The sequence below is a fragment of the Zea mays genome, chromosome 10 (assembly GCF_902167145.1).
Source record: "Zea mays cultivar B73 chromosome 10, Zm-B73-REFERENCE-NAM-5.0, whole genome shotgun sequence".
In the NCBI taxonomy this organism is placed as follows: domain Eukaryota; kingdom Viridiplantae; phylum Streptophyta; class Magnoliopsida; order Poales; family Poaceae; genus Zea; species Zea mays.
In genome coordinates this window covers 1,624,764-1,695,199 of record NC_050105.1, presented here as the reverse complement: position 1 = coordinate 1,695,199, position 70,436 = coordinate 1,624,764, and the positions used below count along the sequence as shown (strand labels likewise).

Here is a 70,436-nt window from a genome sequence, read left to right as displayed (position 1 = left end):
AAGGCCGAGTCCGAGCCCTGGGGTCGGGCGAGGCGGAGTTCGTCGTCTTCTGGGGCCGAGCCCGAGTCCGAGCCCTGGGGTCGGGCGAGGCGGAGTTCGTCGTCTTCCGGGGCCGAGCCCGAGTCCGAGCCCTGGGGTCGGGCGAGGCGGAGTTCGTCGTCTTCCGGGGCTGAGCCCGAGTCCGAGCCCTGGGGTCGGGTGAGACGGAGTTCGGCATCTTCTGGGGCCGAGCCCGAGTCCGAGCCCTGGGGTCGGGCGAGGCGGAGTTCTTCGTCTTCCGGAGCCGAGCCCGAGTCTGAGCCCTAGGGTCGGGCGAGGCGGAGTTCGTCGTCTTCCAGGGCCGAGCCCGAGTCCGAGCCCTGGGGTCGGGCGAGGCAGAGTTCGTCGTCTTCCGGGGCCGAGCCCAAGTCCGAGCCCTGGGTCGGGCGAGGCGGAGACTATCGTCCGAGGCCAAGGCCGAGTCCGAGCCCTGGGGTCGAGCGAGGCGGAGTTCGTCGTCTTCCGGGGCCGAGCCCGAGTCCGAGCCCTGGGGTCGAGCGAGGCAGAGTTCGTCGTCTTCCGGGGCCGAGCCCGAGCCCTGGGGTTGGGCGAGGCGGAGTTCGTCGTCTTCCGGGGCCGAGCCTGAGTCCGAGCCCTGGGGTCGGGCGAGACGGAGTTCGTCGTCTTCTGGGGCCGAGCCCGAGTCCGAGCCCTGGGGTCGGGCGAGGCGGAGTTCGTCGTCTTCCGAGGCCGAGCCCGAGTCCGAGCCCTGGGGTCGGGCGAGGCGGAGTTCGTCGTCTTCCGGGGCCGAGCCCGAGTCCGAGCCCTAGGGTCGGGCGAGGCGGAGTTTCCTATGGCGCCCGAGGCAGGACTTGGCTGTTGTCAGCCTCACTCTGTCGAGTGGCACAGCAGTCCGAGCGACGCAGGCGGCGCTGTCTTCTTGTCAGGCCGGTCAGTGGAGCGGCGAAGTGACTGCGGTCACTTCGGCTCTGTCGACTGAAGGGCGCGTGTCAGGATAAGGTTTCAGACCATCCTTGCATTAAATGCTCCTGCGATGCGGTCGGTCGGTGTGGCGATCTGGCCAAGGTTGCTTCTTGGCGAAGACTAAGCCTCGGGCGAGCCGAAGGTGTGTCCATCGCTTGAGGGGGTCCTCGGGCGAGACGTGAATCCTCTAGGGTCGGCTGCCCTTGCCCAAGGCTGGACTCGGGCGAGGCGAGATCGTGTCCCTTGAGTGGATCGAGCCTTGACTTAATCGCACCCATCAGGCCTTTGCAGCTTTGTGCTGATGGGGGTTACTAGCTTTGATTAGGAGTCTTGGGGTACCCCTAATTATGGTCCCCGACAGTAGCCCCCGAGCCTCGAAGGGAGTGTTGATACTCGCTTGGAGGCTTTTGTCGCACTTTTTTGCAAGGGGATCGGCCTTCCTCGGTTGCGTTTTGTTTCGGTGGGTGCGCGCGAGCGCACCCGCCGGGTGTAGCCCCCGAGGCCTCGGAGGAGTAGTTTGACTCCTTCGAGGTCTTAGTACGTTTCGTAATGCTTCGGCCGGTCTGGTTGTTCCCTCATGCGAACTGGCCGTAGCCCGGGTGCACAGTCGAGTCCCAAGTTCTCGAGCTGGTATGTTGACGCTGTCAACGGTTAGGCCGGAGCCGGGTTTGCGAGAGCAGCCTCCGCATAGAGCGAGAGGACGTTCAGGGACAAACTCGGCTTTTTACATACGCCCCTGCGTCGCCTTTCTGCAAGTAGGAGGGGGGGGGAAGCGCCATGTTGCCCTCGGAGGGCGCCGAACATGGTGTCTCCAGTGAGTTGCTAACGGGTAATCCGAGTGGACGCCCGTGCCCCATTTGTTAGGGGTCGGCTAGTGGTCCGGAGGCGCGCTCCAAAAGTACCTGCGGGTGATTTGCCGGACCCGGTCCCCTTTTGACGGGGTCCGAGGGCTCGATGCCTCCCTCTGGTGGGATTCCGTTACAAAATCATTCCCGTTGGTCTCGGAAATGTCCTAGGGTACCTCGGGAGCGCAGCCCGTGCCTCGGTTATGTATCGAACGTACCCAGGGTCATCTCTCGCTCTACGTCTGAGGCGGCTGTCGAACCCTTCGGGGGCCAGCCTACGAACCCCTGATCAGTGGTGGGTGTGGAGCCCGAGTGGCCTGAGGCGACCATTGAACCCTTCCGAGGGGCCGGCCTTCGAACCTCTGACCAGTAGTGGGCGCAGAGCCCGAGTGCTCTGAGGCGGCTATTGAACCCTTCCGAGGGGCCAGCCTTCGAACCTCTGATCAGTAGGGGGGCTCGGGGCCCGCTTCCTTCGCGGAGAAGGATCCCTTTCGGAGTATCCCTTTTCCCGATCCCTAAGGCAAGAGAGAGAAAGAGGAAGTGGAAAAGGATACAAAATCGAATGACGTGGCACACCTTTTTTGACGCGGTCATTATGGCGGAGGTGAAGCGTCGCCTGCTTCGCCTGCCAAAGGTGCCGCCTGTCCTGCCGCAGAGTTAATGCGACGGGACGAGTGGTTCACGGGGCGGCCATTGTGCGTGCGCGAGCCGTTCGAGGAACGGAACGCGGACGCTTCGTCTTCACGCCGTGGGAGAAGGTCCTCTCGCTATCCTAGGAGGGGACGTGAGCTTGCTGACGACTTGACTCCCGCTTCCGCCCGCCTGCCACCGCCATTACTGCCGGCCCATTTCTGGTCGTATCGACCATCGCGCCCTCTCCTGCGGCTGACTGACCCGTGACCGATGTGCTCGGTTGGCACTGTCGGGTCATACGCAGGGTCGCCTCGAGTCGCGGCACTGGTTCCGCAGTCGAGAAGGCGTGGTACTGGCGCGAGTGGCGGTGCAGTTTCTTGCACGTAGTAACCGGCGTGCCGATTACATGACGTGTGGGCCTGGGCCTCCATGCTGGACGCGTCGAAGTCGAAAGGGTGCGCCCCCCTGGGTGCGGTTGCATGCCGCCTGTATGGCGGTCCGCCCTTTCACCCGCTAGCCTGGGCGAAAGTGGAGGAATGCTCGTAACCGCTGGGCAGTTGCGCGCACTGTGCGCGGCGGTTTGGCTTTGTCTGCCCTGGGCCAGCTTGCATGACGCGTGGGACCCAGCCCCCGTGTCATAGGGGGAGGACCTTGGAGCGTGTTGGAGAAGACTCAGCCCGCGACGGCTGAAGACGCAAGTGGGGAGAGTTGCCTTTAAAAGGAGGGTGACCCCTTTGAAAGACAACCATGTCTTCGCGCTCCCCTCATGCATCGCGTCTTTCCACCTTCCGAGCCCCCAGATGGGGGGCGCCCGCGGTTCTTCCGCCTTGTCGTCGTTGGGGGAACGCAACTTCGCGGAAGTTGGTACCTTTCAGCCATTGTTTGGCTTCAAGGATTTTCATCAGCAGGCCGGCTGCATCCCCTCACCGGTGGTCACCCAAGACGGTGACTACCAGTTCGGTGGTGGGGAGAAGCGAGCCGGGCTGTGATCTTGGTCCCGCCCTTAGCTTCAAGGATCTTCATCATCCTGGCTGGGGCGGAGGCCAGGCTGAGTTGGAGCTCTACCTCCCGCGCGGGTTCGTGGGTCACCTTCTCCCTCAGCATTCAAGGGAGAGGGCGCTCACCAGCCTAGCGGGAGGGCCGGACTTCGACAACGCGGGGCTGGTAGGCGGCGAGCGTCATCAGCTTCAGCGCGTTGGGCTCGCTGGCTCAGCTGGCCTGGCTCGGCTCCCGGTGCCCCCTCCCGCCGCGAGAGCGGTTGTCGCGCCGCGCGCACCGGGGGACCGCCCATGACGTCGCGCGCTGCTAGGGCGGCGTTCGTGTTCTAGGGCTGTCCTGCCTTTGCCCCGGTACGGCGCCTCTGCGCGGAGGTCGGTGCTTCGCTCATCCGGGAGGATCTGAGTGGGAATCTGCCGGTGAGCAGATGGCTTCCGTCGTCGGCGCCGAGGTGGTGGCGGCTGAAGAAGTCCTCGTCGCCGACGGGGTCACCGCCACCATCCGCGCTCCGGGCCTTTGGCTCTTTGGCTTTGATAGCTTGTCCTCGCCCCTCGAGTGGGGGCGTGGGCGAGGACATTGTTATAGCGGCGTCTGCCCTGAGGTCATCGTCGCTGCAGTTTGGCCACCTAGAGCGGAGGTCGTTGTCGCTGCAGCCGGAGCGGGCGGCGGTGAGTCACCTGGAGTCTTGTCGCCCCACGGGTCCCCCAATGTGGGGGGTTGTTCGTACCCGCGGGGGCGGAACCAGAGTTCCGTTTGTAATGGCAACTTGAGTGCTGGTGTTTGTTCATTGTGGCTGTCGGGGCCTGAACATGTATGTATTTTTGGCGTGAAGCCATGTTTTTCGCTCATTTCGAGCACTAGGACTCGCCTGTCAGCTAACTGAACCGCTTCACCAAGTGTGAGTTGCCTCGTGCGAAGGTGACGAGTGAGGTATCCGTATCCCGGAGGCGTAGGAGTCCCTCGGCTCGGTCGGCCTTGCCGCCCGATGCTTCTCTTGCTTAGTTAAAGGAAACCCTCGGCCGCTCTTCGATGAGCTGGAGCCGGAGGCAGCGGTGTCAGCGTGGACAGAGGCAGACCTGGCTCGAAAAGAAGACTTCGTCGGCCGGAGCCTGACCGGGCCATCCACTGGCGGGACCGGCGCCGAAGTCGAGTTGCCGAGGCCATGGGCCAGGCTGATGTCCTCGGGGGACAGCTGGCTGAGGCTTCGGGGCGACCTGCCGAGCCGTCTGCTCGAGCCGGGCTCCTGGAAGAGACCCTGGCAGCGATGGCTCGGGCGTGGTGCTGACGTCGTCCTTCGGAGCGGAGATCCTCCGACTGTGTTGCCGTTCGAGGCTCGGTCGGACTTCACCGAAGGTGGTGTTGACGCCGAGGGTGCTGCTGCTCCCCCTCCATCGAGGTCCGAACCTGCAGGATCGGTTTATCTTGTAGTGTGCGTATGTTTTCTGCGGCCGCCGAGGCCCAAACATACTGTCGTTGTGTTGTAAAGCTGCGTTTCTTTTTCCCTTTGTTTCGAGCATCAAGACTTATTTGTTGGTAACAGAATTGTTTGTCTGAGCGAGAGTTACTTTTCACGAAAGGTGATGAGTGAGGTATCCGTATCCCGGAGGCGTAGGAGTCCCTCGGCTCGATCGGCCTTGCCGCTTACGTGTACTCTTACTCGTCCATAGGATTCTGCTAACGATGTAGTCGAGAAGGCCCGAAAAATCGTTTCGGCAGAAAGGTCTCCGAGCATTAAGACTTGTTTGGTCAGCGGAAGCGCTTATCCGAGCGTGAGTTACTTATCGCAGAAGGTGATGAGTGAGGTATCCGTATCCCGGAGGCGTAGGAGTCCCTCGGCTCGGTCGGCCTTGGCTGCTTACGTGTACTCCGTCGTTTTCAGGATCCCACTTTTGAAGTAGTCAAAAAGCACAAAAGACGTTCTGGCAGAAAGACTTTTTCCGAGGAAAATTTTGACGCAGAGGGGGTTCCCCCCTTCTAGCCCCCGAGGGAGGGTCGGGCTTTGCCGAGGCAAGGCTGACCCTTCCTTGATGGTTAGACTTTGTATGTGAACGAGGTGCACGAACAACTTGAAAACATCTTAAGGGTAGAAGCGACGTAGCTGTCGGATGTTCCAAGCGTTGTTGTAGACCTCGCCTTTGCTGTTGGCCAGCTTGTATGTCCTGGGCTTCAGAACCTTGGCGATGACGAACGGCCCTTCCCAGGGAGGCGTGAGTTTGTGCCACCCTCGGGTGTCTTGTCGCAGCCGAAGCACCAAGTCGCCCACTTGGAGGTCTTGGGACCGAACCCCTCGGACGTGGTAGCGTCGCAGGGACTGCTGGTACCGCGCCGAGTGTAGTAAGGCCATGTCCCGAGCCTCTTCGAGCTGGTCCAGTGAGTCTTCTCGGTCGGTCTGGTTGCTTCGGTCGTCGTACGCCCTCGTCCTCGGGGAACCATATTCTAAGTCCGTGGTCAAGATGGCCTCGACCCCATAGACTAGAAAGAACGGTGTGAAGCCCGTGGCTCGGCTCGGCGTTGTCCTCAGACTCCAGACCACCGAGGGGAGTTCCTTCATCCATCGTCTGTCGAACTTGTGGAGGTCGTTGTAGATCCTCGGCTTGAGTCCTTGCAGAATCATGCCGTTGGCACGTTCCACCTGCCCATTCGTCATGGGGTGAGCCACGGCGGCCCAGTCCACCCGGATGTGGTGACCCTCGCAGAAGTCCAGGAGCTTTCTGCCGGTGAACTGGGTGCCGTTGTCGGTGATGATGGAGTTCGGGACCCCAAAGCGATGGATGATGTTGGTGAAGAATGCCACCGCCTGTTCGGACCTGATGCTGTTCAGGGGTCGGACCTCGATCCACTTGGAGAATTTATCGATGGCAACCAGCAGGTGCGTGTAGCCCCCGGGTGCCTTCTGCAAGGGACCGACGAGGTCCAGTCCCCACACAGCAAACGGCCAGGTGATGGGTATTGTCTGCAGAGCCTGAGCGGGCAGGTGGGTCTGCCTTTCGTAGAATTGACACCCTTGGCAGGCGCGGACAATTCTAGTGGCGTCGGCCACCGCGGTCGGCTAGTAGAAACCTTGTCAGAAGGAGTTTCCAACAAGGGCTCGGGGCGCTGCGTGATGACTGCAAGCCCCTGAGTGTATTTCTTGTAAGAGCTCCTGGCCTTCGGCGATGGATATGCACCGCTGGAGGATGCCGGAGGGGCTGCGGTGGTAGAGCTCCTTCCCGTCACCCAGTAAGACGAACGACTTGGCGCGCCGCGCCAGTCGCCGAGCCTCGGCTCGGTCGAAGGGCAGCTCTCCTTGGTGGAGATATTGCAGGTACGGGGTCTGCCAGTCTCGATTAGGCTGGACCCCATTCCGCTCTTCCTCGACACACAGTGCCTCACCCTCGGGGGCCGAGGGTGCCTCGGGTCGAGCCGAGGGCGCCTCAGGCTGTGCCGAGGGTGCCTCGGGCTGAGCCGAGGGTGCCTCGGGCTGGGCCGAGGCCTTCTCGGGCTCAGGCGTGTCATCGGTCTTAACTGAGGGTTGCTGTAGGTCTCGGGAGAAGACGTCCGGGGGAACCGTTGTCCGCCCTGAGGCTATCTTAGCCAGCTCGTCTGCAGTCTCGTTGTATCGTCGGGCGATGTGGTTGAGCTCAAGCCCGTAGAACTTGTCCTCCAGGCGCCAAACCTCATCGCAGTAGGCTTCCATCTTCGGGTCGCGGCAGTGGGAGTTCTTCATAACTTGGTCGATGACGAGCTGCGAGTCGCTGCGAGCGTCGAGGCGTCGGACCCCTAGCTCGATGGCGATGCGCAACCCGTTGACCAGAGCTTCGTACTCAGCCACGTTGTTGGACGCCGAAAAATGGAGGCGTAGTACGTAGCGTAGGTGCTTCCCGAGGGGCGAGATGAAGAGCAGGCCCGCGCCTGCTCATGTTTTCATCAGCGACCCATCGAAAAACATGGTCTAGAGTTCCGGTTGGATCGGAGCCGCCGGGAGCTGGGTGTCGACCCATTCAGCCACAAAGTCCGCCAAGACTTGGGACTTGATGGCCTTCCGAGGGGCGAACGAGATCGTCTCGCCCATGATTTCCACCGCCCACTTTGCAATCCTACCCGAGGCCTCTCGGCACTAGATGATCTCCCCCAGGGGGAAGGATGACACCACAGTCACAGGATGAGACTCGAAGTAGTGTCGCAACTTCCGCCGCGTCAGGATCACCGCGTACAGCAGCTTCTGAATTTGCGGGTAGCGGATCTTGGTCTCGGACAGTACCTCACTGACGAAGTAAACCGGCCTCTGGACGGGCAATGCATGCCCTTCTTCTTGTCTCTCAACCACGATCGCGGCGCTGACCACCTGAGTGGTAGCGGCGACGTAGATCAAGAGGGCTTCTTCGGCGGCGGGGGGCACCAAGATGGGCGCGTTCGTAAGGAGCGCCTTCAGGTTCCCAAGGGCTTCCTCGGCCTCGGAGGTCCAAGTGAAGCACTCGGTCTTTCTTAAGAGGCAGTACAGAGGTAGGCCTCTTTCGCCGAGGCGTGAGATGAAACGGCTCAGAGCCGCAAGGCATCCCATGACCCTCTGTACGCCTTTCAAGTCCTTGATGGGCCCCATGTTGGTGATGGCCGCGATTTTCTCCGGGTTGGCCTCGATGCCCCGCTCGGAGACGATGAAACCCAAGAGCATGCCTCGGGGAACTCCGAAGACACACTTCTTGGGATTGACTTTTACGCCTTTCGCCTTGAGACACCGGAATGTCGTTTCAAGGTTGGAAAGGAGGTCGGAGGCTTTCCTCGTCTTGACTACGATGTCATCGACATAAGCCTCGACCGTTTGACCAATGTGTTCGACGAACACGTGGTTCATGCACCTTTGGTACGTCGCACCCGCATTCCTCAAACCAAATGGCATAGTAACATAGCAGTACATGCCAAAAGGTGTGATGAAAGAAGTCGCGAGTTGGTCGGACTTTTTCATCCTGATTTGGTGATACCCCGAGTAGGCATTGAGGAAAGACAGGGTTTCACATCCAGCAGTGGAATCCATGATTTGATCGATGCGAGGCAGAGGATAGGGAACTTTTGGACATGCTTTGTTTAGACCAGTGTAGTCTACACACATCCGCCATTTCCCTCCTTTCTTTCTCACAAGCACGGGGTTGGCAAGCCATTCGGGATGGAATACCTCTTTGATGAACCCTGCGGCCATCAGCTTGTGGATCTCCTCGCCTATGGCTCTGCGCTTTTCTTCGTCGAATCGGCGCAGAGGTTGCTTCACGGGTCGAGCTCTAGCTCGGATATCCAGTGAGTGCTCGGCGACTTCAGCGTTTGCACGGAGAAAGTCGACGAGCACTGCTTCCTATTTGGGGTCGAGCTCGGAGCCGATCCGGATCTGCTTGGAGGCGTCGTTGCTGGGGTCGAGAGGGACGAACTTAACTGTCTTCGCTGGCTCGAAGTTGCCGGCATGGCGCTTCACGTCTTGCGCCTCCTTGGAGAGGATCTCCAGGTCGGCGATGAGGGCCTTGGATTCGGCGAGGGCCTCGGCGTACTCCACGCACTCCACGTCGCATTCGTATGCGTGTCGGTACGTGGGGCCGACGGTGATGACCCCGTTGGGGCCCGACATCTTGAGCTTGAGGTAGGTGTAGTTGGGGACGGCCATGAACTTGGCGTAGCATGGCCTCCCCAGCACTGCGTGGTAGGTTCCTCAGAACCCGACCACCTCGAATGTGAGGGTTTCCCTTCTGAAGTTGGAGGGAGTCCCGAAGCAGATGGGCAGATCGAGTTGTCCGAGGGGTTGGACGCGTTTCCCGAGGATGATCCCGTGAAAAGGCGTCGCACTAGCCCGGACCGAGGATAGATCGATCTGCAGGAGCTCGAGGGTCTCGGCGTAGATGATGTTGAGGCTGCTGCCTCCGTCCATGATGACCTTGGTGAGCCCGACGTTGCCGATGACGGGGTCAACAACGAGCGGATATTTCCCCGGGCTTGGCACGCGGTCGGGGTGATCGCCCTGGTCGAAGGTGATGGGCTTGTCGGACCAGTCTAGGTAGACTGGCGCCGCCACCTTTACCGAGCAGACCTCCCGGCGCTCTTGCTTGCGGTGCCGAGCCGAGGCGTTCGCCACTTGCCCACCGTAGATCATGAAGCAGTCGCGGACCTCGGGGAACTCCTCTGCCTTGTGATCCCCCTTCTTGTCGTCGTGGTGGGCCCTACCACCCTCCGCAGGTGGCCCGGCCCTGTGAAAGTGGCGCCGAAGCATGGCGCACTCCTCAAGGGTGTGCTTGACGGGTCCCTGATGATAGGGGCACGACTTCTTGAGCATCTTGTCGAAGAGATTGGCGCCTCCGGGAGGTTTCCGAGGGTTCTTGTACTCAGCAGCGGCGACAAGGTCCGCGTCGGCGGCGTCGTGTTTCGCTTGCGACTTCTTCTTGCCTTTCTTCTTGGTGCCGCGCTGAGTGGACGCCTCGGGAACATCTTCCGGCTGGCGGCCCTAGGGCTGCTTGTCCTTCCGGAAGATGGCCTCAATCGCCTCCTGGCCAGAGGCGAACTTGGTGGCGATGTCCATCAGCTCGCTCGCCCTGGTGGGGGTCTTGCGACCCAACTTGCTCACCAGGTCGCGGTAGGTGGTGCCGGCGAGGAACGCGCCGATGACATCCGAATCGGTGACGTTGGGCAGCTCGGTGCGCTGCTTGGAGAATCACCGGATGTAGTCCTGGAGAGACTCTCCCGGCTGCTGGCGGCAGCTTCGGAGATCCCAGGAGTTCCCAGGGCGCACGTACGTGCCCTGGAAGTCACCGGCGAAGGCTTGCACCAGGTCGTCTCAGTTGGAGATCTGCCCCGGAGGCAGATGCTCTAGCCAGGCTCGAGCGGAGTCGGAGAGGAACAGGGGGAGGTTGCGGATGAGGAGGTTGTCATCGTCCGTTCCACCCAGTTGGCAGGCCAGCCGGTAGTCCGCGAGCCACAGTTCCGGCCTTGTCTCCCCCGAGTACTTTGTGATGGTAGTCGGGGTTCGGAACCGGGTCGGGAACGACGCCCGTCGTATGGCTCGACTGAAAGCCTGCGGACCGGGTGGTTCGGGCGAGGGACTCCGATCCTCCCCGCTGTCGTAGCATCCCCCACGCCTGGGGTGGTAGCCTCGGTGCACCCTCTTGTCGAGGTGGGCTCGATGGTTGCGGTGGTGGTGCTCGTTGCCGAGGCGACCCGGGGCCGCAGGCGCTGCGTTGCGCGTGCGCCCAGTGTGGACCGAGGCTTCCCGCATGAATCGGGAAGTCGTGGCGCGATGCTCCGAGGGGTATCCCTGCCTTCGAGAGGTAGAGCTTTTGGCCCGTCGGACCGCGGCATCCTCTAGGAGATTCTTGAGCTCTGCCCGGATACGCCGCCCATCGGTGGTTGATGGTTCCGGCATTGCGCGGAGAAGTATTGCTGCCGCAGCCAGGTTCTGGCCGACCCCACTGGAAGCCTGTGGTGGCCTTGCCCTGACGTCGTCGGCGATGCAGAGCTAGATGCCCTGGGGTAGACGACGCGTTTCTCCGGCCGGAGCTTGGTCTGCCCATTCCTGCCCGATGTTCCGGCGGAGCGGCTCAAGTGTTCCTGCTCCCTCGTCGAGCCTGGCCTGCATCTCGCGGATTTGCTCGAGCTGTGCGTCCTGACCCCCGCAGGGACTGGGACCACAGCTAGCTCCCGAAGGATGTCAACGCGAGGCGCAGGCCTAGGTGGATCACCGTTTTCCGGTATACCAAGATGGTTGCCTTCGTCGGGACCCCCTAGATCGACGTGGAAACATTCACGACTTGGGCCACAGTCTTCGTCGCTGAAGCTGCGGCTACCGTCGGAACAATCGGAAAGGCAGTAGTCGCATGCGGTCATGAAGTCCCGCATGGCACTGGGGTTACCGAGCCCGGAGAAATCCCAACCAAAGTCAGGCTCGTCATCTTCCTCAGAACCCGAGGGTCCGTAGGTCGAGACGGCCGTCAGCCGGTCCGAGGGTGACCGCATATGATACCCCAGAGGGTTGGTGCATGCCTCTATGAAGGCTTCCACAAAAGCGGGGTCGCTTGGTGGGTCGAGGCTGAATCCAAAAGGCACGAGATGGGAATCGGTCGGTACCTCTTGGTCGACAGGCGGTGACGAAGTCACGTCAGGGGCGGACTGCACCATCGTCTCAGGTACGAGGGCGATGCCCAGCAAGTCCTTCGCGAGCGTGCTGGCGTCGTCCGCCCGCTTGGAGTTGGAGTGTTGCGGGGAAACGACACTCGTCTTCGTCTCAGACGCGAGGTCGACGCCCGACGTGTCCCTCGTCGGGGCACCGGCACCGTCGACTCGCTTGACAGCCGACGAGGTGCCGCCTCCTGCTTGGCCACGGTTGCCCCGCCTCCTCCTCCGTCGGCGGGGGAGGTGACGGGACAAACTCGGATGTTGTTCTTCCGCCTCGTGGGGAAGACGTCGTCGATTCCGTCGCCGGCGGGCGGCTTGTCGGCCGCCATTGTCGCTGTCGCGCGGCGGAGGAAGGAGTATCATGTCGTAGCTGCTGTCGAGGGACATGAACTCAAGACTCCCGAAATGGAGCACCGTCCCAGGTTGGAAAGGTTGCTGGAGACTACCCATCTAGAGCTTGACGGGAAGCTGTTCGTCAACACGCAGCAGGCCCCTACCTGGCGCGCCAACTGTCGGCGTTTCGACCCCGGGGGGTCCCTGGACCGACGAGTAAATTGTCGCCGTGTGTCCCAGCCCAGATGGGTCGGCGCGAGACGGAGCACGAAGGGGGGAGAAGAGAGGAGGGAGGCAGGCAAAAAGGGGAAACCCGCGGCCTTCGTGTTGTCCTGTGCCCAGGTCGGGTGCGCTTGCAGTAGGGGGTTACAAGCGTCCGCGTGGGGGAGAGCGAGGGACTCTACGCGTCGTCCCGTCCTCCCACGCGGCCAACCTCCTCATAAGAGAGCCCTGGTCCTTCCTTTTATAGACGTAAGGAGAGGGCCCAGGTGTACAGTGGGGGTGTAGCAATGTGCTAACGTGTCTAGCAGAGAGGAGCTAGCGCCCTAAGTACATGTCGTCGTGGCAGCTGGAGAGGTCTTGACACCCTGTTCATGTGATGTCGTGGTCGTCGGAGGAGCGCTGAAGCCTTGGGGAAGGACAGCTGTCGGGGCTGTCGAGTCCTTGCTGACGTCTCCTTGCTTCCGTAAGGGGCTGAGAGCCGCCGTCGTCACGGAGCACGCGGGGCGCCATCATTATTATTTGTTTACCGGGGCGAGCCTGATGGGACGCCGGTCTTGTTCCCCGTAGCCTGAGCTAGCTAGGGGTAGGGTAATGATGGCCCCTCTTGCGACGTGGTCGGTCCGAGCCCTAGGTCGGGCGAGGTGGATGCTCCTCTGAGGTCGAGGTCGAGTCTGAGCCCTGGGTCGGGCGAGGCGGAGACCGTCGTCCAAGGCCAAGGCCGAGTCCGAGCCCTGGGGTCGGGCGAGGCGGAGTTCGTCGTCTTCCGGAGCCGAGCCCGAGTCCGAGCCCTGGGGTCGGGCGAGGCAGAGTTCGTCGTCTTCTGAGGCTGAGCCCGAGTCCGAGCCCTGGGGTCGGGCGAGGCGGAGTTCGTCGTCTTCTAGGGCCGAGCCTGAGTCTGAGCCCTGGGGTCGGGCGAGGCGGAGTTCGTCATCTTCCGGGGCCGAGCCCGAGCCCTGGGTCGGGCGAGGCGGAGACTGTCGTCCGAGGCCAAGGCCGAGTTCGAGCCCTGGGGTCGGGCGAGGCGGAGTTCGTCGTCTTCCGGGGCCGAGCCCGAGTCCGAGCCCTGGGGTCGGGCGAGATGGAGTTCGTCGTCTTCCGGGGCCGAGCCCGAGTTCGAGCCCTGGGGTCGGGCGAGACGGAGTTCGTCATCTTCCGGGGCCGAGCCCGAGTCCGAGCCCTGAGGCCGGGCGAGGCGACGAACGTCGGGCGAGGCGGAGTTCGTCGTCTTCTGGGGCCAAGCCCGAGTCCGAGCCCCGGGTCGGGCGAGGCGAAGACTGTCGTCCGAGGCCAAGGCCGAGTCCGAGCCCTGGGGTCGGGCGAGGCGGAGTTCGTCGTCTTCCGGGGCCGAGCCCGAGTCCGAGCCCTGGGGTCGGGCGAGGCGGAGTTCGTCGTCTTCCGAGGCCGAGCCTTAGGGTCGGGCGAGGCGGAGTTCGTCGTCTTCCGGGGCTGAGCCCGAGTCCGAGCCCTGGGGTCGGGCGAGACGGAGTTTGTCGTCTTCCGGGGCCGAGCCCGAGTCCGAGCCCTGGGGTCGGGCGAGGCGGAGTTCGTCGTCTTCCGGGGCCGAGCCCGAGTCCGAGCCCTGGGGCCGGGCGAGGCGGAGTTCGTCGTCTTCCAGGGCCGAGCTCGAGTCCGAGCCCTGGGGTCGGGCGAGGCGGAGTTTCCTATGGCGCCCGAGGCCGGACTTGGCTGCTGTCAGCCTCACTCTATCGAGTGGCACAGCAGTCGGAGCGACGCAGGCAGCGCTGTCTTCTTGTCAGGCCGGTCAGCGGAGCGGCGAAGTGACTGCGGTCACTTCGGCTCTGTCGACTGAAGGGCGCGTGTCAGGATAAGGTGTCAGGCCATCCTTGCATTAAATGCTCCTGCGATGCGGTCGGTCGGTGTGGCGATCTGGCCAAGGTTGCTTCTTGGCGAAGACTGAGCCTCGGGCGAGCCGAAGGTGTGTCCGTCGCTTGAGGGGGTCCTCGGGCGAGACGTGAATCCTCCGGGGTTGGCTGCCCTTGCCCGAGGCTGGGCTCGGGCGAGGCAAGATCGTGTCCCTTGAGTGGACCGAGCCTTGACTTAATCGCACCCATCAGGCCTTTGCAGCTTTGTGCTGATGGGGGTTACCAGCTGAGATTAGGAGTCTTGGGGGTACCCCTAATTATGGTCCCCGACAAGACTGCACGAAAAATCGTTTTAGCAGAAAAAGTTTTCGAGCGTTAAGACTTGCTCGGACAGCGGAATCCCTTATCCGAGCGTGAGTTACTTATCGCAGAAGGTGATGAGTGAGGTATCCGTATCTCGGAGGCGTAGGAGTCCCTCGGCTCGGTCGGCCTTGCCTGCTTACGTGTACTCCGTCGTTTTCAAGACTCCACTATCGAAGTAGTCGAAAAGCACGAAAGATGTTCTGGCAGAAAGACTTTTTTCGAAGAAAATTTTGACGCAGAGGGGGTTCCCCCCTTCTAGCCCCCGAGGGAGGGTCGGGCTTTGTCGAGGCAAGGCTGACCCTTCCTTGAAGATTAGACTTTGCTTGTGTATGTAAACGAGGTACATGAACGACTTGAAAACATCTTAAGGGTAGAAGCGACGTAGTTGTCGGATGTTCCAAGCGTTGTTGTAGACCTCGCCTTGACTGTTGGCCAGCTTGTATGTTCCGGGCTTCAGAATCTTGGCGATGATGAACGGCCCTTCCCAGGGAGGCGTGAGCTTGTGGCACCCTCGGGCGTCTTGTCGTAGCCGAAGCACCAAGTCGCCCACCTAGAGGTCTCGGGACCGAACCCCTCGGGCGTGGTAGCGTCGCAGGGACTGCTGATACCGCGCCGAGTGTAGTAAGGCCATGTCCCGAGCCTCTTCCAGCTGGTCTAGTGAGTCTTCTCGGTTGGTTTGATTGCTTCAATCGTCGTACGCCCTCGTCCTCGGGGCACCGTATTCTAAGTCTGTGGGTAGGATAGCCTCGGCCCCATAGACTAGAAAGAACGGCGTGAAGCCCGTGGCTCGGCTCGGCGCTCCAGACCACCGAGGGGAGTTCCTTCATCCATCGCCCGCCGAACTTGTTGAGGTCGTTGTAGATCCTCGGCTTGAGCCCCTGTAGAATCATGCCGTTGGCATGCTCTACCTGCCCATTCGTCATGGGGTGAGCTACGGCGGCCCAGTCCACCCGGATGTGGTGGTCCTCACAGAAGTCCAGGAACTTTCTGCCAGTGAACTGGGTGCCGTTGTCGGTGATGATGGGGTTCGGGACCCCGAAGCGATGGATGATGTTGGTGAAAAACGCCACCGCCTGTTCGGACCTGATGCTGTTTAGGGGTCGGACCTCAATCCACTTGGAGAATTTGTCGATGGCGACCAGCAGGTGCGTGAAGCCCCCGGGTGCCTTCTGCAAGGGACCGACGAGGTCCAGACCCCACACAGCAAACGACCAGGTGATGAGTATTGTTTGCAGAGCCTGAGCGGGCAGGTGGGTCTGCTTTGCGTAGAATTGACACCCTTGGCAGGTGCGTACAATCCTAGTGGCGTCGGCCACCGTGGTCGGCCAGTAGAAACCCTGTCGGAAGGCGTTTCCCACGAGGGCCCGAAGTGCTACGTGGTGACCGCAAGCCCCCCGAGTGTATTTCTTGCAATAACTCCTGACCTTCGACGATGGATATGCATCGTTGGAGGATGCCTGAGGGGCTGCGGTGGTAGAGCTCCTTTTCGTCACCCAGCAAGACGAATGACTTGGCGCGCCGCGCCAGTCACCGAGCTTCGGCTCTATCGAGGGGTAGCTCTCCTCGGAAGGAGATATTGCAGGTATGGGGTCTGCCAGCCTCGATTAGGCGTGATCTCGTTCCGCTCTTCCTTGACGCGCAGTGCCTCACCCTCAGGGGCCGAGGGTGCCTCGGGCTGAGCCGAGGGCGCCTCGGGCTGGGCCGAGGGCGCCTCGGGCAGAGCTGAGGCCTTCTTGGGCTCGGGCGTGTCGTCGGTCTTGACGGAGGGTTGATGTTCCTGGCGGCGTGGTGTTGGTACGGAAGCGAAGAAGCGAAGAGACGAGGAAGAGGAGCCGAGCATCGAGGTTTTATAGATGATGAGGTCGGGGGGTCTGCAGCTGCTTCGCCAGTTCCGCGCGGTGGCGGAATTCTCGGCTGTGGCCGTTGCGGAGGTAGGTGACGCCCTGACCGGTGGGTCCTCACGCGCAGTGAGGGCTTAGTCGCACGCGGGCGCGAGGGAGCGGCATATGACGCGCGGGACCCGTGGGGTAGTGCGGCTAGTGGGCGCGCGGGACACGCTGATTGCGGGACCCACTCGTCTGTGTGCGTGTGAGACGGACGACCTGGTCCCACATGTCGGCGCGTCGGTCAGCCGGTTTGGGCCGCGCGGTATGAGGTGTGCTTGTTGGGCCAAGCGATCAATCCAGCCCAGGCGTGGTTTCTTATTTTATACTCCTTTTTCTTTTACCTTTTCTTTTCTTCTCTCCTCTCTCCTCTTTTAAATTTAAATTTCAAATTTGAATCTATACGTGTGAAGTTCAAACCCAGGTTACAAGTCTATATTTACATAACAATATGGACTGAGTTTTTTTGTTCATTTATATTTTATTTTATCTTATTTGTATAATGTTTCCTTCTCTTTTTCTTATTTTCAAAACCCTAATTTTGATTTAGGGTTTGATCCAACCTTTAGAATTATTATCTTATTATTATTATACTTATTATTATTATACTTATTATTTTATTTAGTGCACATACATATAAAACTCCAACAGATGCACTTTGTTTTATTTTAGTATCATTTGTTTTAATTAATCACTCTTAATTATATGTATGTTCTTTTTATGATGCAAACATGGCACATAAAATAAGGAGATCTACTACATATTCATTGAACACAATTTTGAGTATTACATCCCCGTTGGGGATTTATCATGCGAGGAACGTGGATGGAGAAGAAATGTTCCCCGCAAGTGTTCGTGGGGATCCCCGCGAGAAAAAAATTTCATCGTAGGGACGTGAATGGAAAGCTATTCCCCGACGGGAAATTCCCAGTTGCCATCCCTACTCCAACCGTTCCCCTACAAAATTCTCCCATTCACACGTTGTATTCATATTTAAATCTCTCTCTATCTAGCTTCCCTTTACTCTTTTTTACCATTTATTCAATCATTTCTCTTTATCGATCTTTTATTTACTCTTTAACTAAGATATTTGACTTTTTACATATTTTTAGAGTTTTAAAAAATACTATAATATTTATAATACCATAATACACATTATTATCAATCATTTAAACTTAAAATAGGTTAATTTTATAATTAAAAATATTGATTGATGAAGGGGATACTAGAGCTCTCCTTTTCAAGGGTGAAATCACTCGACTCCTTGCGTGCGGAATGAATGGGATGGGGGTCTTAGGATGTATTTGGTTTGATGTCAAAGAAATATGAGGCGGGGGTGACACTATCCACTCGATTTTTAGGATCATGCCACCACTAAAAAAATACTTCGGTGTTTACCTCATCTCACGTGACTATTATCCAAACACTATATAAAATGTGGCTGCCCCTTCCATCCCTCCTTATATATCCAACCAAACACACCTAGTGGGCGCTCCCCAGCCACCCTCGAGCCGGCAGAGGCTGGCGGGTCTTGGTGGAGAAGATCTAAGGATTGTTCTGTTCACTCGTGGTGTTGTAATTTCACGATATAAGGTCAAGTTTGGTACATCTCTGTTATCAGCTGTGGGCTTCCCAGAAGGAGGCTCTAAACATGTATTTGGGTCGTGTTTGGTTTAACGGAGATCATAGAATCTAGAGCTTGCACACTATCTCGGAGTAAAAGTCTTTGTTTTAATCTATACCATTATATAATCCATTGGTTTATAATTTGCAAAAATCACCCAACCAAATCACCCCACACCTATAACCTCCACTAAATCAACCAAACAAATTGCGCACACACTTAACATGCCATCAAAACAAATGGTTCAATTGTTGAGTAACTTACTATTCATTACTCAAATTCAATGGACAATATTATTTGGATCATCCTTCTCTCTCTCCTTTGACACCACCGCCCCTAGCACCCCTCCCCTTCCTCCCGCGTCCGTGTCGCCCCCTTTCCCTCGCTCGAGCGGTCGTGCCACTACCACCGTCGACCCCTTCCTCTCCTCAGGATCATAGGGTTACCACAAGTTGTATGCTAGTAGTTAAAAAAACTATCATTACAAGTATAATATGTCTTACTCTCGATGTATTTCCGATAAAGATCGTGCTTGCCCGCACTAGTAGATTTGCACTCGCCTGTTGGTGGCTGAGTTACACTCAGTGGTGGATCTAAAGGGGTCTAGAGGTTACCCTACATACATGAAACTTCATTGGATATAGAGGTGGAGGATAGAGAAGGTGGAGGAGGAGAGATAAAAATGAGCCCCACTCTATTGGAGAAAGAGGTGGAGAGTATAGGAAAATGGAGGAGGAAGACAAAACGAGAAAAATGAGCCCTTACTACCTTGTGCTGCCTCCATCAGTGATCACTAGGAAATTAGCCCTCTTTAGTCTTTTTTGGATCTACCATTCAAGTATACGTGTTATCTAATTCTTAGTTACGATGTTACTTTATTTAATGTTCTATCTAAACTATCTGTTGAGACGTGCCCCGTGAACAGCATGGTTGTATCATTAGGAATGTCTCGTCCCAGGACATCCTAAGGCTCCATTTTAAGGTAGATTTGAACATGGACCGTCCGATCCGATGTACCTGATCTAAAAAAAACTTGATCTGATTCGACCAATACAACAAATGTGTATGAACTATAGTTTTTTATCAACAATAATCCACAAGCTAGATACGAATTATGATTTTTTTATCTCTAAAACCCATCCAACCTGAAAAACCGACGCAACCAAAAAAATCTCTACTAACTATTAAGGGGACAGTGTAGACTGCCCCCGCCTCACCAGTCCAGCACGCACGCCGCGAATCTCGCGCACGACCGCCCCCACCGCGATTCCCCTCCCGCCCGCGGCAATCACGCGCACGACCACCCCCGCCGCGATTCCCCTCCCACCAGCGGCAACCCCCCCCCCCCCCCCCCGCCCAAACCGGCCGCACGACCGCCAGCAGCCGCCTCCGCCATCTGATCCGCCAACCGGCGCCGCGAATCCCCCGACGACTTAGCGCGCCTCACCTTCCCCCGCCCGCTCTCCAACGACATAGCGCGCCTCGCCTTCCCCTGCCCACTGCCACGACCTCTCCTACAACGCCTTCTCCGGTCGGCTCCCCGACAACATCGCGCACCTTGCCTCCACATCGACGGGACGGGGAGGATGAAGGAGCACCGACAGAGAGAGTCCAGGCGGAGGCGTAGTGCCGGCTCCCAGTGCGGCGGTCTCCCATCGACGTGTGAGCCCGAGGGCGAACTAGCGCTGGCACGTGGTAGGGGAAGCCAAGGAATGCAGTGATTCGGCGGGGGTCCGGCATCTATGAACTCGTGCATCCTCGTCGCCAGGAGCGCCTTCTTCCTCGACCACTTCACCTCCGTCCTCTTGCCTCACCCAACAGGCCAGATCCGAGCGCCGCGACGCTCGATCATCGGAAGTGGAGGAGCGACCAGCCAGGGGGAAACCGAAGGGGAGCACATCGGTACCTCCTCCGCTTCGCCCATGACCAACAGCACCGCCGTAGCTGCCTCCTCCCTGACGGTGACGAACTGGAGAACGGAGAATACAACCATCCAGCGCTGACCAAGATTGTCGCACCCTGTCCAATGTCCATCCTGCCAGATCTGACGCCGCTCCACAGCAGTCGAGAGGGTAGTGCGCCTCCGCTCCTTTTACTGCTTTCTTTCATTTTGATTTCTCACGTTTTGGTTCCTAGCTACGCACCATCCCCATAGTCACGGTAATGTGATCGATGCGTTATGCGGAAATCGAGCGTCAAGTGCTTACAAAAAATGTGCGCCATAGTTTGATTTGTTCAATGTTTACTGAGCAGCCCTCCTTGTTTTGAGCTAGGTGGAGTTAGTTTATCCTGATCATGTATGTAAGCCCTGGCCAGTGGCTACATAGGAATTTTTCAGCAACAAAAAAAATTGACACAGTTCTGAAGTAGGCAATTCATTATGGCATTTATGCCATGTTTTGTGCCCCCTCCCTCTCCTGACAGGAAACCGTAAAACGGGATTGAGAACGTGGAATATCCTTCATGAAAACATGGTTAGCGCTTAGCATGGCTAAAAAGATGGCAACAGATATCTTGATAATATGTCTCTTTTTTTATCTTTCATTCATGTAGGCCAATCATTTCTCGAGGTTCGACCAAAATCATTGGACATATTGTTAGACCTACTACACCCAAATCCTCTGTCCCCACTGTAAGTGCATTTGATAGCATTGAAGATTTAGATGACGAGGAGGATCTTGTCCTAGATGCCAAGAATGATAATGCTTACTTGGCCCCCAAGCAGTGCTATTTTAAGTATCAGATCGCTAAACAAGTGACACCAAGGATATGTTGTTTTACCTGCGGGTCGTGCCAACTTGTGCTAGCCTCATTCCATTTCACTTGATTCAGGATAAAGTGGCCTCAATCATGTTCAGGTATCCCTTTTTTGCATTCCATTCTATTGTTTTGTCTTCTTATTTGTTGCTCTTAATTTGTTTATCAAGACTTTTAGTACTGAAAAATGGTGTGACCCTTAGCATGAAAAAAATATCTACAACATCCACATGAGAAAGTTACAAGTGCTTCACACTCTATGATGGTATCATTTCCGATTATCTAGCAGTGATGCTGGTCAGGATGATCGAGCAGCTTTGAAAGAGCGATTTGCTTTTTACTACATCAAGAGATCTTTGGAGGTAGTTCACTCGTCATCTTTTTTCCATAATATATTGATTTCGGAATGTAATGTGACTTATTTTCTGACCTTGATATTTAAAATAGGCTTATCCTTGTATTTACATACATGCATGTACGTCCATTTAAAATACAGCCACACGAACTTGTTGGATGTTTTTTTGCAAAGTGACATCGGGTCTCTAGGTACCTGTCGAGATTGTCTCTCGCTCTCGCGTCAGAGACGCTCGCAGCTACTGACATACTTCTATGCTATCCTTTTATTTCCCATTGATCCCTATATAGTTGAGACTTCTAGAACTAATCATTTTTTCTAGATTGGTAGACTTTGGATGAGTAACAAAAAAGAATTAGAATCTTCTGCATTTGATGGTGGACATGAGGTCAGAGCACCAATCGAAAGAGGAACAACCAAAACATAAGTTGTCATCTAAGCACCGTATCAAATTTGCAGAGAGGGACAATGTACATGTCCTGAGAGAAATCCACAAGAGAACATCTCCATCTGATGTTGTATTAAATCCACTACCTGCGGCACTAACAACTGTTTCTTATCTTCATACTGCTTCTTTACTCCCAGTAACCAAGGCAGGATCTTCCAAGATTAGTGTGAAAAACTATGTATCGTGAGTCACAATTAGTCTAAAATTGTTTCATAATATGTGAAATGAGGCCAGAACGTACCAAAAAGGAAGGCATCCAATCTTTTGTTTGGTAAGTATTCATATATCAATAACTTCTCATCTTCGTGAATGCAACAACCAAGACGTCTAACTAAGTTTATGTGCTGCAGTTTGGCAATCATAACTAGAATACTTCATTTCCAAATTCCTCGATCCCCATGTGTAGAACTTTTTAGTGAGACTTTTGACAACTACTTGCCTTCCATAACATATTTAGGAGACATGTAACCACTGTTTGAACCATTTCAGAGAACTACTTCCTCTGTTTTAGGCGCGTGCTTCAACAACTCATCTCTTGTTTTCTATTCCCTCTTCTCCTTTCTGTTTTCCATATTATTCTTTTTTCTCATGGTTCGCAGAACTAGATTAAATATGTGAGTTGGTTTAGGTTATTCGCGTGGAGGTTAATTGCTATTGGTGAAGGCTGACCAGGTCAAACATCCTACATGACCCACAACAATGCAGTTACATTCTTTGGTATGAAGCAATATGAATTACAGATTTTGCGTCATCATTCCAGATACCTGACTATCATGACATTATAAAGCATCCAATGAATTTTTCGACAATAAGAAAGAAGCTCGATAAGGGGGGTATTCCAACTTGGAGCGATTTGAGGTGAGTTACATGATTTGTTTAGATTGATATTTTTATTGGATAATGGAAAAATCTATTCAAAGTAATCTGTAAGATTGATTGTGAAAACAATATCGTTGAATGCAAGCATACAAGAATGATTTACACATTTTTGTATTGTGCGAGTTTGCAGATGTACTTAGTGAGTGTTGGGCCTATGCTTCGTCGCCGAAGGTCTTATAGGAAGAAGTGGTCTTCAGCTGAAGCTGTTTGTATAAGATGACCGAAGGTTCCTCTTCGTGAAGCTTCGGCATTACAAACCGACTTAAAGATAGAATGACCTTTTAGTCCATAAAGGTCTGAGTCAATGTTGTAAGTTTTTATAAGGGGCATACTTGTAATTCCTCACAGGCTGCGTCCTGTGCCTATAAATAGTGAACAGTATTCCTTTACTGTTCACGCATTCTAGTAATTGCAATCGCACATTCTGGAATTCAACCTTTGCCAAGGCAGAGGTATTATTGTATTCAATGATTCAACATATTAAGTAAATATAATATAATTCGTCTATGATTTATTTACCCCTTTTGTACCTTTTATTTTATGTCTATTAAAATTTTATTACAAAGATTTAAGCTTCGTAATTATACTTTCATCAACCTTCGTCCAAGGCCCATTATCCTCAAGGGAATAATGTTGCATGAATAGGACGAAGGACGTTAACATTTAACATTTTATGTTGCCTTGTTCTTAATTCATAGCATTTGAGAACAAGTCCCCAACATTGGCGCCCACCTCCGGTGAACTCACTTCCACTTTTTGAGCTGATGGCTTCGTTCAACGACCAAGCTGGAGCTGCTTCGGATCCGAAGCTGGTGCTCCCGATCACAGGTGGTTCGTCCTCAGAGCCAGTTAACAAGAAACAAAAGAAGGAAGCACAGAGAAGGGTACAGCATGTTGGGGTGCAAGGACCCTTCATCAAGTCAAGATGGTCTCACATTCCTATTACCTTCTCCCAAGAGGACCTTCAGCTCAAGGATTACCCACACAACGATGCCATGGTTATCTCTTGTGTTATTAAAGGATTTCTGGTCCATAATGTCTTGGTTGACACAGGCAGTGCAGCTGATATCATATTTGCTAAGGCCTTCAGACAAATGCAAGAGCCAGAAGATAAGATTCATGATGCTACACATCCTCTCTGTGGCTTCGGAGGAAGACAAATTGTAGCATTGGGCAAGATCACCATGTCAGTGACCTTCGGGTTCATCAACAACACTAGAACTGAGCAAGTTGTGTTTGACATTGTTGACATGGAATACCCTTACAATGCAATTATTGGTTGTGGCACCCTCAATGCTTTTGAAGCAATTCTTCACCCTGCTTATCTTTGCATGAAGATACCTTCGGATCAAGGACCCATCGCTATTCATGGAAGTCAGGAAGCTGCCAGAAGGGTCGAAGGAAACTGGACTGACTCAAAAGCAATCCATAACATAGATGGAGCTGAAGCTTGCGAACAATACAAATTCAGAAGGGAGAAAGCAGCTTCAGCAGATCAGCCGAAGCCCATGCTCTTATGTGAGGATATAGCAGAGCAGAAGGTGCTGTTGGGCTCTCAGTTATTCGAAGAACAAGAGAAAACCTTGATAAGGTTTTTGTTCAACAACAAAGATGTTTTTGCATGGTCAGCCAATGATCTCTGTGGAGTTAATAGGGATGTTATCGAGCACTCGCTCAATGTCGATCCATCCTTCAGACCCAGAAAGCAGAGGCTTCGGAAAATGTCAGATGATAAGGCCGAAGGTGCTCGTAACGAAGTCAAAAGACTCCTCAGTGCAGGAGTTATCAGAGAAGTAAAGTACCCAGAATGGCTAGCTAACACTGTTATGGTAAAAAAGGCCAATGGCAAGTGGCGAATGTGTATCGATTTTACAGATCTTAACAAGGCTTGTCCGAAGGATGAATTCCCATTGCCAAGGATAGACTCTTTAGTTGATGCAGCAGCTTCTTCAGAGCTCATGAGTCTGTTAGACTGTTATTCAGGCTACCATCAAATTTGGATGAAGAAGGAAGATGAGCCGAAGACTAGCTTCATAACTCCAAGTGGCACATATTGCTATCTTCGAATGCCTGAGGGGCTCAAAAACGTTGGAGGAAGTTTCAGCAGAATGACTGCGAAGGTTCTCTAGTCTCAGATAGGCAGAAATGTGCTAACTTATGTTGATGACATCATTGTAAAAAGCACGAAACAGGAGAATCATATTGCTGATCTGCAGGAGACCTTCGCCAGTTTTAGACAAGCTGGCTTAAAGTTGAATCCAGAAAAATGCGTCTTCGGAGTAAAGAAGGGGAAATTTCTAGGATGCTTGGTTTCAACAAAGGGAATTGAAGCTAATCCAAGTAAGATTGAAGCTATACTTCGGATGGAGCCACCAACTACAAAAAAAGGGGGCTCAAAGGTTAACAGGAAGGTTGGCATCTCTCAATAGGTTCATATCCAGATCAGCAGAGAGAAACTTACCATTCTTCGAAGTGCTGAAGTCAGCCGAAGTCTTTCAATGGGGACCAATCCAGCAGAAGGCCTTCGAAGAGCTGAAACAGTATTTGATAGATCTAACAGCATTAACTCCACCTACGCCAGGGGCTCCTTTGTTATTATATGTGGCAGCTTCGCACTCAGCGGTAAGTGCAGCACTTGTCCAGGAGAAGCTTGATGGCCAAGTCAAGAGGCAGGTCCAAGTGTATTTTGTATCTGAAGTTCTTAGTATGTCAAAGAAAAACTACATAGAATTAGAGAAGGTGTTATATGCTGTTTTGATGGCATCCAGGAAGCTTCGGCACTATTTTCAAGCTTACAACATAATTGTTCCTTCTTCACAACCTCTGAAGGATATTATGAGGAACCGAGAAGCTACTGGAAGGATTGGAAAATGGGCTGCAGAGCTCAATGAATTTTGTATTGAGTATGTTCATAGATCTTCGATTCAGTCCCAGGCGTTAGCAGACTTCATTGCTGACTGGACGCCAGGGGCTCAGGAGGAAGAAACAAATAAAGACGCCGAAGCATGGACAGTGTTTTGCGATGGGTCTTGGGGAACCTTCGGAGCGGGAGCGACAGCTGTGTTGGTTTCACCTTCCAAAGTTAAAACTTGCTATGCGGCAAAACTTGATTTTAGTTGCACAAACAACATTGCCGAGTACGAAGCCCTGCTTCTGGGTCTTCGGAAGCTAAAAGCAATGGGAATCAGAAGGGCCATTCTTAAAACTGATTCCCAAGTTGTTTCGGGTCATATTGACAAGAGTTGCAAGGCTAAAGATCCGAAGCTTGAAAAGTATCTGGATATGGTTCGAAGAGTTGAAGTCTCCTTCGAGGGATTTTCTGTCAAAAATATCCCTCGAGGACAAAATGAGCATGCTGATTTGCTAGCTAAGTCAGCAGCACAGGGGCTGCCCTTACCTTCGGATGTTTTCTTCGAAACAATAAAAGCACCTTCGGTGGAACTTCTTGAAAGAGCAATCCTCAATATATCTCCTGTTTATAGCGAAGACTGGAGAACTGAAATCATCTCTTACCTACAGGGTAAATTCCTTTCAGATGACGAAGCTTATAACAGAAGGATAGAGGCAAGAGCTCGTCCATATGTCATGATCGAGGGGGAGTTATACAAGCATGGAGTTTGTGCTCCGCTACTCAAGTGCTTATCTAGAACCGAAGGCGTAGAGTTGATGAAAGAAATACATGCAGGCCTGTGTGGATCTCACATTGGACCTAGGCCGTTACTTGGAAAAGTTTTCCGTCAGGGGTTTTATTGGCCGAAGGCAGCTTCGGATGCGGCGGAATTAGTTCAAAAGTGCGAAGGTTGTCAGAAATGTGCAAGAGATCAAAAACAACCTTCGACCTTAACACAGCTCATACAACCCATCTGGCCATTGCAAAGGTGGGGCCTTGACTTGTTAGGTCCGTTACCACCGGCCCAAGGGAACCTAAGATATGTTGTAGTGGCGGTAGAATATTTTTCTAAATGGATTGAGGCAAAACCTTTAGCCACAATAACTTCGGCCACCGTTCAAAAGTTTTTCTGGCAGAATATTGTTTGTCGTTTCGGAGTACCAAAGGCCATCACCGTGGATAATGGAACACAGTTCGACTCCGAAGCTTTCAGAGATTTCTGTGAGCAAATTGGTACGAAGATCCATTTTGCGTCAGTCAGACATCCGGAGTCAAATGGCCTCGTTGAAAGAGCCAACGACATTATAATGACAGGAATAATGAAGTTAATCTTCAATCAACCCAGGGGAAAGTGGCCAGATCAGTTAACCAAAGTGGTGTGGAGTCACAACACAACAACATCAAGATCTACAGGCTTTACTCCATTCAAGTTATTATTCGGTGACGAAGCAATAACTCCGGAGGAAGCAAAAACTGGATCAATAAGAGTAGTAGCTTCAGCAGAATCAGGTTCTGAAGATGCTTATTCTGTAGAAAAAGATGCTTTAGAAGGGATCAGGCTTCAAGCTGTGGAGAATATCAATAAATATCAAGCCGAAACAATCAAGTGGCGAGATAGAAAAGTTCGGCTAAAGAATATTGAGCCAGGACATTTGGTGCTTCGGAGAGTGGCCAATCCAGATACAGTGGGCAAGTTGCAGCTGAAATGGGACGGACCTTTCTTAGTAGCATCTTCATCAAGATCCGGTTCATATAGATTGAAGGATATGGACGGCAACGACATTCCTAGATCTTGGAATGCGGATGAGCTTCGGCGATACTATGTCTAACTTGATGTAATTTTTTATGTTTTTTCTATTTTATGGCACCCTTTTCCTTTCTAAAGGGGGAGAAAGGTTTTTAATGGGGCCATCATATGTAATTTCCTTTTTTAGTTCTATAAGAGCAAAATCCCCCAAGGAATGTAAATGTAAAAGCTGAGAGTGTACCATCGAGTGCCGGAAAGTAAAAGGCGAAGAAGCTCCAAAGTCGTTCCTAAGGGAATGCAGAGCTTACAGCGAAAAGTCAACGCTGATTCCGCCGAAAGTAAAAGGCGAAGAAGCTCCAAAGTCGTTCCTAAGGGAATGCAGAGCTTACAGCGAAAAGTCAACGCTGATTCCGCCGAAAGTAAAAGGCGAAGAAGCTCCAAAGTCGTTCCTAAGGGAATGCAGAGCTGATGTGTGATTGTCTCTAAGGAAATAATGGCTATGAGTATGGCTTCGGATACGCGTTTGGACATTCATTTGCACATCACATTACATCATAGCATTTGCATTCATAAACATCCATCCAGGCATATGTAGGATAATCATCATCATGGCATAAGTGCTTGCTTCGGCAAAAAAGAAAAAAAAAGAGGAAGAAAGAGCTTCGTGTACAAAAAGGAGAGCTTCGGAAAGAGGGGAAATGTTGTTTTCTATGCTTAGCTGCGTACGAAAAGAAGGGAAGGTGTTTTTTCGCCTTCGGCTCAAAAAAGAAAATTTCGTCCACATCAAAGCACTTCTCATACATCATTGGAAGGATAAGGATATATTACAAGGTATGAATAGAATTCATTAAAAACAAGTTTTAGTTACATTTACAAAAGTTATCTCAAAAGTTTCTCAAGAACTGTCTACAGTCTACTATTTAATCTCCAAGGAGCTTCAGCTTCGGCGTCATTTTTTAATCATCAGCTTCGTCATCCTACATGAATAAGGTTGTTGTAAGTCAAAATCGAACTTGAAGGAAGAGGTAAGCACAAGGTATGATTTCTTACTGGTTCAAGATGACTCCGAGCTTCGTCTCCAGCCTTTTCTCGCCCACCTTTCGTCCATATCATTTTTACAAATCTATTAGAGATACTTCGGGCGAGATCAGGAATGTCATCTAGGATTGATGGTGATAAAGTGAAATTTGGCCTATTGACAATCTTTCCATGATCGCAGCCAGCTTTTAGGAAAGCTGTAGCAGTGCCCCGAGAAGCTACCCAGGCACAGAAGTCACCGTGCCCAGCTATGACTTCGTCGAGCTCGTCAATCTCACCCTCAATATGTTCGAAGGTCTTCGGTAGATCTTCAGCTGAGGGGGTGAATTTTTCACTGCTGGCTCCAACTGAGTGGAAAATCTTTCTTAATCGTTGAATGCATTTGTTGCTAAATTCCAAACATTTTTCTTGAAGGCTCGTCAATAATTTTCTCAAAAATTAAATTTTGTTGAGCTTCGGCTTCAAGTTTTGCATTAAGGTCTTGCTTTTCTCGTTCGAGCTGCTCAGATTGCCGAAGAAGCTTCGAGTTCAGTTCTGTTATTTTTGCTTCGGCTTCCGCCAATGAACCTTCGGTTGCCTGGAGCTCGAAGTTCTTTTTCTCGATAGCATCTGATTGCTCCTTTATTCTGCTTTCTAAATTTTCAATTATAACTTCGTGCTTCTTGTCTTCAAAATCTTGCTGCATTTTCAAGGCTTTGCTCAACAGCATACTCTGCACGAAATCAACCTTCGTCAGACGTGTTTTCATTATTAGAAACAATAAAAGTTAAGGGAAAAGTAGTTCACCTTGAAATTGGAATAGAATAAACTACCAACGATATGTTGTCGTCGGTAGCGGCTGATGTCTGTCTCCAGCTTCGGAAAACCGATACTCTTTGACAGAGTACCGATAACTTTGGCTCCAGTTTGATCTCGAATACAATCTAATTTTTCATCATCAACGCCTCCGAAGAGGAGTGCTCCAGGTTTGTATCCGCAGGATTTGGCATACTCTCTAAGCTCTTCTATTTCAGCTTTTGATAGTTTTTCCCCAACTAAATTCTGGAACATGAAGGCTTCGTTTGCTGAAGCTTCATCAGCAATTTCTTTCCCTTTCTCTGACGCTGCGGTCGCGGCCTCTTCGGCGGCGGTGGTAGCTTCTTCTGCAGCCATGTCTAGCAGTATTTTGTCAATATGTTCGATTGTGCTCTCCAGGTTCAAATCTTCAGCTGAGGCAGCTTCGGCAGCTGCGACCTCCGAAGGTGTAATTTCAATATCTGTCCCTTCCGCAGCCGCTGGTGTTTTCTGAGCTGAAGCTCTTGGCGGTGTCTTGTCAATTACTTCTGTCACAGTGATAATTCTTTGTCTCTTTGCTTTGATTGTTTTCTTCGATTTTTTGGGCTCCTTGTCCTTCTGAAAAAACTTTGTCAGTTGGGGCCTCAGTGGACTTAGCTTCGCAGGTAAGGATTCAGTCATTACCTTCAGAATTTCCTCAACGTCAGCGGCAGAGGGTGATGCGGGGGATTTTTCTTCGTCGGATATTATCCGTTTCGGAGAAGACGCTTTCCTCTTCTTTGGAATTTTCTTCTTTGGTGTCTCTTTTTCATCTTCATTTGAGGCTTCGGTTACCCTTTTCCTTTTCTGGCCTCCGGCACCTTTGTTCAGATTTTCATAGTCAGGGTATTCAAAACCCAAGGCGTCCAACACTCGGTTCAGTCTTCGCTTCGGACGGGTGCCGAAGGCCGCAGTCATTAATTGATCTTCTTTTTTGGAAAAATTGCCAAGTATTTCATTACACATTACTTCAATTGTGTCTAGCCACTCTTGGCAAGGCGCTTTAAAGTATTTCTTAAACTTGAAATGGTAAGGTAAACGTACAAGTTCACCTTCTTTCTTCTCCCCCTTTAGCTTCGGCATTTCCCATTCTTTCAAACTGGGAAAAACTTTGAAAGCCAAAAACTCCTGAACCAGGTCCCTTGTACTGATATGCTCTGTAATAATTCTGAATTCATTCATTGCTTGTTGTGTTGGACCTTCGGGTGTCATGTTACAGTGAGGTCGGGTTTCTCCGAAGATTAGTTCGAGTGGACTTTGCACAAGCTTCTCCTTGTCGCCATCAACCTTGACATAGAACCACTCCGACTTCCAGCCTGCTGCCCATTTGCTTCGATAGCTGATTACAGGAAACTTTGTGGTTTTCCGATAGGCGAAGTTATAGCAACCAAAATTGTCGTGCAATCCATCCTTTCTAGCCTTCGTCTGATAATGCAGCTCGTGAACCCGGCAAAAGCTGTCCGCAAATGGTTCCACTGCTTGGCTTCGGAGTGCCCAGATATAAACGCTAAGCCTAACGATAGTGTTAGGGGTCAGCTGGTGAAAATAGATACCGAACCTCTTCAGTACCTCTGCAATAATCCCATGTAGGGGGAATCTTAATCCAGCCTTCAGAAAGCTTTTGAAAATAACAATTTCATCCTTCTCCGGCTTTGGGGTAGTCTCTTCTCCCCCGAAGCGTAATAGCTTTTTCTGATTTTCAGTAAAAAATCCTGACTTTACCATCTTGGACAGATCAGCCTTCGAAACAGTAGATTTCCCGAAGTCCAAGTGGCTGGGCTTGCTTGGCATGGCAATGCGATAATCATCTTCGGGATCAGTTTCCTCAATATCTTCTTCTTCTGCTTCAGCAATTGCTTGTTCTGTTTGTTCTGCATCATCACTAGGGATCTTTTCCGAAGTCACCAGCCCGGATCGTTGCATGGCTTCGGAGATGGGAACAGTCTCCGAAGCTTCAGTTTCGCCCCCCTCACGCTCAACCCTGGCGGTAGAACGCACTCTGGCCATTTAATTATGAATGTGTGGAAATTTAATACTTTCTTCTTCCGAAGTTTTTTCTGACGAAGTAGGTTTCAAACTGGAGCTTCGTTTGATTCCGACGCACAAGCTTCGGCGATGGTTAAAAATTTTGGCAGCAGAACAGTGTAAATAGCAATGAATGATGTGGTAACTTCACACCTACCCGTCTGTTTATATAGTACTGCAGGTAAGAAGGCGAAGCGCCAGGATTTTTACACCAGGCGAACACCCGCTTGCACTCGCTGTGCGGTGGACCGCAGAGACTAAACAGTAACTCTGCAAGGTGGGACCGCTATGCGCTGGGAAATTGAATCGTTTCTCGACAACGAGCTCAGGGAAGGTGTTTTTTGGACCTTCGGCTCCCCGAAGCTTAAGAGACTTTTTTTTCACGGATCAAGCTCGTTACGAAAAACGATCTAGCACCGCGAAAGGGGCTACTGTTGGGCCTATGCTTCGTCGCCGAAGGTCTTATAGGAAGAAGCGGTCTTCAGCTGAAGCTGTTTGTATAAGATGACCGAAGGTTCCTCTTCGTGAAGCTTCGGCATTACAAACCGACTTAAAGATAGAATGACCTTTTAGTCCATAAAGGTCTGAGTCAATGTTGTAAGTTTTTATAAGGGGCATACTTGTAATTCCTCACAGGCTGCGTCCTGTGCCTATAAATAGTGAACAGTATTCCTTTACTGTTCACGCATTCTAGTAATTGCAATCGCACATTCTGGAATTCAACCTTTGCCAAGGCAGAGGTATTATTGTATTCAATGATTCAACATATTAAGTAAATATAATATAATTCGTCTATGATTTATTTACCCCTTTTGTACCTTTTATTTTATGTCTATTAAAATTTTATTACGAAGATTTAAGCTTCGTAATTATACTTTCATCAACCTTCGTCCAAGGCCCATTATTCTCAAGGGAATAATGTTGCATGAATAGGACGAAGGACGTTAACATTTAACATTTTATGTTGCCTTGTTCTTAATTCATAGCATTTGAGAACAAGTCCCCAACAGTGAGGCTGGTGCACCTTGTGGGCTGCCACAAATTTAAGATATAGTTTTTTTCAGTCCCTAATACATGTTATCGTCATGTTCATTTTGCACTTAAAATGATATTAATTAAACCAAAGCATGGATAGTTGAAGTTGTTTTTCTTCATGTTTTACCATGTTCCTATATATTACTAATAGGGTCTTGGTACAGAGCTATCATCAAGATAGCTGATTTAGTGTATTGTTTGATGTAGATATCCGCGTTAAGGAATTGACATGGGAATTTTTAGCCAGGTAAATTAGCAATCTTTGCTATCTTTAAATTCTGATTCTCAATACCTTATAGATTCCCTCTCTCTCAAGACTTGCACTTGCTCAGTGTTTAGAAGCAGCTACAAATCTTGGTAATTAGTTTAACACTGAAAATGTCCTATTGCTAACAAATCTTAGAAGCAACTACAAAAATGCTCATGACTAGGGGTTCGTATCAAGGAGAGCTTTAGGTGGCCTTTTTTGGTGACAAGTTGAACATTGGAAGGCCCAGTTCTGTCGTAGTATCTTTCAAAATGGCCCAGTTAACAGAGCAATAGGCACCCTCCTTGAGGCTTCACTGCTTCAGAGCTTGAGCCTGCCATTTGTAGTTCTTCTAATCGATGACAAATATAAACATTTTGCCCAGTAGAGGTGAATGGGGAACATGTTTCTGTCCATGTGCATGAACAACTACTAAACTTGACTGGACCCATAACGAAATCTAACACATCTGAGTCTGACAATTTGTCAGTTATTTCACTCTTTAGTCTTGATGCTAACTCCTGGTAATAGAGGATGCGCTGTGCAGATTTCACGGTGGTGATATGCGCTAAGCGCGGAAACAGGATCGTTCTCACATGTATAGTTGCTAAGTGACGGCAAAAGATTACCACTTGTGGAATTTTTTTCTATGCCGGACATGGAGTCCCTTGGAAACACTGAACGGTTTTGGATAGCATATATGCATCTTTGAATATTTATTATAGTGGCACAACAACTATGATAATGAGTTTAGATAACTTCAGATTTGATAGCGAGAAAGTGTTTAAGACATAGTTGTCCTAAACAAGTCTTACACCATGGCATAACATCATAGCTAACTAACACACATAGACTTTGAGTATGGCTGATCCATATTTCTTTTTTCTTACTGAAAACGTAGAAACACATGACTGATCTTGAAACATGCATCGTATGAGGCCCATCTGCCAAATTGTATGAGGTCATGTGCCACGGGAAATGAAAAAACCCTAGCGGTCTCTCTCCTCTATTGGTGGCCTCCACCGCCCATTCCTCTTCACTGTGTGGCACATCGGCCACATCCCCCGTTGGCAACCACCACCGTGCCACCGGTCACTCCTCCGCCGCCGGTGGCCTCCCCCCATGAATTTTCCTTGTGTGATTGTCGCTTGAGTGACCTCTTAGTGTTTAGGGAAAATGTTGATAATATGCTCTTTTAGTATTCAAATGTGAAATGTCTACAGTTTACATTATGGTTGGAGCCAATATTTATTTTTACATCTATCTCCAACAATCATGTTGCGTGATGTACTCATGTTAGGTTGGTTAAGCACTCTGATTTTTCCCACTGGTAGCCTCGTGCAGTGGGGGGATGATCCTGTTTCTATAGTAATCAGCCAACAGGCTTACTGACTCTAATAGGATTTTACCGATGTCCCTGACATAATGTGCATTCAACTTACTCTAACATATAAAATTAGAAACAAACAAGTGCTTTTGAGAAGTCGTCGTGTTGCTAAATGAATCCAAATACTATAGTGGACTAATTATCTGTATTTTCAGGGAACTTTAGTGAAGTGGTGAATGTTGAGCTATCAATGGACCGAATGGTATTGAATGTGTTGCTCTCTTATTCTCTTGTTCTAAGGATCTATGCCGGTTGCTCTCCTTAACACCTACTATTTGTTTTCTTAGGTTAACCTTCCTCGTGGCCATGGATATATTGCGTCCAAGAAGAGAGCTGATGCTGAGAAGGCTCTTCTCTACATGGATGGTGTATGCATTCTACCCTATGCTTATTCTATTTTTTTTTGTTGAAAGGTAAATGGCCAACAAGTTCTAAAAATCTGCATGGTGTCAAATTGATGGAAATGTTGTTAAGTTGAGATTCACGCTAAAGGTTGCATCACCTATGAAAGCTCTGCCCCCTCCAAAACGAGATGTTGCTCAGATTAAAAAAAGGTGTTAGCAGTGCTGAAAAGGATGTCCAGCCGTGTCCTAGGGAATGTAATCTTCTGAAGGTTTCAAACCATATAATCACTATTCATTATTTTTCGCTTGTTACTTCTGCTCGTATCAAGGAATTTCCCTCCTGAAGGTGCACGTTCAACTCTATCACGATTTAATTGTTTACATACTTGTCTGCAGCATCTCCACGAAGGAAGTTAGCTTCACCACATGAGAAACGGTCTCCAAATCAAAGGGCTGAATCACCTAGGCGTCCACCTGACCCATCACCTATGCGTCGTCCTAATTCTTCGCCTATTCGTCGCCGATCAGATCCTTCTCCTGTCAGACATGGTGGCACACCTCCTCGCACGAGACCACTATCTCCCGTTAAAGAAGAACAAATATTTATTTATTTTTATTTACAAGGATTCTTAACTATCATAAAAGAGGAACACATTATGTTAAACCGATACAGGAAGATAGTGGGTTGTCTTTCTCTAATAAAATAGGGATAATTTATGATAGGTCATAAAACTATAAATATAAGTAGTACAAGAACAATATATGTACGTAGAGAATATTTCATCAGACTTTGTAAAGTTTCTCATCAAACTGGGCCAACTAGACACAATTTGCTATGGTTTCCTTCCCAAAAAAGGGAGTTTGCATATTAATGAATTTTATCATATTAATCACTATTTTTATAATACCCTGTTATGCCTCTCGCGCGTGTGGGTTGTTGGCCGACTGACCTAGCACCGTAGCTGACGTCTATTGCTCTCGACTCTCGCACCGCACTCTCCCTCGCACGCCGCCGCTATCGTCGTCCCCAGATCCGTGCTCTTCTTTCCTGTCTAGACGGTAGCAGCGATGCCTCCTGAGTCTTGACACCCTCCCCGTGCTCCCTTCCTCCGACAGTATTACATGTTCCCGTTGCAACGCACGGGTACACACCTAGTCTAGATAAGAAGACAGGAGCCAACTCGACCCTATATTAGACACGAGTCAATCAGGGAAGGGAACGTACCAAAACAACCCATTATTAGATCATGACCTAATCTGAACCCGATGACGTTTAAACAGGTGTAACATAAGCTTAGGAGCACGAATCTCACGTCATATCGGGTCCCATAAGATATTAGTATCTGCTGAACAAAATTTTGAAAGGCATTTTTGTTCGAAGATACAAATAGTGTTGCCGGGCCAGCATGGGCATGGGCCGCATGGCCGGTGCTGCCACCCACGGATTTTCGTCAAGTCGGTCGGAGGTAGTACGTGTCGGTGTCGCGGTGTGTGTGAGTTGAGTTGAGCATGACCTCTCCCCTCAAGCCTCAATACAAACCACACGGCACACACACAACCACCGGCCCTTCTCTCCTCGGCTCACCCAGCAGGCCGCGCCGGATGCTCATGGCCGCAGCCACGCACTACTTGGGCGGATCAGCCCACTCCTCCTCCACCACCTCCTCCTCCATCTCGCCATCGCCGCCGCCCTGGCACCCGGTCCTAGTCGTACCCAGCAACCAGCGCCAGGCCGTCGTCTACGACCTAACGGAGGACCTCGCCACGCCGCCGTCCCCGTCCCCGTCCCCGTCAACGACCCCGCAGCACCTCCGCCCCGCGTCCCGGCGGCGCGCGGGCAAGCCGCGCCGGCCGCGGCCGTCGCGGAAGCTGCCCACCACCTACATCAGCGCCGACGCCGCCAGCTTCCGGCGCATGGTGCACCAGGTGACGGGCGCCGGCGTCGGCGCCGACGTCGACGCGGTGCACCAGGGCACGGAGCAGCTGCTCTGCCGCCCGGCACCGCCCTCCCGCGCTGTGCTTTCGACGGCGACGACGACGCTGGTGCCGACGCTGGACACGTCGGCGTTCCTGCTCGACGCCGGGGGTGGCGGGCGGCCTGGCGCGGCCTGCTTCCACGGCTCCGCGGCGGCGGCGGAGGCGGAGGCCTGTGGTTGTGGTGGCGGCGGCGGCATAGGAGGAGGAGGGGAGTACAGTTGCAGCAACGGCGGCGGCGGCGGGTTCCCGAGCTTGGAGTCGTGGGATGACCACGACCTATTCTAGGACTAGGAAGGAGTAGCTGCCGTCTCCAAAACTCCATGGCCGTGCACACCTAGCTTGCTTGTACTGTAGATTATTTGAGCTTACCACAGCATCCATCGATTGATTGATCGACAAGCAGCGTGATTATATTGGTTACAGAGTTTGCTGCTAGCTATCTTGGTCGATCAAGCTTTGTTGCTGTGGGAATATGATGTGATGAGATGGAGTAAAAAAGGATCAACAGTGCTCTGTACTCTGTGTATTAATTATGCAGATGAAAAGAAGGATCGGAATTCGGAACGAAACGAAGGTGACGACTCTCTGTCTGATTACGAGATGTTCAATTCGTATCCGGACTGGTTGCATAGAGACTAAAACATAAAACATTGAAACAATTGGATCTATACCATTAAAAGATCCAAACTTTAGATATATACCATGGACCCCACATGTCATTGACTCATGTGGACCCACATGTAAGTGAGATAGTAATGGTATGGATCCAAAGTGGTGATCTTTTAATGGTATGGATCTAAATTTCCCTAAAACATTGTATAAATAGTAGGAACCGATACAGATTAAAACTAACCGCGGATCAAATGATCGACTCTGACTACGAGAAGTCCGAGTATTTGAAAATGGACAAAGAAACAAAAACAAAAACTGTTGCCTCGTTGGCAAAGAAAATGAACTACTACACAGGAGGTGGTCCATTAATGTTCTAGTGTTGTACTAGTGTAGTAAGCAGATGGCGATAGCTGCATGGAGGGACCCCTACGATACGTCGAAGACGAAGCCGGAGCCAAACTGGACAGGGACGGCGACGGAGCACACAGACACAGACACAGGCATGGCTCTCAATTTCAATCAACCCGCGGGCGCGCGGATGATGTATACCGTGGGCGCGTAAGTAAAGGAACTGACTGACTGCAGCACAGCACGTCACGAATTGACAAGGAAAATGGTGGCCGCGCCGCGCGACGACAGAGCACAGCAGTCAAGAATGGCGGCCCAACGCAACGCGCGCGAGGCGTGTACGTGCAAGTCCAAGTCGTCGCGGCCACCAGTGACGACCGAGGGAGGGAGCACGGCGAGGCGAGCCAGTCGAGACAGCCGCACTGGGGTCTCTCGGTCGGGGTTCGTACCGACAGACAGGCACATCGATGAAGCACTGCTCCGGTTCCAGTTCCATCTTCAACGACGGGCGGCAGCGGCAGGGACAGACCGAGCATGCATGCAGGGAGAGAACACGCACGCCATTGGTCACTATGCGGCCTTTGACTTCCGCTCCAGTCCGTCCATCTCCCAGCCCTGCCCTCAGGTCGGCGGCTGCCTACTCAACTCACCCGCTCGTCAGACTACTAGAGCATTCCAGCCGGGACCCGTGCAGACGTCCAGCTCGGTCTACAGTCCACGGAGGCGAACGATAGACGTGCTTCCTCGTGGCCAACCTGCCGGCCGCCCCGCCGCCCAATTACAACACCCCCCTAGCACGTAGCACCCGGCCGGCACACGCCATCGTCGCGCCATGCTCCTGTCATCTTCGTCTATTCAACAATCCTCTTCAGCGAGAGCGAGACTGTAGGCTGGCTACTTCGTGGCGCTCCGCTCCTGCAGATTACGCAAATGTGACATCACGATGACGTGTTCCGGTTCCTCAACGTTGATCCCGATCCAGTGACAATACACACACACACGACAACAACCTTCGGATAACAATTTCTGCACTCACAGACTGCTCTGCAACGAATAATAATTTGCTCCAGATCGCCACCACATTCCGCCCGGCTCGTCCGTTCGTCGCCCAAATTTCCTGAAAAAACGTAAGACAGTAACGAGGAGCATGAGATCAGTGAACAACCAACCAACCAACAACGATAACAACAGGGAACATGGAGTTGAAAACGTTTAGAAAATTTTAAAAGGCTCTGCCAGTAGACCCAACTTCAAAAACAGGGGTGGATCCACGTGGGGGGCAAAGGGGCCGTGGTCTCCCCTCTCAATTTTTAGTACCTCTTATACCTCATGTTTATTTACAGCTATAAGTATATAAATAATAAAAGTTTTAGGTATACCAAACCAGTTCTGTCCTATACCTTCTACTCGTCCTAACTCTCGTTCTCTGTCTTGATCCATTTCTTACATCTATTAGTTCGATCTCATTCTTCCCAACACCACCCGAACTAATTTGCAACGATGCCCGTTCTTGACGCTGCCCGCCGTTATCACCTTTTGCTTTTTTTTTGTAAGATCTTCTTGTAACTAACAAAAGGGTATCTTTGGGACCAATCAGGGTCACATTGAATTGGAAAAGGTGATAGTTGACAGGTCTGACTTTTGGGAGGTCAAGTTACAATACCACCAAGTCACAGTCCATCCACAGCGATGCTTTCGGGGGAGGGGGAGGCAGGAAGATAGTAAGTCCAGGAACGAAAGCTCATGGAGTAAATAAATCATGTGAGAAAAAAAAGAACTGATCAAAGCGATTCGCTTGGTAGGTCACAACTCACAAAGAAATAGCAGTGCAGGGTGGTTTTCCAGATAATAAACAATGATTTATTATGCGCATATAATAATTAATAGCATTTCAACGTACTAACCCAAGAGACTGAGACCCAAGCAGTTCGTTGGCACCGCATCACCTATGTCGCTACGATCTCCTTGTGGGCTTTGAAGGACAGAATCACATTCCATGCAAGAGCTACCAAGTTAGCTCTGGCACTCGATCATACATTAGTTAGTAATAGCAGTAGCAGGATAGAAACACTCGAGTGAACCAATGGCTAATAACAGAAGCAATTCAGTTTATTGTCAACAAGCTGAACTGTATGCAAAAGAGCATAACTGCACAAATGTATTGCCAACTATTGATGTTCAGACCACCATACGTGGTGCCTAGCGAAGGCGGACTGTAACGAACTACTAGTTACAATATGAGGAAATTCAGTTTCGTTTTTGCACAAAAATCTTAACAAGGTATGATAGAACCGTCAGAAAATTGAAATGACAGCCATACTTTATGTGGTCTTAGCAGAGTAAGTGAGAAAATGATGTCAATGCCATTGCCATGCAAATTCAGAGTTCAAGCGACAAAATGAGTGAAGCACCTGGCAGATGAGGTCTCCGGCTAGGGTGAGGACAACAGAGGTGACAGACTTAGACTATCTACGAGAGACTTCTTATCCTAATCCATATCTTACTTCTCGTTTCAAACTTCACTCTTCAAACAATGTAATGTAATTTACTGTGAAAAAAGTAATTTGCACGATGGCGTTAATTGCAATCGGGTTCTTATCAGGAGCCATCAAATACATGTTGTAATGCACAAGCGCAACGAAGTGAAGTACACTTGGATTCTCAACTTCACACGGAAAGTACTGGGAGCGTGGTCGAATCAAGACCCCGCCAGCCTTTGGCGACGCGACCGCTTCCTGTCGCCGCATTGGAGCCGTTGCAGCAGGCGGCGGCACGTGGCAGGTGGCCAGGTGGGCGGAGGCCATCGCCATGGATGCAAGCTCTACTGCTGCAAGCCTGCAACGGAAGAGGGAAAAAAAATTGGGCGCATCCGGCTACAAATCAGAATGTTTGCAGCCCCTCACAAAAAAGAGGATAAGTCTCACCTGCAGGTACAACAACACAACGTAGGTGGAGTCTATCTTTTTTTTGTGAGAAGGGCTGCAAACATTCTGATTTACGTGTGGCTGCACCTAATTTTTTTCGGGAAGAGGACGGGGCAGAGGAGTTTTGTGCTTTCCACGCGAGCTTTCTCGATGGGCTCGCCTGCAATGGGCTACCTTCCACGGCCCATTTACATGTATGTATATATCCATACCCTGATACCCAACCCAGCAAGTGGAGAAATTTGCCGTTCCAACTTTGTCGCGGTTCTCTCTCACTGGCGGCGGCGGCGAGGCCTCTGCGTCTTCCAGATCCCTCGTACGGGAGGGAATCTCCGCAGCCGAGCGGAGCGGCGGAGGGGAGGGAGGTTTCGTACAACATTTCCCCCCCCATTATTTTCTTATATGTTTGTGGGTTTCGTCCTCCATTCGTTACGATGAAATGGTCTGATGCTAAATTTGGGTTTCGTTCTCCATTTGTGGGTCTTGCAAGCTGTCCATGTAATTTCTGCATATCCCTGTGATGAGCATTTTAGTAATCTGAGAGTGCTCACGGTCACTTGGTGCTCCCTCCTCATCGCTCACGATGGGAGGTTGAAGGAACCAATGTCTCTGCACTACATTGCTGAGATGTGGCGTTCTGAGGGATCCGACCGAGTCGTTGATGGCTCACATTTTTTTTTTACTTCAAGAATTTATCGTGATCTTTTTTTTGTTGTTGTTGCTGAGGAAACTGTGATCTTTGTGCCTGAAAACATGGCACCAAAGTTTGCTCATGTATTGTGTGCCTCAAAGATGACTGTATGTCTGTATCTTGATTCAGGTGTGCCCTATATCCGTACGGTGTACGTGCATGTGCTGGCGCAGCAAAGCGACAGCTCTCTCGAAGATGACGATGTTTATGCTCCCTTTTGGACGTTGATATTGGAGGGCAAGAAATACAATTGAGTTGTATACCAAATCAGTCATGTATTAAAATGAGATGTAGTTTTAATTCTATTGTTTGTATATTGTTGGGTTGTACTTTAGAATCGTGCGTTCTAATTCCACGCAATATAAGAGAGCTTTGTATGTATTAGATGTAATACTCAAAAGTGTAATAAAAGAGGATAGAGATAATCTCAAAAGTTTGTGGTCTCTACTATTCATCACATGTGATCAACACTAGTGAAAAGTGGATAATTAGAACAAAGAACACATAAATAACCTGTGCATCATGTTGGATTTATTTTGTGTGCATTTTGTGACAATATAAAAAAAAATGTGACAAGAATTGGATTAAAGTCCAAAGTAGAATGTGACATCTAAAGGAAATCCTAAAAAGAAAAGAGAGAGAAAGAAAAGTTTATGTGAGTAAAAAAAATAAATAAATAATATAAAATAAATAAATAACATATTATTTCTACACTAAAGTTTTAAGTGTACACCTGACTCATGGGTGGAACTCATAAAAAGATTCAAATTCAAATTCGAATTCAAAATAATTGTGAAAGTGAAAAACAGAAATTAAATTAAAAAAAAAGAGAAAGTGATGAGAGCAGACCTACGTGGGCCAAATCCCAGCGTCCGCGGCCCACTCCACCTTTTCTCTCGCGCGCCAGCCCATCTCGTCGCTCACGCGTGGCCCACTAATCTTATCGCCATGGTACGCTAGCGCCTGGGTGCTCGAGCGCCGACTGGTGGGGCTGCCCTGTCAGACTCACCGCCGCACGCGTGTGCTCTCCATCCCCAGCGCTGTGTCTGCCAGTGGGGCCCACTGGCCAGTTGCTTTCCCTGCGCCTATCGTCCTGTCTCGCTTACAACTGGGCCCACCCTGTCGGAATCATCCCCTAACTCGCGGATGGTTTGTTGCAACAACCCGCGCCTAGCCGCCGGGAATGCCGGGTCGCCTCCTCCGCGCTCGGGGGATTAAAAGCCGGAGCTCTTGGGCCTCACGACTTCTCTCTTTACTCTCGCCTCCTTCTCCCATCGCGAGTTACCCAAACGCCGTGGCTCTGCGCTATCGCCATACACGCCGGAGCAGGAGCTCGCGCCGCTGCCTTGGTTTCCTCCCTCCTGCTCTTCCCGGTGTCCGCACAGAAGAGATTGAGGTTCGCCAGCGGGTGGTGGTTGCGTGCGCTCGCACTCCAACACTTGGGGGTCACCGGAGTTTGGTGAATTTCTCACCGGAATTCAGTGGCGCCGTGAAGCCACCTATCGGCGTGAACCGGATTCCCCACGGCACCATCGACGGTATGATGCTACCCATCCGAGTCATGTAGTCATCCGCATAGTGTAGGACCTCTCGGTGTTCGATTCTGAGCGCATTTTGGCGAGTTGGTCGTGCGCCGGCGGCGTGCCACCGCGATGGGCGGGCGGCGCTACCTCGGGTGGGGTCGGAGGAAGAAGAGAAGGGTTGGCCGTTAGATGGAAATCGGACGGCACAGAATAGATCAAGCGGGAGCCATGGATCTCAGATCATGCGGTTGTGGTTATATCGGGGTTCATAGAATCTGGGCCATCGGATTTTGATCCCACGGCCAATAGCGCATACCGGTTCGTGGGGCGCCAGATCTAATCCTTGCCCTCGATTCTGGATCCTGCGGCTGATATCTCCCTGTACCCCTTCGCCCAGGCCTTTTTGCACATAAGCCCCTCGGTTTACTTGAAAACAACCCGCCGTCCGTTGTGGGATTTTCTGAGTCTTGGGAATGTTGCACCGTAGCCCCTGCACTTTCCATAATTTGAGGCCTAGTCCAGACAGTGAGAAAACTTATAAAATAAATTAAGAAATAGATTTTTATGTGTAAAAATAATCCTAGAACTTGTTTAATCCATAGAAAATCCATTTTTAGTCCAAATTGATCCATTCCACTTTCTAAATTTTTGTAATTTTATTATCTATCACATTGTGCCTCTGTTTTGGCATGAAAGACTCATTAAAATTTATTTCCCACTTAATCTTATATTAAATGCATAAAACATTAGAAAATCCATAACTTAAAATATATAACTCCAAATTTAATGATTCCAGTTCCTGTGATCATATTTTAATGTCTAGTTTATTACTGTATATTCTATTTGCATATTTGATGTGATGTTAATTTATGCTATGCTATGTATGTATTGTATTTATGCGAGTAGACGAGCAAGCCACTGTGGAAACTGAGGTTCAACAAGTAGAAGTAGCTGAGCAGGAGCTCGTTGAAGGCAAGTTGTGCCCTTGATCACCTCTTTTACCCATTCATATTCTTATTATTCATAATGGTCTGCATAGGTTAATTTTGATGGGACCCAATAGGATACCCTAGATTTTGACTATCTTTATACCTTGCTTCACCACTGGTTTTACTACTAAGTTTTTGGGTAGTACAATGGATTTGGGTATAAAGATATTTATCACTCATTTTTACACTTGTTATTATCTGTTCATTATTTTATGTTCATGATAAGATCATTATGTTAATGGGAACATGGAGAACCACCCGAGAAAACAGTGCTACCACAAGGGTATAATGGGACGCCCTTGGCTGATTAACTAGGAAAGCTAGTGGAGGGCTACCTTACCTGAAAGGGGCAAGGGCAGTAGGGGAGTGGTCAGTGTAGGGAGGTCCTTGGGTTGATTTTGCTGCGATGGCGGTCAGGCAAGAACCCTGCACTGGAGCTTCCTATAAACTGTAGCGGGTAGTCTGAAGCTAGTGGAACTTTGTAAAGGCCTCGTAGTGGTACCCTGCCTCGCTTCCTAGGTAGAGGTGTATGGAGTCTGATCAACTCCGTGGCAAATGGGTAACACGACTTGTGGGTAAAGATGCGCAACCTCTGCAGAGTGTAAAACTGGTATACTAGCCGTGCTCACGGTCAAGAGCGGCTCGGACACTCACATGATTAATTTATGGAACTTAAACTTAATTGGTCATATCATTGCATTTGGGATTATTTTACTATTACTTTTATTTATTATTACTATGGTTTGGTATTCACTTACACTTAGTAACTGCTAATAAAATTTTGACCAACTTATAAAAGCAATGCTCAGCCTCAGCCTTTATTTCATTGATCCGCCTTACACTTCATGAACTCCCACCTTTGGTGAGTTCATGCCACATTATTCCCCACGACTTGTTGAGCTATGAACGTATGTGAGCTCACCCTTGCTGTCTCACACCCCCCACAGGAGAAGAACAGGTGGTTCAGGAGGAGCCACAAGGCGAGGAGTATGATCTGATCTAGGTGGCGTTTCTCAGTTGACATCTGCGCCGACGATCCTTAGTTCGTTTTATATTCATTATTTTATTTTGTAATAAGTCTTCCGCTATGTAATAAATACTCTGATGTTTTATGACATTTATCTCTATACACTCTGTTATTATATATGTTGTCTTCTTTGGCGCATGTATGAGATGCACCCGGCTTTGTTCCTTAAAAACCGGGTGTTACATTAGAAGAGTGAGTTTCTAGTTATAGTCTAATTCTAATAAATTAGATCTCTAATTCCAAATATCATATCAATTATATGTGCAACCGAACAACAGAATTTTGGAAATCTAATTCCAATTTCCAATCCTGCGCTCCATCGAAACGGGATACTAATGCTTCGCAAACAATTGCACCATGGGATTATTATTAAACGATTATATTACAGTATGCATTTGATAAAAGCATTCTTCGAAACTTGCGCAGCTAGCCTTTTTGAAAGTTGTTGGGTAGCTTATTGAAAATCCTTTCTCGTCCAGCTAAAAACGCAGCCTAATCAGCATCTCATCTCTGAGCAAACCGATGAGCACGTAAACTGTCATCAGATCAGACCATGGTTATAGAAAACAGCGTTGGGACGAAAAAGTTCAAGTGAGCCAGTGCTCGGGCTTGGAGATATGTGGCCCAGGCGCCCAGCAGGCAGGTTGGAGGAGTTGAAAAGAGCAGAGAAATTACAAAGGAATCAATCGAAGCTGTGCCCCCTTTTTAACTGGATGCACGATTAAGACCAAAGTAACATGTGCAGTGCAACAGAACAAATGCTAACAACAAGTGTGGAGAGGGCTAATGGTATCCAAACAATTTTAAAAGTGCTGCAACTGTGTACATGATATAAGATAATGTAGTTAGTAAACAATCACAATGTCTGGGTGGTGTAGTTGGTTATCACGTTAGTCTCACACACTAAAGGTCCCCAGTTCGAACCTGGGCTCAGACATCTTTTTGTTTTGTTTTTATCACGACTGCCGGCCATCCAAAGATTTACATTGCTCACTGGCATTAGTCTGAGAGGAAGGAGAAGAGAAAACACATTGTTGTGCGTGTCCACGCCATGCTTACAAAAGACTTCTTTTCATTGCCAGCAACCATCGTCCCAAACAACCTTGAGATAACTCGCCAGCCATCTTTACATCTCTTTTAATAGTTTTTGGTACCATGGCTGGCACATCTCTTTCTAATCCTCTATCATCTCACCAACACAACCAAGGACAACAAATAGCAGCAATCTTTATTTCCATGCATCCAACCATCAACCACCATGCGAATATGCTAGCACGGATGATGTTATTACACAACAAGCAACTTCACACGTGTCTCACTAATTCTAGGGCAAGATATCTGCATAATCCGCATACTGAATTTTTACTCTACAAACCACAAATCATCCATACCATTCACTGAAATAGTATGTAATGTCGTACGGACTCAGAGCGGGTGAGCCTGAGTTAAATTCACAGGAACATGATGTAAGAAGGCAGCTCCCTTGCATAGTATATCATAGATGATGCACTTGAGGGTTAGAATGGTTTAAATTTGAATAAACTAGCTTACTATACACATCATTTCTCCTGTAACATTTAGGGCCGGTGAGACAAATTAATATTCAATGACTTCATGAGGTTCATATTAACTCGAGCAATTAACTCGAGCTATGCAGCCACGGTAGGATCTTGGCTCCTACCAGGCTATCACAAAGGGGAGACCGGGCTCATCAAGCGTGTCATTCGCTCGCAGAATCGCGTCATCGTCGAGGGCAAGAACTTGGTAATTTGCCGCCCTTATATGTTCTTCCCCAGCCTGACCTTTGGAATCAGGGCAGCAGATAACAGTATGTGCTACAAAGGATTGATACCAGTTGCACCATTTGCCATTTTAGTTCGCTTTGATTGGGCTGTATCGGATTTAAGCAAACCTGCTCCACATTGACATCGTGCTCCAGGTGCTCACTGAAATGACCAGACCAGGCTAGTGTGGCTAAAAGTTGCAGTCATGTAAATTCCCAGACCATTGGCAATTGGAAGGTGGCCTATCATGAATTGATTTGAATTTTTTTGAGGCCCAGACTTCTAGTAGGGCTGCACTCTTGTTTTCAATAATTGTGATGTGTGCTCAACCTTTATCCTCGTTTCTTTTTCGAGATGGATAAATGTTTCCATTAATACATTGATCCAGACAAATCGCTGGACACTAGTAGGTTACAGACCCAGGCAAATGGTCTTGCCACAGCAAAGGACCACTTTTACAATGTGCTGATTGAGCTTGTGCTGAAGAGAAGCTACGATGATAAAGCTGGAATCGGCATGCCCGATCTATAGCTGCAGTTGGTGGTGCCAAATTCAGTACTCCCTCCGTTTCTTTTTAGTTGTCGCTGGATAGTTTAATTTTGCACTGTCCAGCGACAACTAAAAGGAAACGGACTAAAATGAAACGGAGGAAATACTTGCGACCGTGTCCTAGTGTTGACGGTTTTATGGGGTCAATGATTATTTGTTGTACAATGTGTTTTCCCCTCGTAATAATGGCAGTGTATGTAACGCGACTAAAAGAGTCTGAACTGAACATGTTATGTTATCTTTTATTTGTCCACAGGAATGCATTCTTGGATAAGAAATGGCAAGATCTGTATGTTCCTAGTAACATACCCCACCTATGAAAAGAGACAAAGTGTTTTTTCTTGCAGGAATGCATGACGTGGCGCAGTTGCAGGTTAATACTCAGCTGCTAGTTTTCAGTACTAATTGAGCCAGGAACAGAAGGGGGAGAGAGCGAATTGAGTCAGTACGAATTGCAGGTTAATACTACTGTTGCTGCTGCTGCTTCTTCAGGTGAACACTCCTGGTCCTGGCTGGTTCTCGCTCCTCCTCTGCTTGTTCTTGCTCTTTCCCCAATCCCGGAAGAGTGCAGGCTGCAGAGTGACCCCGGCACATTTGATCAGGTCTCTGACTTGGTTGCTCCAAGAGGATTAGCAGATAGGTTCAGTTAAAACCTTGGCTGTAAAAATACAATCTGTACTGTTTAGATTTTTAGAACTACTCAGGAAGATATATCCAAAATTTCTCTTATACCAGTGGTCCATACGTGCAGATGTTTAGCAAATACAAGTAAACATTGAAAAACAACTGGCGCCATTACGAAGCTGCTTCGTCATTCTCCATTATGTTATAGAAAAGACATTATTTTACATCCGTAGTCGCACGCACCTACCATCTGCACCCAACGAGCATGTACTATTATTATTTTCCTAATCCTTCTTGGCCCCTTACACAGCTGCTTCGTCATTTCCAGCCATATGCGTGATGACAGCTCCTCCGTCCTTTCCAGCCATATTCGTCCACCACCACATCACTAGTCTCACTCTCACCTATAATATATCTGCACCCAACGAGCAGGTACCAAGCAATTAGCAAGAGAAACACAAGGTCGAGGTGGTGAGGCATGGAGCTCGCCTTGGGGGCCATGGCCAGCTTGGCCCCTAAGCTAGGCGACCTGCTCATGGAGGAGTATGTCGTGCAGAAGGGCCTCAAGCCCGACATCGAGTCTCTCTCCAGGGAGCTTGTGATGATGAACGCCGCTCTCGTCGACGCGTCCCGGGTTCCACCTGACCAGCTCACCGAGGTGGAAAAGCTCTGGGCACGCAAGGTCCGGGACTTGTCGTATGACATGGAGGACGCCGTCGACGATTTCATCTTGCGTGTGGCTGGTGGTGACGACTCTGCCGACGACTCCAAATTCTTCAAGAAGACCCTTGCCACGGTCAAGGACGTGATGTCGATGAAGAAGTTCAAGGATCGGCGCCAGATCTCCGACAAGGTCAAAGACATCAAGAAACTCTCCAACGAGTTAGCTGAACTTCGTGCCAAGTACACGGTAAGGGGTGTGGGTGCTGATCTTGCCGCGAGCACCGGCATCGACCCCCGTGTCATCAATCTGTACAAGAAAGAGACAGATCTCGTTGGCATCGAGGAGTCAAGGGACAAAGTCATTAGGATGCTGTCTATGGGGACCAAAGATGATGATGCACATGAGTCCCATCAGGATCTAAAGATAGTGTCTATAGTCGGGGTTGGAGGACTAGGTAAGACTACTCTAGCCAAAACAGTGCATGACATGCTTAAGAAGCAATTCGACTGTTCGGCTTTTATTTCTATTGGTAGAACTCCTAATCTGAATAGGACATTCGAGAAGATGCTATTGGAACTCGATCGTGAGCATAAACAAGTTGACATGGCCAGATGGGATCTAGAACAATTTAAAAACGAACTGGATGAATTCTTGAAGGACAAGAGGTACGCCCATGTCATTCATTCTCCGTCTAGTTTTAGTTCAAATGTTTATAGCTTTATATATATGGCGACCAATTAATTTGCTAAGTTATTCATAGTTGTACTCTCTTGTGTCAATTATATATAGGTACTTGATCGTTGTTGATGACATATGGGATGTTGACTCATGGGAAGCGATCAGATATGTCTTGAAGGACAATAATTGTGGAAGTAGAATAATCATGACTACTCGCAATTCCGGGGTTGTCACTAAAGTAGAGGAGGTTTATAGATTAAAACCTCTTTCTACTGAAAACTCCGAGAAATTGTTCTACAAAAGAATAGAGAGTCAGGAAGGAGAAAGCCTTGATGGTGAACTCTCTAGTAAAATCATACATAAATGTGGCGGCATACCATTGGCTATCATTGCAATAGCTAGTTTGTTGGTTGAAAGATCACGTGAGGAGTGGCCAGAAGTGTATGACAAGATTGGTCTTGGGAATGAAGACAATACAACAAAGATAATGTTATACAGCTACTATGATCTGCCTCCTTATCTCAAGCCATGTCTGCTGCAACTAAGCATATTTCCAGAAGATTGTTTCATTGATACAAAAGCTGTGATATGGATGTGGATAGGTGAAGGTCTAGTCCATCTTGAGAAAGAGGAGGGTAGCCTATTTGAGGTTGGAGAAAGATACTTCAAGGAGCTGGTGAATAGAAGCATGATCCAGCCGATAGAGGAAAAATATCATTGGTTTGTAGAAAGGTTCTGTATTCACGACATTATGTTTGATCTCATCTGTAAGTTGTCCAAGGATGAAGACTTCATTACCCTTAGCGGGCAACATTCATCTCAGTCACTGCAATCTCTGTTCAATCTGCGGTCAGACTGCAAGCTACGTCGGCTGGCCGTCCGAAATCAACGTGTGCAGCGCTTCCCTGAAGAAACCATGGACATGCCAGAGGTGTTGAGATCACTTAGCATTATAGATTGTAATATTGAGGTTATGGCCCCAATTGATAGCTTCAGGGTTTGCCGTGTGCTGCATATAGAAAACAACTACGTACCCATCAGCCTAAAGCATCTAGGGAAGCTGTTGCATCTCAAGTTCCTAGAGATATTTGACACGACTATTGATGAGCTCCCTAGAGAAATTGGGCATCTGAGGTCTCTTCAGACACTGGTATTAGTCAGTACTGGACTAGACGAGCTGCCAGTGGCTGTTTGCTCGCTTACACGGCTCATGTGTCTGATAGCCTATGGGTTCGAAAGGTTGCCAGCTGACAGGATAGGGAACCTAACGTCCCTGGAGGAGCTACAACTACATAGGGTGGTTGGCCGGAGTGCCACCCAAGACCTAGTGGCAGAGCTTGGCAAGCTGACGAGGTTGAGGGTGGTCAGAATCACCTTCTCAGAGCAGCTAGAGGAGAGCTCGCAAGAAGCATTAGTGCAATCTCTGTCCAATCTGCGGTTACTCCAGGAACTAGTGCTTTTTTCTGAAATGCCAGAGCGGGGAAGCGATATGTGGGGAGACTGGGAGCTACCAAGGCAGCTCCGGCGCCTGATTATTGAAGGCATCGTCTTCTCACGACAGCCTCGATGGATCAACCGCTCCTGTCTGCCACGCCTCTACTCCTTATATCTGATGGTGCACGCTGTTGAAGCACAGGACCTAGATAATCTAGCGAGGTTGCCAGAGCTCCAGTACCTCATGCTATTTGGTTTCAGCTGGCCTCCAAGGTATACTGTTGGCCCAGACGACTTCAGGAATCTAAGGTTCTGCGAAGTGGGCACAACGTTCGAGTTTCGTAAGGGCGCCATGCCAAGGCTTGAAGTGCTGCGATTTGGAGTTTGTGTGCCGTTCGAGCAGTTCCCAACGAAGGATGTGATCGAAGATCTTGACTTCGACCTGGATAACGTCATTTTACTTCAGCAAGTCAGGGTCAAAGTCAACTGTGCAGGTGCTACTGTCACACAAGTGGAGGAGGTGGAGGCCGTGGTCATGCGTGCCGTGGAAAATCATGCCAACCGTCCAACCATAAAAATGGATCGAGTATATGAACAAAATATCCTATCCGACGAAGAGCGGGAGGCTCTGGTGAGGCTGTTCTCTTTGAATATGTTTGTGTACTTCAATTCTCAGCTTCAGCGACACATTGAAAAGGATTGCTGCGTGCGCACGATGAAGGATAAATCTGATGCTTTCTTCATCAGCCAGCTGCGGAGGTATCGACATCTTCAGAAAGCCATTATTTTCATCGACTGTTCGGGTGCCAGCATGTGTGAGGTTCAGAAAGTGGAAGCAGCTTATAGACATGCAGCCGAGGTTCATCCGAACCATCCAAGTATCGAACTTATCAGAACAAACACCGACGGAATGGCCTCCTCCTCATCTGACCATCCCAACACAGAGGTTCGTCCTAGCTGCTTGGAATTTTCTTTTTTCAGTAATTAATGGAAACCTTAGCTTTGACGGTATAACTTACCACCAACGCTTATTTTTCGTTCCCAAACTCCAGCCCAGGAATTGATGGCTCGGTTTGTCCAATCCTTCCAACCCAACAGTAGGTACGTGTGCATATCCATCTATACTCCAAATTAATTTTATTACTCTATCCAGTTATCACGTTTCAGTGCCATGTGTAAGTTTCAGTTTCTTGCTGTGTTCTCTTTTTCTCTTGGAGTTGTTGCATCTTAAAATTTCAAGCATCTCTTTTTCTCTTGGAGTTGTTGCATCTTAAAATTTCAAGCATTGTCATTTGAGAACATAATCACTTATAGCTTTTTGGTAGACGCTCTATGAGTTTTCAGTTACCGGATTTACGCTCAGTTTTCTTCTTCTAGATTAAAGGCTTTCACCCGGCTTTACTAGGAGGCCACTAGGAACTAACTATTTTAGCCAAACCAGCCACCAACCACTCGACAGAACACCTAAGCAACACCTCTAAAAAAAGAACAGCACCCAGAAAAATAGCTAACTAGTTCAGTAACCAAAGGATAACCAGAAAAATTAATTTTATTACTCTATCCAGTTATCACGTTCCAATGCCATGTGTAAGTTTTAGTACCTGCTTATTTTTCGCTTGCAATTGTTGCATCTTCAACTCTTGCTTATAACCTCCATTATTTGTCTGTCCACTTCACCAAGAGACAGACAATCATAGCTCTAACCTCCATGAAGCCTAAACCTCCAAACTCCTTGGGTCTGTTTAGGGCCTCCCACCTTGTCATGTGATACTTCCTTTTCTTGCCAGTTCCATAAAAAAAGATCTGATTGAGTCTAGCATCTAGAAATTCTCCTCATACAAGTGATAGACCCCCACTGTGTTCATAGGAATGCTTGACAGGCAGGATTCAATTACAGTAGATTTCTTTCCAGAAGATAGATGTCCACACTGCCAAGTACCCAACCTCTTCTGAGTCTTGTCACTTACTTATTTCTTCTGTGCTTTAGTCACTCATAGGAATCTTCAAATATTTGATAGGAAAAATTTCCACCTTGCAATGAAGAAGTTTAGCTATCCTCTCTTTCTCCTGATCCTCAGCCCCAACAACAGAAACTTAACACTTCTCAAAGTTGATTTTCATCCCCGACATTGCATCATAACAAGATAAAATAACTCAAGGGCTGATTTGGGGGATAGGGATCACAAGGGGATCTATGGGGGAGGAATTCCCTTGCTATTTAAAATTGAATAGCAAGGGGATTCCTTCTTATGGATCCAATCATGATCCCTGTCCACCAAATCAGCCTTAATATTGTTCAGGTTATCTTTTGAGTTCTGTAAAAAATGGTTGTATCATCATCATATTGCAAGTGGGTTAGACGTCCATCAACTAACTCTGAAATTAAGCCCTTTAGCGGACAACCTCTTCTAGCTCTAGTAAGGCAGATAAAGCATTTGACACTAAGTTGAACAATAAAGGGAAAAGAGGATCCATCAGACCTTTAAAACTTCTAAAATAGTCACCTCTCTTACCACTCAAATCAATAGCTAGTGTCCCACTGAACTGCCTGTCTGGTCCAACCTGTCCATATATTAGAAAAAAAACATTTTCTTTGAAGTACCTCCTCCAAAAAGTTCCAATTCACCTTATCATTTGCCTTCTAAAAACTCAAGCCTTAAAGTAATTCCAGAAACCTTTATAGCTCTTAACTCATGGAGAACATCTTGCAAAAGTTGTCTGGTATTTGCTTATCACTTGATCTGCTGCAACTGTTAACCTCAGATTAAGCACTTCAGTAAGGATGTTATAGATCACATTCAGTAAACAAATAGGCCTATATTGTCTAATAGAGGTGGCTGGCTTGCTCTTAGGAAATAGGATAATAACTCCATAGTTCTAGCTTGCCTGCATAGCATAGCATTTTCTTAACGTCACCACCTATCAGATGCCACAAAGGCTTATTTTTTTTACTGTAAATCCATCAGGACCAGGAGCAGTGTTATTCTTCATGTAGTTTATTTCTTTTCTTTTGAAACAAAGTTTCCAAATACTTTTTAAGCTACTTTGGTTCTCATTTCAGTTAGTAGACATCAAGGTTTGGTACAAAAGCTGATTTATAGATTACTTGCGTTGAATAGCTAACCAACTAAAATGCACCACATATGCTAATGACACCGATTTCCTTATGGTACCCTGATAAAAAGCGTGCTGCTTTTTAGAAAATAAATGTTAACATGTTAAGTGGTCTGATAGGTCCTAAGATGATTTTAAGTGAAAGGAACTAATCAAAGCAGCAAAAGAAAGAAATATATCATATACCTGGATGGTAGCCCATGTTTTAATCTTGTAAAAGTGCTTTTACTAAACTGAATCGTTTTGGATTAGACATGTTTATTGGCCAAAAAAAAGACTTGTATCATTACTCTTTGCTTGAAGAAATTCTGTGATCGCATTTTTTCCTTTACATGGTTGCTCCATCCTTTGCATTACAACTTATTTACTATATATACAAATCAATATTTCAGGTAAATGTGAGTTGCTTAAGTACCAAAGAGAGAGGTCCTGTTCAGCAAGATGATTAGAAGCATTGGCATGGCTTGTTAATTAGATTCGCGGTTCTTAGTCTAAAATCACATTGAAGAGGGAGACGGACCCAAGTGATGCAGTTCATGTGTTATCTGTATCAATCCCTATTTTTATAAGCTGTCATATATTTTCTCGAAACTATCTTCTGTTGATTTTGTGTGAAGTGTACTTTTAATGGCACGGGCCACGTATTTCCTTGGAAACGACCATGTGGAGTTATTTTTTCCCCCATTTTCTTTCCTGAGATGGGCTGTGTATTTGCTTGAAAGATAAGGATGATATTATCTTTGTATTTGAACTCTAGATGCTTAAATGAAGTGATCATCCTGGATGGAGATAAGTATGGTGTGAACCCAATTCTCGACGCCAACGTGTATGGGATTTTGGTGCAAGCTCCTGTAGCTCGTCTTTGTTATATATCTATGTTGTTCACAATCCGCCTAATTAGTTACCCGCACTATCTCATCTTGGATCACCGCATACGTTGATTTTGTTTGAGATTATATTTGGTTACTCGTATGTGGGAGTCATAGTTTGCATGGATGGATGCAAAATAGGTTATTTTGATACTATTAATCTGTATTCACCAATACGCTCAAAATTATCGTATCTGGCCGGTCAGAACAGCACCAGTCTATGCAAACGGCAGTGCATAGACGCGCAGCACATCCAATGAGGTTGAATATATGCAGGTTCATCTAACACGAATGATGAAACTATATGCAGGTCAGCAGAGGGTTGCCTGGCGCAGCATATGGGTATCTGGCTTGTTTTTCTACCGGTCTGGTGCACGGCGGCCAGCGCTGTGTATTTGCAGGAAGGCAGTGACCACTGACCAGTGGACCGAGTGAGTGTAATGTGTTCCTAATTCCTTCATGCATTGCGCCACACCACAACCTCACCGTCACAGGCTCACACACACGCCGTAGTAATGAATAGTGTACCGAACAAATCTGGATATTGACCACTGCGCAGATCTGGTGGTGCCGCCGAATGCACGGGTCTCTGGAGATTGAAACAGATTGTAAGTGTCTTCGAGATACTCTCACGTCGAATGAGATTGAAACAGATTGTAAGTGTCTTCGAGATACTCTCACGTCGAATGATTGGGATGATTCGCATGATGGATTGATTATTAGGGAGCTTAAGTTCCTGATTTTGTCATGTTTCAATGATGTTTTTTTTTTGAAAGGGAGAGGCAAAAGAGTTGCCTTCCAATATATTAGATAATAAGGAGAAAACACTGTACAAAAACTGGCACAAAAAAGGCGCCAACACCAAAAAACACTAGACAATCAAACACCTATCTAGCACCACTGAATAAAAATCTAACCCTCTGGCCAGGCCCTCAGACATTACTAGTATGCCAGACCACTACCCACAAGATCTTTCACCATCTGCACCACTTGATCTGACGTTCTCTGTTGACCCTTGAAAATTATGTTGTTTCTCTCCAACCATAAGCTCCACCAGAAATAAAATAGAAGGCCATCAAAACTTTTTCTTGAATGCTTGTTACAGAGCGACCTCAGCCTGAACCACCAATCGCTAATAGTTCCCGTCTTTGAAATCCCGACAAGGAACCGGAGATTAGCCCAAGACAAAATCCTGCTCCACACTTCCATAGCGAAAGGGCAATCCTTACAGAGATGCGACACTGTCTCCAAAGACAAGTTGCAAAGAGAACAATTAAGATTGCAGGGCCATCCCCTTTTTTGCAAATTGTCAGCGGTTAAGATTTTGTTGTGCAATAAAGTCCAAACAAAGAAACGACACTTAGGTTCTATTTTTGCTTTCCAAATGGGATTGAAATTAATTTTACAGAAAATTGTTGAGAACTGAATTTTGTAAGCACTGCTTGAACTGTATTTCCCATCTGCCGACCATCTCCAAGAAATGGTGTCGTCGAGATCGTTGAGGCTGTGAGTGCTGCTGATTGAATGCCAAAGTGAGACGAATTCTCTCACTTCCTCATCCCGAGTGAACGGTGCACAGAACTGTATCCAGTAATTATTTCGAAGAGCCTTGAACACCGTGATGTTTTTCCTTCTTGCTTTTTTGTATAGATTTGGTGCCATATTCTTTGGAGCCTGCCCTTCAATCCAACTGGAACCCCAAAAATCCGCCAACTTCCCATTACCAATAGTCACAATTGTTGAAGCGTTGAAAAGATCTACATCCACCTTGTCGCACGGTAATGGCATGCCCGCCCATGCCTTTTCTTTAACCGTCCACCGTAACCACAACCATCTTAGTCTCAGCGCTCTCGCAAAACGCTCCAGGTCCAAAACTCCTAGACCCCCCCTATTCTTTGGCAAACAAGTTGTGGGCCAATTAATCAAGCAATGACCCCCTCTGCAAGAGCCTGGACTATTCCCTTTCCAAAGAAAGCTTCTTCTTAATTTGTCAATTCTTTTAAGAAGCCATTTTTGCGCCGGAAAAATCGTCAGATGGTAAATAGGCTGAGCAGAAAGCACCGCTTTAACCAAAGTTTCCCTGCCTGCCTTAGAGAGCAACCTGCCTTTCCATCCTGTTAGCCTGTTAGTAATTTTATCAATTAAAGGTTGAAAATCCACTCTTCTAACAGTCCTGAAATGAAGAGACAGTCCAAGATACTTCCCAGGAAATTTTGAGTATTTGCCAGGAAACACCTCCATCAGATCTGGCCAAAGAGTCTCGGGATAACGAATTGGGAAAATTTCAGTTTTATCAAAATTGATCTTCAGCCCAGAACATCCTTCAAAAACTTCCAGGATCCTTTTCAGAGCTTTCAAATCCTCTTTATCTGCTTTAACAAACACTCCTGCATCATCAGCATAAAGAGAACAGTGAAGCTTTGCCGCACGTGGTAGAACCCGCCCCATAACCCCAGCATCTGCCGCCATCTCAATCATCCTCTGTAGCGGGTCCATAGCTAAAATAAACAGGAACGGGGATAGCGGATCTCCTTGACGAACACCACGCATGTGCCTGATTGCATTTGTTTGTTGACCATTGATAAGGATTTTGGAGGAGGAAGAGCTCAAAATTGTGGCGATCCAATTCCTCCACTTCTGAGAAAAACCCAAGGCTCTTAAAACCTCTAACAGATATGCCCAGTTGACGGAGTCAAACGCTTTAGAGATGTCAAGCTTGACAAAAAGCGCTGACTGTTTGCTCTTATGGAGTTTCTGAACAACTTTTTGAACGTAGAGGAAATTATCATGAATTGAACGTTTCTGAATGAAAGCGTTTTGGGCTGTGGAGACGATCTCGTTCATTCTTGGCGCAAGTCTATTTGCTAAAATCTTGGTTAAGATTTTCATAAAACTGTTGATGAGACTGATCGGTCTAAACATGTCAATCCTGTCAGCCCCTTCCCTCTTTTGCAAAAGCGTGATATTTGCCTCATTAACAAGATGCAGGCTTTTGCATCTATGATTATAGAAATCATGAATAGCATTGTATAGATCATCCTTAATCAGCTCAAAGCAACACTTATAGAATAACCCTATGAACCCATCTGGACCAGGCGCCTTTTCAGAGTGCATCCCCATAACCACATTTTTAATCTCATCAACGTTGATCGCAGAGTCCAGATCTGATAACTCAAAAGGACTATAGCCTAAGTTGTCCCAACGAACAGCACATTGTCTAGCACCCGTCGTGCCAATAACTTGGGAGAAATGATTATGGGCCTCGAGTACTTTATCTTCCTGACTAGTGAGCAGTCTGCCGTCTCGAACCAGCAATCTGATAAAGTTTTTTCTCCTTCTATTATTTGCCATTAAGTGAAAAAATTTTGTATTTGCATCCCCCAGGCGCATCCAAACGAGTCTTGAATGTTGCTTAGCTCTTGCCTTTTGAACTGACACTAATCCGAGGATTTTCAATTTAAGGCTTCTCCTGAATTCAAGCTCATCCCCAGAGAGCTGTCTGGATTCCTGTGCTTTCTCAAGGAAGGTAAGGACAGTCTGAATGATTGCTAGTTGCACTTTAAAATTGCCAACAGTCTTTCGACTCCAGGTCTTTAGAGCTTTAGCCGTACGGGCCATTTTCACATGCAGCCGAAGAATGGCGTCTGAGGAACTAACACTAGACGCCCACGCTCGCTGAACCACCTCACTGAACCCATCTAATTTTGTCCAAAAAACCTCAAAACGAAATCCTCTGTAGAAACCAAAATCCGAGCAACCTTGCATAACTAGAGGGCAATGATCCGAGGTCATGGACCCAATAGCTTGCAGATTGGCCTGAGGAAACTTATCATGCCACTCCGTAGTCGCCAAAAATCTGTCAATTCTAGACATCGAAGGGTCGTCTTGTTCGTTTGACCAGGTGAATAATTTACCATTGAGATCAATCTCTAAAAGCTGAAGGTAGTCGATAGTGTGATTGAATTGTCTTAACACTCGTCTATTTATTGGACCTTTGTTTTTCTCCCTTGCTCTCCTTATCATGTTAAAATCACCTAGGATCAACCATTCCGGCTTCATCAAATTTCGAATATTGCGCAGCTCTGTTAAGAAAGACATTTTCTCGGTCACAGGTTGAGGACCATAGACTCCTGTAAGGTCCCACGCCACATCGGATAGGCGGGAGCAAATCCTAACCGATAACGAATATACCGAAGGGTATGGAATGGAAACCATCTCAAAAAAATCCGCATCGCAAGCGATTAGAATCCCACCGGAGGCTCCAAGGGATGGCAAATGAGCCGTCTGAGCTGCTAACTTACACCCCAGAGTTTCCTTTAATAAGTTACAGGTCCAGCTCATAATCTTTGTTTCTTGAAGACAAACAATAGTTGCGCCAGAAGATAGGATCAATTGTTTCACACTTTCTCTTTTGGCAGGGTCATTTAGCCCCCTCACATTCCAGGACAGAATACAACAGTTGATATTCATTAATCCAAAACAGCTCCACTAATTAAAAAGTTGTCACACATGGGGAACACAGGATAGGAGAGAAGAACAGGAGCCAACCAGGATTCCACCATCCGTAACTTGCTTCCAGAAGCAAAAGACCAGCGTCTTACAACAGATACTAAGACAGATAGAGACACCGAAAATACCAACCAAAGAAACAAACACCGCTGCCCAGGCAACAACCTGGCACACGAAACAGCCAGCAAAAGAACCTGGGCGACCCACAGGCAAGTACACCAGCGACACAACATGATGCACTAGAACTACCCCCACAACTCAAATTACAACTTATAGCATCTCAGAAGCCTCGATAATAGGAGCCTTGAGGGGCGTCACCTTGCTGCCCTTCTTCTTGATCCCTTCCTTTTCCTTCCCCAGAGTTGCCAGCTCCATAATTGCCTCCATTTGTTCCTTGGTCAAAGGCCTAGAGAAATGCCTCGCCAGCTGCTCAACCAAATCCACCTGGTCATTAGAAAAAGAAGTCTTTGAATTCTGAAACTGAGATGAAGCAGAATTGTTTAACTTAGCAACTAGAATTTCTTGAGCTTTAACTATGGCATTTTTATTTTTCCCAATCTTCAATTTTTTCTTTGCAGCCAATCTAGCACTAGATCTCTTGCCGATAGGAGAGGGGACCACCCCCACATCCCCACCAGGCAGCACAGACCCCCCCTCTGCCCTGAGCTTTGGTACTAGGCTATTACCAGGCTGAGATCGAATAAGAGGTGGTTCAGGATCTTCAGAGATAGATAAAATGAAATCTTCTAGACTCTTGGTTGAGGTATCTGGAATGCCGCAAGATGGATCAACAGAGGCTAATTCTGGATTTAATAAACTATGTGGCATGGCTGGTGAGCTAATAAAGTCTGAGTGTTGAGGATCATGAGATTCTAAAATCAACATCTGATTTGAAATAAAAGGGGCTGTTGTCACCCTTGCTGCCTCAACCAGTTGCAAACTTGCGTTACTGCGCGGAATGACTGAAGTATTATTAAAAACAGCATGTTCAGAGTCCATAGACAACAGCTGGTTTGATGATTTAAGAGTTGCTGTCATCCATTGTGTATCTGGTAGTTGAGAAAAACACTTCTGAATTTTAAAAGAAAAAGATTTCAGCGAGGATGGGAGTTGAGATTTATCTGTCAGGCAATTCTCAGCACTTTCTAAATCTTGGCTGATATTATCGGATGAATCGCGGATGGGTGAGGCAACCAGCCTACCAACCTGATCAACACCAGGATCATTAACCTCCCCTACGCAATGAGGCTCTAAGAAACCAGCTAGCAGCCCAGGTGACGTGCTGGCCGGTAGAGCAGCTCCCATCAGCACGCCAGAGCCATCCACCAGTGCACTGGCTAAACGATTGTGAACAGCAACCTCATTTGTGGAGACAGCTGGGGTACTGGCCGGTAACACAGTGCCCAGTTTGTGCGGGATAACTCTAGGGGAATGTGACAGCACTCTGTCTAAACTTTTGTGGATTGAGGTGAAAACAGTAGAGAGATCGACAGTATTGTTTACCTTGCATGTGGTTGTAGCAGGGCTGCGCACAGGTTCCAGAATAACAGCGCCCATCGAACCAGACCTGTCACCAATATCCTCAGCTTGCCCACATTTATCCTCCTGCGGCCAAACAGCGGTAACGATGGGGTCTGCAAAAGAAACAGATCGGACCTTCACCTTGGGTACCCAGCGAGAAGACAGCTTCGACTCCCAGCCATGGCGACGAAAGGGAGTTAAGTGCCGCTGCTTGTCATTGGAACTGTAACAGTCGTCCATGCCCCCTCGACATCGCGACGAGCGCGCCCAACCAGACAAGCTGCGATGACGGCGGTTGCCGCAGCGCCTGCTACGCTGAAAATCCCCATCATCATCATCATCATGACCCCAGTCCCGTCGCGCAATCTCTCTTCCTCTAACAGCTTCCACCCGTTCTCTTTTTTCACCCACTGAATCTGGGGCGCCATAGCTCCAAATAAACTCCATGCGCTGCTTGCGATTAGGCGGACCCCCCCTGGAACCCCTCCCACGGAGGAAAGAGAGATCCTCCACCACCTCAATGTGGTTGCGAAGAGTGTAAACATGTCCAGCTTTCAGATCAGCAGGGGCATCTTGCTGAGCACCAACAAGAGCTAAGGGCGTGCTGATAGGTGGAAGTTCCCTGTCTGGTTCTAAAACCGTAAGCAAGACCTCTTTAGGAATGTCACACGGGTCAGAGCACCAAGCCCATAGGTCAAAAGACCTGGTACGCTCCCTACGCCTTGTGCGCTCTTGCACATAGTGGATTGCACAACTCTTGCCCAAGGCCTTTGAAGCCACATCTTCCCCCCAACAGTGCACCGAGATCCCTTCGACCCGGACTTTAACTCTAAATTCAAGGTTTGTTTTTCTAGCGTAGCTGTCCTCAGACCAATCCCCAAAATGGAAAATTCGACCACGATATGAGACAGATCTCCTATCCAGCGCCCACTGCTTCGACCTAGGGTCCGAGAAGATGATAAAGAATTGCTCAGGGAAATGCTTGACCAGTTGATACTGACCGTGTTGTAAGCTGAACTTCTCCCTCAGCATATCACCTGCGGAAAGAATGTCAACCTCGTGGCTGTTGCCGTCGAAGGAGCAGACGACGGCCGTGTCAATCAACTCATCTCTCCGGCGACGAATAGAGCCGGTCGCCGAGACCGCACAGAAGGCGCGCGCTGGCCTCACACGAGGGTCACCAGGGTAGCGTGCCTCCATACCGTGGTCTTCCAGAACAGCCTGGAGGTAGGACTTTTTGGTCGATGGGGGCGGATGACCAAGTGAGTTCACATGAGGCAGATCCTGATACTTATGCAGTTTGTCTGGCTTTAGCAGCACCTCCTGGTAGGTGGAACTCTTAGATGCGAGCACGGCTGGTTCAGGGAAGCATTGAGCAGCATTGAATGTTCTCTGGCTGACTTTTTGGTTGCAATATCGCGCCTTGTGCCCGGATTGTAAGCACTGCCAACAGCGCGTGGGAGCCGAGCAGCAGAAAGCGAGATGAGCCGGTGAGAGGCAGTTGTAGCATTTACCCTTGAGCTTCAATTTGAAAAGATTGGTGCCCTTCACATCCAGTTGAAGATTTCGTGGAGATCTCACAGGATTCTTCAATGCCTTGCGCCACCAAAACCGCGGCCGAACAACCTCCCATCCCCCATCGTTGACCCCGGTAGCGGAATGGAGAGGCATTCCACTCACGCGCGGCGCAGCAGAGTCATCAGTAGCACGACGACGGGACCGAACGCTGCCCGACTTCAATGCCTCATCCTCCACGCAGGTAAACTGGAAACACGGCGAGCAGACTGCATCACAGTCGGATGATTCAGCCGCCTGGATTCGCAGCGCCGAAAGCAGACTATGCGGATCTTCAGGCAGCACCGGCGTAGAGCACTTTTCAGATCTGGAACTTGAAAGTGAAATCCTCCTGTGATCAATGCCGCCCGCAACGGCCCGCTGTGGATCTGGTTGAGGAGAACCGAGGAGGAGAAGGTCTTGAACGCTCGTGGGGGGCACATCACTGCGCAGAGTTTGCCCGCCAGAGAACGAGCGCTCAGCACTTACCGGCTCTAGAAGAGGTTTGGGCAGAGGACCGGACACCGAGTCCGCCGCGTGGAGGGACGACCCGAGGCCACCACGGAGAGGAGCGCTAGCCCCGCCCGCGGAGAAAGGACGGAGCACCCCCCGAACCGGATGCGGGCGACCAGGGCTGGCGGCGGCGGCGCCAATCGCCCCCAGGGGCGCCATGAGAGGGTGAAGTGTACCACCGTTGCCCCTCCTGTACATGTTTATGAGATAGATCATGTTTCAATGATGTTAAGGTGTTGTTTGCTCCTAGAATATGTAACAAGGTAGCACATCATCTTGCTACTATTGGTTCTGATAGTCAAGAGTTGATTTGGTTGTATAATTTTCCAGACATTGTATCAGATTTGGTCGCCAGCGATTTAATGTTGTGCGAAGGTTAATGAAGTTTTCATATTGCTATCAAAAAAAAAATTGACAGCAGTGACCATCCCAGATTTTGCATCTGGTGATGGTGGTAGAGAGAAGGCCTCCTCGGTTCAACCCGTGGGGCAATATGGCATGCTTCTGCCTGCTGGAGTTCTAAAATAATAAAAAAAACTAGCGTGGGCGATCTGGAGATGACTGTCCAAAAGGGCGATCCATGTATGGCCAGAGGGAAAAAAAACCCCGGTAAAATCAGCATAAGCATACATACATATCCAATCAAACACATCTGGAGATGACTGTCCAAAAGGGCGCCATTTCTCGAGCCACAACGTCACAATGCAGCAACTCGAGCTTTGCATTTCTCCTAGCTGCAGGCACATCGAAGCGTTCGGTCTTCCAAGTCGCCAGCAACATTCAGTCCTGAACCAGTGAGGTAACTGGAAGTTTCAGTCGGCAGGAGGAAACTTACACTGGATTCAACGAGGACGAAGTATCAGCGGATACGTACAGCACCAGCCACTGCTCCAACACTGCATAAGCGGTCAGAATCAGAACCACATGTGAACAAAAAGGATGCCACTGTATTAGAAACGAATGAACCCACGATATCTTACCACGGAAAGCAATGGCCCCTGCTTAAACTTGCTATGAAAAGCAAAGGCGAGCGGCTTTGCTCCTTCTCCAGGTCCCCGGATGAACCCACTAGTCGTCAATTTCGACGGATTTAGTGGTGATTACCGAAAGACAATGGAGCACAGTTTTACTGTAAAAGAAACGAATCTGCTCTTACACTAGTGATAGTGAGACGAGTGGAGATCTCCGCACGTCATATATCGCAATCAGGCCACGGTACATTTCGTTTCCATCTCTGAACGACAGTGCCAGACGTTCCCCTGAAGCGTCCCATGCTAATTTCTCTATGCCTCGGCTATACGAACCAGTCAAAGCATTCATTAATCATTATTGAGTGGAAGTAAGATTCTGTGTTATTATAATGGATGGATGGATGGACTTCCAAAAAAAAAGTGCATTTCAGAATGAAAGAATGTGGTGCGCGACAGCAGACAGCGGATTCTGAAGACAGAATTCTAAGGAAATTAAATGATTTTATGCCTTTTTGGTTGTTTCATGTGAGCTTTTCTTTCCTTACAACCCTACAAACCTATGGTCCTATGCTATGTAAATCAATAACAACTCCTGAGCTGAGTCCCTTCACAAAAGTTACGTCAGCAATAAGTTACCCCGTTCATTGCGAATGGGGTTAGTTAAAAAAAGGGTCAACAGCCAAAATTAGTGTGCAGGAGGAGAAAACTGTGTAGTATAAAATGCGCATGAGATCAGAAGCCACATTAATGCTTCTGTTGTTACCTAACAATCAGGGAGGAAATTTCTGGAAGTTCAACTGGTAGGAGGTGAGCATCTGAAAGATATAAAGAGCACAAAACAAACGATCAGAATTTAGACAAATAAGATAACAACAAAGCTTTAGCAACAGAGTATTTGATTGGTTGCTTTTATATACCTAAAGATGGTGGCTTCGACGAGAAGTGAATTGAACCAAGCGTCATCGAGTTAGAAAAGGATAACAATGCAACTCGACCTTCTGGGTCCCAATTTGCTCCCTGACAGCAACCCAATAAAGCTAAGCAAAATTGAGAAGAATTTTAGAACTATCTACTATATGTGGTTTACAGGGCCAGTGGGCACATTATTTGTGTAGCCAAATAGAGTATTGTACTCACTTCTTAACTAAGGACTGTTGTAAAATTGTGCTCCAGCATAAGAACAATAACAGAATATTGCAATGCAAAAAAAATGATGTCATATGTTCCAAAAGCAGGTATTTGTGACTTAAGATATCACTTACAGACACATATCCATTAGACGAAGACCAGGGTTCTGAAGTCCATGTGTTTGTCTCCCAGAAGTGAAAAGTACCATCACTAGCAATAAATGAAATTTAAATATTTGGAAATATTATCGACAAGAAATAAAAACGAAAAGTGAACATTGACCATACAATTTAGCAACTAGAAGGTAATCTCCACTGGGTGACCACCGCACTAATGATATATTGCTTAATCCACGCCGTATAGGAGTTCCCAACCCTGAAGCAAAAGGAATGTGTCAAGATTATAGCCAACAATTCTGTATAAATGGGATTGACTGCATGTATTGAGAAAAGGACTGGTATACATACCTTGAGACACATCCCAAATTGTGAAAGATGAACTATTACATGAGGCAGATGCCAAGTATGTGGAGAGCAGTCAAGGAAAAAAATATTAAATGAAGTGATCATCCTGGATGGAGATAAGTATGGTGTGAACCCAATTCTCCACGCCAACGTGTGTGGGATTTTGGTGCAAGCTCCTGTAGCTCGCCTTTGTTATATCTATGGTGCTCACAATCTGCCCCCGATTAGTTACCCGCACTATCTCATTTTTGGATCACCCGCACTACCTCTGTTTGGTTCAGTTTTTTTCTGATTAGTTTTTCTGAGAATCTGGCTACGTAGAAAATTTGGATATTATTAGGATTACGTGCGAAGAAAGATAAAGTTGTTCATAGGGCTCAAGATTTAGAAAGTGACGGATTTCTACTATTGCAACGACTCAACCGATTATATGTTTATGTTGATTTTGAATGGTTTTTACACAAACGAATTTTATAGAAACTAACTAAAAAGCTAAGTGTTTCGTAGTTCGCAGCAGCTTTTAGTGGCCAGAAGCTGCAAAAAACTGAAACAAAACCATTTTGATGGTATTAATCTGTATCCATCAATACGCTCAAAATTATCTTATCTGGCTAGCTAGAACGGCACCAGCTTGTGCATAGACGCGCAGCTATCCAATCTGGCTAAATATATGAAGGTTCATCTAACACGAATGATGAAACTATGCAGGCGGTGCCGGTCAGCAGAGGGTTGCCTGACGAAGGAGAAGAGATGCAGGCTTTGCTGGCTCTGGAGTTCGAACGTGTGGCAGAGATGTGAAGCAAAGATACAATACAACAAGGTCTGCCGTCTGCGTAGTAGTACCCGAGTCCAGATATCCATGCTAGTAGAATTTTGCCACAAACGTCCATGATGACTTGTGCACAATCCCAGACCAACGTTGCGCAACTAAGATCCATGTATGGCCAGGGAAAAAAAAGAAGACCCGGTAAAATCAAACACAACTGGAGATGACTGTCCAAAAGGGCGCCATTTCTCGAGCCACAACGTCACAATGCAGCAACTCGAGCTTTGCATTTCTCCTAGCAGGCACATCGAAGCGTTCGGTCTTCCAAGTCGCCAGCAACATTCAGTCCTGAACCAGTGAGGTGCTACGCTAGACAACGAGAGAGAACTAGTCAATACGGTAGGTAACTGGAAGTTTCAGTCGGCCGGAGGAAACTTACACTGGAGTCAACGAGGACGAAGTATCAGCGGATACGTACAGCACCAGCCACTGCTCCAAGACTGCGTACGCGGTCAGAACCACATGTGAACAAAAAGGTAGGAAAAGCAAAGGATGCCACTGTATTAGAAACGAATGAACCCACGATATCTTACCACGGAAAGCAACAAATAAGATAACAACAAAGCTTTAGCAACAGGAAATTTGGACAATGGGTTGAGGCAAGGAGACCCGCTCTCTCCCATTCTTTTTAATGTAGTAGTGGATATGCTTGCTATTCTTATTAATAGAGCTAAAGCAGATGGTCAAGTTGACGGTCTAGTGCCACATTTAGTAGATGGAGGGCTCTCTATTTTGCAATACGCAGATGACACCTTGTTGTTTTTTGATAATGATTTAGAGAAAGCAGCAAATCTGAAATCGCTTTTTGTAGCCTTTGAGCAAGTCTTCGGTTTGAAAATTAATTACCATAAAAGTGAGCTATTCTGTTTTCGTAAGGCAGTAGAGGAGGAACATCAATATCAACAGATTTTTGGCTGTAAGAAAGGAGTACGTGTTTAAATATCTAGGTATCCCGATGCACAACAAGAGGTTAGGAAATACTGATTGAAAAATGATAGAGGCAAAGTTTGAAAAGAAACTAAGTGGTTGTGTAAAGCCCAAAATTGGTATAAAGAAAGATAATAATAAAATAAATAAATAAATAAATAATTGAGTGTTTTAGGGATTTCTTGATTCCTTCTTTCATACTTAACTAATGACATTAGTTTATGCAAATAGAAAATAAATAAATAAAGAAATCAAAGAAAGTGGAAATATCTTCATATGAATTAGATTATTTTTTTACTAATATGGTTGAGGGATATTCTTAAGGAGGGTAAGTAAAACCACCTTTTAATGAAGGTTACACATTAGAATTTATTTCTCCTAAAAATAATCTTTATGGCTTGTATGTTGAGAACAATTGCTAAAAGGGATAATAAATAACAAAAATTATACTTTTGAATTCATATTGGAGTTTTGTCTGTGCACATAATTTGTTTTAAGCTTGAACTCTATTTACATTTAATTAGAAATTGGAATTTAAAAACCTGATTTGAAATTAGGATTGAAATATGAAATCATGAAAAAAAAAGAAATATGGTTGTACCCGTAGCTGGGCCAACATTCCCATCTGCCGGTCCATTCCTCTCCTATTTCCCCCCTCCGCGCGGCCCACTTCCCCTCAGCCCAGTGCGCCCTCCACACGCGGGGACACCAACGTGTGGGTCCCGCTCGCCAGCCTCTTGTGCCATACTTGCGTTCAATTACTGGTGGGCCACCCTCATCAGCTCTATCCCCTCTACCGGTCTTCGCCGTGCATGCCACGCCGCCCCTTGTTCCATGGAATCCGGAGTTTGTTGCTAGCGGCATGGGACCAACTTTGCAAGGCTATAAGAACGCGAGCCAGGCGCCATAAACGGAAACCGAGAGAGAAACGAGAAGCAAGCACGGGCTCCACCACGGTCCGGAGCAGAGAAGGAGAACCAGACGCCGCCGCCATGGGACTGTGTCCCTGTTGCTGTTCGGTGCGCAAACTCGGCCTTGGGAGCTTTGTCGTGATCTTCGGGACTCGGATATGGCGGCATCTAGCCTGGAGAGACCCTGGTGGTCGGCGGATTGTTCGCCGTCGTCACGCACGTTGGAAAAACCGCACCTCACTGTGGCTCGAGATCTCCACTACACCATTGCTAGTAAGAAATACTCCTCTAGGTTCGCCTTGACCTCCTCTATGTGTAGCACGCGCTGGGTTGAAGTTTGGGATACTGGGGTGTGGGGTGGTGGCATGCCGGCAATGGCGCCGCCGCCCTGGTGACCGGCGCCGCCGCGTCCTTGTGTAGATTGGTGGGGAAAACAGGAGTCGTTGGTCGACTGATGGACGGCTCAGATTACCCCTAGGGATACCGCTTCAATCTGATAGATCAGAACCGTCGACTCACAGATGGGGGCCATGATTTAATCAAGCGTACCCCTTCGCGCGTTGTATTGTGACCATTGGATTCGATCTGGATGACTCTGGTTGCCCGCGCATTATAACAGTCGTGGTCGTTTTCTAAAAGAACCCTCGCCCTTTTGACTTATCAACCCGCCAACCCTTTCCATGTTAAGTAATTCGGTATAGGCCCCTGGTTTTTATAAAGTGCACCCTGTGCTTTCCGGAAATTGTGTCCGCAGCCCAGGTGTTGAATAAAAGGGATAGAATAATTCAGAAAATGATTTTTAGTTTAAAAATAAATCAAGAAACTTGTTTAATTCGTATTAAAACCATTTTAACTCCAAATTAATTCATTCCAGTTGCATTAGACTTGTAATAATATTGTTTATCATCCAGTAACTTTATTTTGTTATGAAACCTAAACTGAAATTTTGTACTTAATTCCTTTTATACACCACTATTAAATCTTTAGAAATTTGTAACTCAATAATAGTACCTCCTTTTTGATCTATTCTAGTTGCATTAGTCTCACAATAATATTTATTATCATCTGACAACTTTGTTTTGTCATGAAATATAGGTTAAAATATTACGCTTAGTCTATTCTATATTTAACCATGTGGATCTTCAGAAAACCATAACTTCTTAACCGTAACTCCGAATTTAGCGATTCTCGTTGCCACGATCTCATAGCAACCCGTAGATTATTATTACGCAGTTTATTATTATGTTTGGTGTAATATTAATTTTGCCTGTACCATGTTTGTCTGTATTGCTACGTTTAGCAGTGAGGACACGTGTCATCTGAAGAGCAAGTTTGATGAGGACATCACTTCTATACATACAATGAATGGACCGATAACACGATCGCGTGCACGACAACTAAATCTCCAGGTATGTTCTACCCTAGTCAATTGTGTTTCAGAGCTTACGCTTGGGGCAATTGATGTTTTGATGATTAGGAACCTTGGAGAGAACCAGCAAGGACTTGGGAAAGACCAAGGTGTTGAGGAGGAGCAGCAAGGGCACCCACAACAGGAAGGAGATCAAGTCTGACTCGGCTGCGACTCCATCTTGGGGTCTAGGACCAGTCTGCACTAAAATAGACGCCCAAGATGCATTCGGACTCCGATTGCGACGAACTTGATATGGTTGGAAAGATAAAGAGATTATCTAACCAACCCAACTAGTTCCACCTTAAAATTCATCCGGATTCAACGAGAATCGTCGAAACAATTCAGCATTCAGATTCTGTTTTGGTGCTGCGACACTGTCTGTTGGGCCATTGGGCCGTGTATCGCGTCGGAGCCCATTAGGGGCGAGTCTAGGGGGTCGCGCACACCCTAATACTCTATTTATTCAGCAGCCACCACCACATTAGGTTTCGGTTTTGCTTAGATCAATTCTGTCATCGAACAGTGTCGTCGTCATCGGTTTATGAGACACCATTCTGTAATCAATACAATTTTGGTTGCGTTTCTTTCTTGTTCTTGCTTGTGTTCTTGATTGCGCTTGCAGGGATAAGCCTTCGTGGCGATGTCACTCGTGTGTCACGGGTGATAACCAACAGAGCCGTGGTGTAGTGATTGCGAGGATCCGTTCGCTCGGAGCCTTGGATCATCAACGTCGAGATCTCCACTCAATCAAGTTATCGTATCTCACGGAAGATCAGGTCGCATCTTCTATCAATTGGTATCAGATTTCCTGGTTGTCCGTGAGGTATAATCCTACCTTTAGATTAATTTTGTTTCATCCCATAGTCCACAAAAAGCCAAAAAAATAATCATGATCAGTTTATTCCGACCTAAACCATTGTCTTAGCCTTTGCACAATTCAGTTTTAGAGTCCGCAGTTCTGAGTTCGTGTTCTAGGTTGAGTTTGGTGGCTGGTTTAGATTTGTTTTGGTTCAGTTTGATTCTGTCCATCCGCTTCCATCCTACAAAACCGACCCTATCTACAAAACAAATCATATCTCTAAAACCGACCCTATCCACAAAATAGATCTTATATCTACAACCGACCCTATCCATAAAATATATCCTATCTCTAAAACCGACCCTATCCATAAAACCGAACCCCCCACCCTTCCAACACCTCGCCAGAAACCCTGATTCGGAGTCCAAACTTAAAACGGCTGTAACTTTCGCCTCGGAACTCGAATCGAGCCCATTTTTTTCAAATCGCAAAGAATTAAATTTCGCATCCGATTCTTTCCCGCTCCGCCAGATTTGCTGTTTTTAAAATTCCCAAATTCGGCTTGGAAATAGGACTTCTCATTTTCCAAACATTTATTCCGATTTTAGGGCAAACTTGTAGAAATTCCAAAGGACGCGACATTGCACAAAAAAATCTGAAACTTGGTGTGTTTTCTTCTTATGTGCTGCTGCAAAAGAGAAAAATATAAAAAATATTTGAAAAAAAATCGCAAAAAAAGGAAAAAGAAGAAAAGAGTAGCACATAAACAAAAACGCCAGTGTTCTGTGCACCTCTGTGATTATTTTGCCCCAAGCCTGTTTTCTTGCTGCACCTAGATACTTGTACCTCCTTTCTTGTGCCTTGGTCCAACTGTTCTATTACATTTTCTAGGCCAGCAACTAGGACCAGTACTTGGAAGACTTATTCAGCATTGCTATCTGTTACTGACTTGTGTGCCACATATATATATTTAGTCAGCCTTCCTAGAGCTCCAGCTTTCTCTCGAGCAGAACAGGTACTCCTTTGCAATCACACCCACGCTCGTTGGACAGTCACACCGGTCACCGTTTGCCACCTGCAGTGCTGGTAAGAACCTTGTAAGAGCGGGGTAAGATGCTTCATAATTTGTATTCCACCACCACCACCCTGAGAGATAGTTGTAGGGTTCACATTGTTTGTTGCCTTTTTATCTCTGTTTTGTGCTAACAATGACAGGACCAAAGAATCAAATGGACAAGGACAAGGGGCCTAAGCTTAACGATGATGAGTGTGTCTCTTAGCTGGAATTGAAGGAGATGATGCGCGCGATGACTAAAGCTTTTAA

At 48.3% G+C, this 70,436-nt stretch overlaps 3 protein-coding genes, 1 long non-coding RNA gene and 1 other non-coding gene across 10 annotated transcripts; 4 read left to right on the top strand and 1 right to left on the bottom strand.

The window, feature by feature from the left end:
- The first annotated feature begins 35,302 nt into the window (after positions 1-35,302).
- LOC100286374 (VQ) lies at positions 35,303-36,253 on the top strand. The gene has a single exon (NM_001159261.1). The coding sequence runs from the start codon at positions 35,374-35,376 to the stop codon at positions 36,031-36,033; it is 660 nt and encodes a 219-aa protein (NP_001152733.1). The 5' UTR covers positions 35,303-35,373; the 3' UTR covers positions 36,034-36,253.
- Positions 36,254-39,862: 3,609 nt separating this feature from the next.
- Positions 39,863-40,766, top strand: LOC103640674 (uncharacterized). The gene is made up of 2 exons (XR_559813.3): positions 39,863-39,997; positions 40,453-40,766. It is a non-coding gene; the product is annotated as an uncharacterized lncRNA (long non-coding RNA).
- A 3,959-nt stretch (positions 40,767-44,725) lies between these two features.
- TRNAV-CAC (transfer RNA valine (anticodon CAC)) lies at positions 44,726-44,799 on the top strand. The gene has a single exon. It is a non-coding gene; the product is annotated as a tRNA-Val (tRNA).
- Positions 44,800-46,989: 2,190 nt separating this feature from the next.
- Positions 46,990-53,526, top strand: LOC103640673 (disease resistance protein RGA5). 2 transcript variants are annotated; one of them, XR_002265622.3, is made up of 5 exons: positions 46,990-48,148; positions 48,273-50,226; positions 50,343-50,541; positions 50,648-50,696; positions 53,102-53,502. XR_002265622.3 is itself a non-coding variant. In XM_020545768.3 (4 exons), exons 1-3 carry the CDS (start codon positions 47,298-47,300, stop codon positions 50,657-50,659), a joined length of 3,132 nt encoding a protein of 1,043 aa, XP_020401357.1. In that variant the 5' UTR covers positions 46,990-47,297; the 3' UTR covers positions 50,660-50,696; positions 53,102-53,526. The 2 variants fall into 2 exon arrangements, 1 of the variants encoding a protein (XP_020401357.1); XM_020545768.3 differs by having other exon boundaries at positions 48,273-50,541; positions 53,102-53,526.
- An 837-nt stretch (positions 53,527-54,363) lies between these two features.
- On the bottom strand, positions 54,364-64,588 carry LOC103640671 (LINE-1 reverse transcriptase homolog). Of its 5 annotated transcripts, none has more exons than XM_035963282.1 (9): positions 64,242-64,588; positions 64,062-64,149; positions 63,909-63,984; positions 63,564-63,663; positions 63,410-63,461; positions 62,832-62,969; positions 62,656-62,743; positions 61,652-62,571; positions 54,364-58,531 (listed from the first exon to the last, which is right to left on the bottom strand). In XM_035963282.1, the coding sequence occupies exon 9, from the start codon at positions 58,046-58,048 to the stop codon at positions 54,521-54,523; it is 3,528 nt and encodes a 1,175-aa protein (XP_035819175.1). In that variant the 5' UTR covers positions 58,049-58,531; positions 61,652-62,571; positions 62,656-62,743; positions 62,832-62,969; positions 63,410-63,461; positions 63,564-63,663; positions 63,909-63,984; positions 64,062-64,149; positions 64,242-64,588; the 3' UTR covers positions 54,364-54,520. The 5 variants fall into 5 exon arrangements, 4 of the variants coding, with proteins under 4 accessions (XP_035819175.1, XP_035819174.1, XP_035819177.1 ...); XM_035963281.1 differs by having other exon boundaries at positions 59,591-62,571; positions 64,242-64,344; XR_004853091.1 differs by having other exon boundaries at positions 58,454-58,513; positions 64,242-64,344.
- Positions 64,589-70,436: the final 5,848 nt, after the last annotated feature.

Excerpts from the sequence above, each read along its gene's own strand:
- LOC100286374 (NM_001159261.1), top strand. The coding sequence starts at position 35,374 with ATGCTCATGGCCGCAGCCACGCACTACTTGGGCGGATCAGCCCACTCC.
- LOC103640671 (XM_035963282.1), bottom strand. The coding sequence starts at position 58,048 with ATGAATATCAACTGTTGTATTCTGTCCTGGAATGTGAGGGGGCTAAAT.
- LOC103640673 (XM_020545768.3), top strand. The coding sequence starts at position 47,298 with ATGGAGCTCGCCTTGGGGGCCATGGCCAGCTTGGCCCCTAAGCTAGGC. Across the intron at positions 48,149-48,272 it reads GAATTCTTGAAGGACAAGAG|GTACTTGATCGTTGTTGATG; the intron begins GTACGCCCATGT and ends AATTATATATAG.